We start from the raw sequence: 62,923 nt of genomic DNA on the forward strand, positions 1-62,923 counted from the left end.
GAGAAACCAGCTCTGGTGTACTAGCGTGTTTTACCGCAGTGACACTTGAGCGCCGTTCAACTTTTTACTTTGGTTTTCAGTGTGATTTTGTGATTTTTTCCGGCCTTATACAATTTATATCAGTTAATATTTTCAACTTGAATCTTTCGTTCATTGATTTTGGTTGTGCGATTTAAGTGTTCCCTTATTTTTTTTGAGCAGTGTATTTTGGTTGTGATGGGTTACATTAAATGGCCCAGAACGGTGAAGCTGTACAGCGGACACATTTACTGCTGCACCACTTTCACAGCTAATATCAGTCCTACCGAGTACAAAGTTTAATTGATAGACCTGGATGTATGCCATAGTAAAATTCAAAGTGGAAAGTTAATGAAAGGAGTTTAAACACTGCAATAGTCTGAAAGAAAGGATTAACTACGAAGGATCTTCAAAAAGTTTCCACACTTTTATATTGTAGTTGGAAACAGTGAGGGTGGGAGGAGTAGTAATTGGTCATGTCTGAGAGACTGAGAGAGAGCTTATGGTCTTGATTTAGCGCCATCTGATTTCCACCTTTTTGGACCGCTCAAAGAAGCTTTAAGGGGAAGAAGATTTTCATGTGATGATGATCTGAAAGCAGCGGTGCATCAGTGGCTACACGCTCAACTAAAAACATATTCTGCTGATGGCATTAAAAAGTTGGTACGATCCTGGGAAAAATACATCAGAAGGTGACTGTAGAAAAGTGATGTCGTTTGTTTTTGAAATTCTTAATAAATAGAGTTAAAAGAAAGTGAGGAAACCTCTTATAAATAAGTGGAAAAAAATCTTTAGATTTTAGATTTTTAAAATCTTTAGTTGAGTAATACACTAAGTACATCCAAATGCTCACAGCAGTCACTTTTACAGCCTTATAATTTTTGTTTAATGGTCATTTATGAACTCATTAATTAATGGTTGACTGTCTGTAAATCCCAGGATGGTGCCTCCTTAAATAAAGAACCGACAAATAATAGTGAGCAGATGGACCTGAGACAGGCCGTATGGTGTGTTTCAGTGTGTGTAAGTGTATTTGCTTTTTACAGCACATTTCACGCTTGAGAGAATCATGCACGTGATTTTAATTTTATGGAGGACTAATTTGCATAATGGAGTGGCGTGGTTAAAAAGCAAACATAACACATACCCCCTCTTGTGCCCTCGTATAGTCACAGAGAGAAAAAAGGGTGGGAGAGAGGTATGACTGTGTTAGCCTTTGACCAAACATGATGGTAAATCAGTCCAATTAGAGATTGTGTACAAAAGATTAACAGTATGATATAGTCTTATACCTATAAAGAATGATATATACATACAGTATATCAAATACTCTTGATAGAATTTAACAATGGACCATGGGTATCTTATGTTATGCATATGACCACATCCAAATGGCATACAAATCGAAAAGTAATAATAAAAAATGGAAAAGTTATTGACCTAACCTTGCCAAAGGACATGGATTTGCAGCTGAGCCATATTTCCTCCTTTCTGCTCAGAGAAGGGTGTTAACCAAATCCATTATTCAGTTCAGCCTGAATGCTGAAATTCAGATACATTTATAAAGCCTCCATGGAACTGTTTGACCCGAGTGACTAGGCGACCGGCCACTGAATCAGTCAGTCTCAATTGAGTTATTCATGGCCAGTGGACAGCAGCAATACGGTGGATGTCACTCTATAATTTGATTCAATTTCCACAAGCATATCGGCTAAATCAGTGGTTTGTTGGCTTGTATTGACCCATACACTGCTGTAGCCTAATTGACCTTGCCATTGAATAAGCAGGTGATACGGTGAGCTTTGCCTGCAAAACCTAGTGTTTATAACAGATTGCAGGAAAGGAGAAAATCTTAGATTAACAGATACAGAAAACAGATACATTTAACAAACCATAAAACAATTCACCAAACTGACAGGAATGTTTTAATGTATTGGTTAATCTGCATTTTTATAGAATTGTCTAATATTCTAGTATTTCTAAATTTACTGTCTATCCACCCGACCAGTAATATATCAGTGATAACCACATCACTAACAATTTTAATATGCTTCTATAAAAAAAGGAAGAAAAAGAGTCTGTCTGGACTCGCACTTGTATAGTAAATTAAAGGTCAGTTTTGAAATCCATCAACAATTTATACTGTACTTTGGAGATACAAAATGATAATGAGTAACTACCGTTTCTGTCATGAATGTAACCAAGGTGTGTAAAACATGATATTAAAATCCTAATAAATAAATAAATATACTGTACAACTACTATGAATTTTTAAAACTTTGATGTAACACTCAAGGTAACAATATGGTATTGGGGTAAAAGAGACTAAAGACAATGTCTGAACAAATATAGTGTTTTTCAGAGTTGTTCAATTTTCAAATTGGTAAAACCTAATTATGTCACATAATGTCACATTGTTTTTAATTTTATGGATCTTTCATGAACTGTCCACATTGTGCATTGTCATTATGGCAAGTACAGGAACATCAATTTGATATACCATGAAACTTCAGAGAGAGTAACATGTACTTTTGTAATTTTTGGTAAGCTATCAGTGTGTAATAAGATCAAAACTAACTATGTTAGTACTGCATAACCACAAATAAATTCATTAATGAAACAACATTAAATTATAAAATGAATGTCTCCAAACTATTTTACACCTAGTAATGTAAAATGTGAAGTGTTATACAAACAGACATGTTAATCAATTTCAGCCATAATGTTATGAATTGAAATATCTTACTACAAAATATTCATTCATTTAATCTTTGTCTGTTTTACCTCTGCTTTATCCAGTTAAGGGTTGCGTGGATCAGTAGGTCACACAAACAGAAGATCCGTACAAGGTGTTTTTAAAGTGGAATGACAAGTATGAAAATTTAAACAAGTAGATAGCAAATAAAGGAACAACAATCATTCTATAACATAAAACCTGCAACATTTAAGGCGGAAAAACAACTATGAGCAAGAAGCCAAATTACACTGTCTGAACGTAACTTTTTGAAGTGGAACAAAAAGCTTCAATTGTCTTGGCATAAATTTTAAATATTTAGAGTTTAAATAAGTACCCTTAAATAAGTAGCACAACTGTGCTTCAAGGTTTGGTATGTGCTACTTAACTAAACAAGAATTTTGTGCAGTGTAGAAAACACCCTGGACAGGTCTCCATTCCTTCACAGGGCAAACACACTCACACACACTTATGCTTAGGCCAATTTTGTATCTCTAATTAATATGACTGCATGTCTTTGGACTGTGGGATGAAAATTTGAGCACCTGGAGGAAACCCTCACAGACTCAGGGAGAACATGCAGACTCCACACAAAAAGGCCCCTGACTGCTCCATCTCGCAATCAAACCCAGGAACTGGTCCAGAAGTGGTGTCGGGTCTGAAAGGACCATCACACAATGTAAATGTGTATTGTCCTCCAATGAAGATGTGTTTACAGGAAAAATGGGACAAAATAACACCTGAAACACTTAATCGCTTGGTATACTTATACTTGGTGTCAAAACGTCTTTTAATTATTGTGAGAAGGAATGGCAACATTACAAAGTGGTAAATGCTTTACTGTCCCAACTTTTTTGGAATGTGTTAGGGAATGTGTTATCACGTGTAGGGCAGTTGTAGCCTAGTGGTTAAGTTACTGGACTAGCAATCAGAAGATCGCTGGTTAAAATCCCACCACTACCAGGTTGTCACTGTTGGGTTCTTGAACAAGGTCCTTAACCCTCAGTTGTTTGGACTGTGTACTATAAGTCGCTTTGGATTAAAGCATCTGATAAATGCTAAAATGTTATAGAATGTGAATGTAGGAATTGATGTATATTAACAAATGAAATTCATTTGACCAGCAAAACATGATATTTCAAGGGTTCATACTGTCTGCAATGAACCATGACCACAAAGTGTCGAGTAGCAGCGCACACAAATTTTAATGGCGCGTTTTCAAAAATGTTTCCATAAGTTTTGGTGCTCTGCCATTGCTTTGCGGAATGAAATATGAAAGTAAAAGAAATGCACAATATTTTGGATTCATCTGAAAAAAGTTACGCCTGTATTGCCGCGGCAGGAGACTTGAATTATAAAGTGCAGTATTTCTGTTGCGCACTTTCTCGGTCTGTGATGCACGTCAGTTCATAAGCATAGCTGCGGCGTCATTCATTCTTAATATTCTGCTGCAGAAATCCCAGATCACTACTGATTCTACTGCAGTGTTATAACAGAACACTAATGCTGAGTGTGTCGGTGTGGTTATAGCGTTTAATTATAACGCAATGTGGGCTTAAAAGCATTGTAGTGTGGTATAATACAGTGGAAACAATCCTGTCCGTTTAACAGGCGAAAACCCAGGAGCATTATTACGGCTGAACACATGATGAGGCAGTGGTATTGCGCAGTCGCACTCGCACACACGCGGCTCTGGTTGCGTAACACCACGGCAGACCGCTTGTTTACAATTTCGTGCCTGAATGATTTCTTATGAACCGGATGCGTCATGATCATTACGACAGGCTACTGAAAGACGCGGATCTGAGCCGATTCAGTTCCCAATGAAACACTAATGCAGAACCGCCCCGGAGCTGGAACATGGAATGATGTGCTTTTATAGCAGTCTGAACACATGAAATACTTCCGTGGCTGTTTATAGGGCAGGGGCGGAAAAATAAAAACGCACCAACACACAAAATCTATAATGAACCATGTACACCGATCAGGCATAACATTAAAACCACCTCCCTGTTTCTACACTCACTGTTCATTTTATCAGCTCCACTTACCACATAGAAGCACTTTGTAGTTCTACAATTACTGACTGTAGTCCATCTTTTTCTTTACATACTTTTTAGCCTGCTTTCACCCTGTTCTTCAATGGTCAGGACCCCCACATGACCACCAGAGAGGTGGTTCACTTTGTAGATGTGAAGTCAGAGACGATCGCTCATCTATTGCTGCTGTTTGAGTTGGTCATCTTCTAGACCTTCATCAGTGGTCACAGGACGGGCTGGATATTTTTGGTTGGTGGACTATTCTCAGTCCAGCAGTGACAGTGAGGTGTTTAAAAACTCCATCAGCATTGCTTTGTCTTATCCACTCATACCACCACAACACACACTAACACACCACCACCATGTCTGTCACTGCAGTGCTGAGAATGATCCACCACCCAAACCTACTCTGTAGTGGTCCTGTGGGGGTCCTGACCATTGAAGAATAGGGTGAAAGCAGGCTAAAAAGGTATGTAGAGAAACAGATGGACTACAGTCAGTAATTGTAGAACTACAAAGTGCTTCTATATGGTAAGTGGAGCTGTAAAATGGACAGTGTGTGAAGAAACCATGTTACGGCTGATCGGTGTATGTAGCGACTCATAATGTAATAACTACGTGTAATGTAATAACTGCACATAATGTGTACCACATTTGGATGGTATAAAGGTACAGATATCTTCTGAAGAAAATAAACAATTTCATTTTCCTTATTATTTAAGTTGCATTTATTTGTATTTATATGCCCATTCATTGAGTAACATCAGGGAAATGTATCTGTCACAAAATTTGAATAGTTTCTGTAATTAATTTGGAAATTGACATGCATTTGGTATGTTGCTAACATACTATTTTACATTGACTAATCCTGTCAGTACGGTTAGAGAAATATGGTAAAATGTCTGGAGTGTTCTGAAAAAGAAACGTTTATCTACACAGTTTTATAATGTAAATGTTATTGAAAGAATTCATCTAAGCCTGTCATTAGTTTACAACAAGTTAAAACAATACACTACTAAATATACCTCTTGTTTATACTGACTTTAAATGGTGAGTTTGGTGTTTTATTACATTATATGTTGAAGTTATTACATTATTTTGAATTTTATTGTAACTCAATTTATAATGTAATAAGCCTAACTGGGTACTTCATTATGTTTTCTCTCCTGTAAGAGAACCCTATACATCACTGCAACCCATTTTCACTGCTGGTAAGAGCACCTTTTGGGACACTGTCAAATAGGGGTGGCGTAGAATACACTTTATAATGTCACCCTTTAATAATTCAGACAAATTATTGACTTTTCTTGCTCTAGATGGCACATCATCATCATTTGAAAGAAATGCATTTGTAGGAAACGTCAGGTTTACCCTGTTGTGAGGGTACCACATCACATGTTCTCCCCTGGAGGGGCGCATTTTTAAGGCAACTTTAGCCATGCTTTTTTAATCATGGGGCACCACGAGGGGCAGCCAAACCCCCGAGTTCGTCAAAGTCCATATGTATAAATAGAAAAAAAAACAGTGTATAAAGCATACAGGGATTAGCGCTCCTCTCGTTTCACTGTTTTGCCTTACTACGTAGTGGTGGAGTAGTTTTTCTTTGGCAAACGAATCATCAGCTCTTTGAGTCGACTCCTAGAAATGAACGTTGGGAACCGACTCTCTGGTGCGCATAGAAATCCAATGCCAATGAATTTGATTCTAAAGTCTTAAAATGTTATAAAGTATCACCTGATTTAAAACATAATTACAGATACATTAAATTATGTGAAAATAGCTTTTAAACAGAAACAACAGTGCTTGCTTAAATATGCAAATCAAATATATTTAAATGATATCGAGTAATTGATAATGATATGGAATATCTAATTATTATTATTATTATTGCTATTAAATGTATGTTGTCCTATTTAATACAGATAGCAAACAATTTTAAGTAAAAAAAGTGACTGTCAGCTGTCACAGCAAAGATTACATGTAGCCATGTATGTATGTGTATATACAGTACATATATATGTGTACTTAAGTATATTCATACACATGCATATGTATGTTGATGTATATATAGATATGGCTATATTGGCCCAATTCTATGTGCAATACTCGTGACTTATCACTTTATATTTAATATTAAATCTATATTTAATCTGTACCATACACTGTATACTTGGAACTGCACCTTGCTGCACTTTTAATTCCATTCCATTTGTTTATTTACACTCAATCCATCCTCATCATTAACAACGGCTCTGTAGTTATTCAATATATGTTAATCAATATATGTAAACTCAGGTTACCTTGAATTTTGGTTATGTTTGTGCTGTTTTTTTCGAATTTATATTGTTGAATTTTTATAGTATGTATTTGATGTATATCTGATGTATATCTATATCTATATCTATGATGTACTGTATATCTATTATTATTGATGTGATCTATCTATCTATCTATCTATCTATCTATCTATCTATCTATCTATCTATCTATCTATCTATCTATCTATCTATCTATCTATCTATCTATCTATCTATCTATCTATCTATCTATCTATCTACATATCTCTTGAATTTTACTACATGGATGGAACACATTCTTTCAAAAATACTGTATATTACCAACCACCTACAACAGGTATTACAATTATGGTGGTTGTCCATGCAACATATTTCAGATATTTCAGGAAATAGCTGTCTTCACTATCTAATTATGTAAATACATTTTTTTTTATTTTCCTTTTCTCTAAAAAGTAACAAATCATGCCTGTAAAATACATCATAGTATAACAGAGTAAATGTTAGACACTTTAAGTGAACCGTGGGCATAGGGGTATTATACTATCACAAGATATGAATCATTTTAATATCTTGTTTTAATTTGTTACCAGTAAAGATTATGATAGATTGAAGGCCGCCTGTGGAATGTCTATACCATGGCCAGTGGAAGGAATGTAAACAAGCCAGCTTGGCTCTGTGTTTTGCACATGGTGTTTTCTCTTTATATGACAACTTCCATTGCTTTGATTTTACAGTTCTGTGGGCAGTAAGGTTATGCAATTTGCTTCTGAATCATTTCTGTAAGCAATTTTGCATGTTCTTCCTAACTCCACATGAATTTCTTCAGCATTTCCTTACAAAACTGGCTAGTCTACAATTGCCTCCAGTTGTAAGTAAGTGTATGTGTGTTACCATGGGATACATTAGTGTCCTGTCCAGAATGTTTTCCTGCCTTCTGCATATGTGGCTCGTGCATAAGTGTAAATAAATAAATTAATGAATTATTTATTGTGTTATTAGGTTATGGCTGCCTCATTTGCAATTGTAGGGACTTTATTTTAGCCAGTGCACATTTAAATGAGCATGTTAATAAAGAACAGCTACTATATTCACACTGGGTTGGGCATCATTCATGAATATTTTGACGACCCTGTGATACATTAGTGTCCAGTCCAGAATGTTCCTGCCTTGTGCTTATGTAGCACCAGACTTGATTTGACCCTAACCAGAATAAAGCAATAAGTGTAAATAAATAAATTAATGAATTATTTATTGTTATTCAGTGATGGCTGTCTTATTTGCAACAGTAAGGACAACTTTATTTTAGCCAGGGCACATTTACATGAGCATGTTATTAAAGAATAGCTACTATATTCACACTGGGTTGGGCATCATTTATGAATATTTTGACGACCCTGTGATACATTAGTGTTCAGTCCAGAATGTTTTCCTGCCTTGTGTAAATGTGGCACCAGACCTGATTTGACCCTAACCAGAATGAAGCAGTTAGTGTAAATAAACAAATTCATTAATGATGTATTGTGTTATTGAGTTATGTCTATCTCATTTGCAATAGTAAGGACAACTTTATGTTAGCTAGTGCACATTTAATTGAGCTCCTATGTTCACACTGGATTGGGACAGTGGTAGCCTATATAGTGGATAGAGCTTTGGGATATCAATTGAAAGGTTGAGGGTTCGAATCCCAGCTCTGCCATACAGCCACCCTTGGTCCCAGCCACTGGTGGGCCCTTAACCCTCTCTGCCATAAATTGTCACCTGAAAAGAAATCATTTTCATTAGATGATGTGAAAATAGATTTTTAACAGTATCAATGGTGCTTGTTTTAACTATACAAATCAAATATATTTAAATTATATTGAGTAACATTATATTGTGGACAGTGGTAGTCTAGTGGGTAGAGCTTTGGGCTATCAATCTAAAGGTTGAGAGTGGCTTTGCCATGCTGCCACTGTTGGGACCTTGAGCAAAGTCCTTAACCCTCTCTGCTCCAGGGGTGCTGTACAATAGCTGACCCTGCACTCTGACCCCAGCTTCCAAACAAGCTGGGATATGTAAAGAAAGGATTTTGTTGTACTGTACATGTGTATATGTATACAGTATATTACAAATACAGGCATTCTATTCTAGACTCATGGAGCATGATTTGTGGCTCTCTGTTTATGGAGCCTACATTACACTCCTGTTAATATCTACTGCAAAGAACACTTTACAACAGTTTAGGATATTATACACACACACACACACACACAGAGCAGGTATTATTTGGGTGGTGGATCATTCTCAGCACTGCAGTGACACTGACATGGTGGTGGTGTGTTAGTGTGTGTTGTGCTGGTATGAGTGCATCAGACACAGCAGCGCTGCTGGAGTTTTTAAATACCGTGTCACTCCCTGTCCACTTTATTAGACACTCCTACCTAGTTGGTCCACCTTGTAGATGTAAAGTCAGAGACGATCGCTCATCTGTTGCTGCTGTTTGAGTTGGTCATATTCTAGACCAGCAGATCAGTGGTCACTGGACGCTGCCCACAGGGCGCTGTTGGCTGGATATATTTTTGGTTTATGGTTATAGACAGTGAGGTGTTTAAAAACTCCATCAGCATTGCTGTGTCTTATCCACTCATACCAGCACAACACACACTAACACACCACCACCATGTCAGTGTCACTGCAGTGCTGAGAATGACCCACCACCTAAATAATACCTGCTCTGTAGTGGTCCTGTGGGGGTCCTGACCATTGAAGAACAGCATGAAAGGGGGCTAACAAAGCATGCAGAGAAACAGATGGACTACAGTCAGTAAGTTCTATATAGTAAGTGGAGCTGATAAAATGGACAGTGAGTGTAGAACCAAGGAGGTGGTTTTAATGTTATGGATGATCAGTGTATATATATATAGTTACACTTTTTTAACTTTTTTAATTTAATTGCATCAATCAATCTGTCTGTCTGTCTGTCTGTCTATCTGTATGTCTATCTATCTATCTGTCTGTCTGTCTGTCTGTCATCTATCTATCTATCTATCTATCTATCTATCTATCTATCTATCTATCTATCTAAATTAAAAAAATTAAAAGAAGCAAACAACAACAACAATAATAACTATTATTATTATTATTATTATTATTATTATTTATTTTATTTTCTACGGAGCCCCTTAGGGGTCACTAAGGAAAAAAATATATGTGAAGACGAAATCCGTACCCTCGGTTTAGTAAACCGTACCCTCAGTTTAGTAAACCGTACGCACGGATTAGTAAACCGTACCCTCAGTTTAGTAAACCGTACCCTCAGTTTAGTAAACCGTACGCACGGATTAGTAAACCGTCCCCTTAGTTTAGTAAACCGTACGCACGGATTAGTAAACCGTACCCAGATTTACTTCCATACGGTACCCTCAGTTTAGTAAACCGTACGCACGGATTGTCTGCGCTACAAGTTTTACTGTGCGCCCACACCCCGTTTTACGGTAATACAGTTGCGAAGCATTGAAGAGAATAAAGCATCTTTTTACAGCTGGGGTGATGGGATAGCAAACTTATTAAAAAGTCAAATCAAAATCTTATCAAATGCCACCCCACAATCATAAATAACACGAGTACTCATCTTGTGATTTGAGACTATTTTACCTTAGGAATTTAGAATAATAGGATTGCAAACCAACGTAAAGTGAAATGTACAGTATAAATGTCTGAGACTCATAAAGTCAGTAAGTAGAAGTAGAAGTATTCTTTAAGAGTCTGATGGGGTGATTTGATAATAATTTGATTTGCATTTCACTTTACGTTGGTTTGCAATCCTATTATTCTAAATTCCTAGGGTAAAATAGTCTCAAAATCACAAGATGAGTACTAGTGTTATTTATTGATTTATTTATTGTTTATTTTTTGTAATTGATTTGACTTTTTAATAAGTTTGCTATCCCATCACCCCAGATTACTACAGTAAAGATGTATGAAATGTATTCCATTAATAAAAGAGTTAATGCTCTTAAAGAAAAAAGTGGAGTACTTTGATAATAATTTGATTTGCTTATTTTAGACCTTTCAAATTGGTCTGTAACAATTCCACTTGTTTTAATGGAATTTTAAAATGATACATTTGCATAATTTTACCATGTTATGTGCTTTTGTTGCCTATATATATATATATATATATATATATATATATATATATATATATATATATATATATATATATATATAGTTGCGAAGCATTGAAGAGGATAAAGCATCTTTTTGCAGCTTAATATACTATATATTAGATATAACAAACACACACACACACACACATATATATATATATATATATATATATATATATATATTTATATATATATGTGTGTGTGTTTATTATATCTAATATATAGTATATTAAGCTGCAAAAAGATGCTTTATCCTCTTCAATGCTTCGCAACTGTATTACCGTAAAACGGGTTTTAGGCGCACAGTAAAACTTGTAGCGCAGTTAGCGTGACCGCTGACGGACTTTAAACTAAGAGTACAGTTTACAAATCCGTGCGTACGGTTTACTAAACTGAGGGTACGGTTTACTAAACTGAGGGTACGGTTTACTAAACCGAGGGTACGGTTTACTAATCCGTGCGTACGGTTTACTAATCCGTGCGTACGGTTTACTAAACCGAGGGTACGGATTTTGTCTTCATATATATTTTTTTCCTTAGTGACCCCTAAGGGGCTCCGTAATTTTCTTATTTGCAATGCAACAAAACGAAGAGCCGTTCGGTGTGTCTAAGATTCGGCTCTTATTTGTGAGTTGAGTCAACTGAAACGACTCGTTGAAAAGATCCGGAATGCCCATCACTACAGCGCAGTAGTACGCAATAGTAAAAACCCTTGGCTTGAACGGGAGTGGGCGGAGCTTCACATTCATGAAGGCGGGGTTTGTTTGTTCCGTTTGTACGTTTTACTATCTTTCAGTCCTTCCGACCAATGAGCCGAATAACCCGATCTGATAGGCGGACCCGAGGGTTGCGCCTTCTCGTAGGCTATCAGTGCGTGAGTATTTTTTTTCCTCCTGTGTGTTTTTTTTTTTAGTTTGTAACCGTAGCTGGATGTGTAGGACGTCACATGTTTTTTTTTCTCCCCTTTTCACTCCAGCCACTTTAGTGATATGGGTTATTTACTGTTTAACGGCTCAGGATTCGGGACGCGGAGCTCGAAGCCGGGACAGGATTAAAAGCTCCATAAGCTCCAAGTTCGAGCGCAGTGAGAGTTGTTTTTTTTTTTTTTCAGTACAGGAAGGATGGAGAGTCCGCCGGCAGGAGCCGGTCACTCGCTTTCTAATCTGAACGTGAATAACAACAGCGTTAAAAAGTGCGGATATCTGAAGAAGCAGAAACACGGACATAAGCGCTTTTTCGTGCTCAAGGCGCACACGGAGGGCTGCCCGGCGCGCCTCGAGTACTACGAAAGCGAGAAGAAATGGAGGAACAAGGCGGCCGCTAAGAGAATCATCGCCCTGGACTCTTGCCTGAATATTAACAAACGAGCGGACGCTAAGCATAAATATCTAATCGCGCTGTACACCAAGGATGAATACTTCGCAGTAGCGGCGGACAACGAGCAGGAACAGGAGAACTGGTTTTGCGTACTGACGGATTTAATGAACGAGACGCGATCGTGCGATGGATCGGCCACGCACTCCGCTTCGTCCCTGCTCGGGTTCGACGAGGCGAATTACGGCGTTGTGACTCCGCTCGCAGCGGTCTACACGGAGGTCTGGCAGGTGAACTTAAAATCGAGGGGACTAGGGCAAAGCAGGAATCTAACCGGCGTGTACCGGCTGTGTTTATCAAGCCGGACGATCAGTTTTGTCAAGCTTAACTCGGACGTCGCGAGCGTGAGCCTGCAGCTGATGAACATCAGGCGCTGTGGTCACTCCGATAGCTTCTTCTTTATTGAAGTGGGCAGGTCAGCGGCTACAGGGCCGGGCGAGCTGTGGATGCAAGCGGATGACTCCGTCGTCGCGCAGAATATTCACGAAACCATCCTGGAAGCTATGAAGGCTATGAAGGAGCTCATGTGTGAATTCCGACCGCGCAGTAAAAGCCAATCATCGGGCACGAACCCGATTTCGGTGCCCGCCAGGAGGCATCTCGGTCACCTACCGCGTCAGGCTGGACTGCACCGGAGGTCGCGCACGGACAGCCTGGCTGCTTCGTCACCTGGTACCAAATTTACATCGTGTCGGATGCGAGCTGCCAGTGAAGGAGATGGCATGACCAGACCTGTTTCTTTATCTGTAGCTGGAAGCCCTATTAGTCCTAAAATCAACCGGACAAACCTATGTCGTTCAAATACAGTTGCTGCCCGCCCTTGCAGGACATTTGAATCAATCCCCCTCCAGCACAGTAAGTCCATGTGCATGTCTGTATCTCATTCTCTTTCTTCTACCGATGCCAGTCCTGTCAGTCTACCCTCCACAGGTACCCGCCCCGCGAGCTGCACCGCCTCGGTTGCCGGCTCGCCCAGTGATGCTGGCTTCATCTCCTGTGATGAATGTGCGTCCAGTCCAGGTGATGCCCGGCATCCTTTAACCACTCACCGCAGCATCACCCCGGAGTCTTTCACACACACCCCTCCTTCGCAAGACGGCGGTGACCTGTACGGCTACATGATCATGGACAAGCAGAGTGTTTTTTTACTCAACCAGAACAGACACGGTCCACGCACTGTAGAAGAGACTTTGGGGGATCTTGAGAAAACCTACAGAAAAAGAACATACTCTCTCACCATGCCACACCAGAAGAGGGTGCCAGCTCAGGTGTCTTCTGTTTCGCTGGATGAAAACACGCTCATTAGGGCCACTTTTAAAAATTCAGGGCATACCGCCTCCCCAAAAGTGGTGTATCCTGAAGATTACGGTGATATTGAAATCGGATCTTTACAAAAAAGCCCCAGAAGTAACTTGGGTGATGATGGGTACATGCCAATGATAGCGGGTGTGGCGCAGACGAGTTGCAAGACTGATAACTACATGCCCATGAGTCCTATGTGTGTCTCCTCCCCAAAACAGATCATCAACCCAAAGACACACCCCCTCACGGTGGCCAACGGCTACAGAACGAGCTCGCCTAGCAGCTGCTCTCTGGATGACAGTGGTTACATGAGGATGCTGTGTGGCTCCAAACTGTCTGTGGACAGCTCGGATGGAAAACTGACCAACAGCGAGTACCTTAACATGTCGCCAGCGGACCTGTGTGGGTCCGTCACGCCTCCAGATGACTTCCTCACCACTGTGGGTGGCACGGAGCAGCTGCCTCCTCTCAGACAGCCCCACATTTATAGCTCTCTGCCCCGCTGCTACAAGCCACAACAGAAGACTGACAGTGGAGACAGAGAGGATCAGTACGTCTTCATGAGTCTTCAAAATTGTAAAATAGTGGAGGAGCCAGAGAAGGCATCGCCCAAAATTATGCCCTCTATTATGAAGCACAACAGGCCTGACAGCCTTGTTCACAGACCCAGGATGAACCGACCCACCCGTCTGCCCCTGGATTTGCTCTGTACGCTGCCTAGCATGAACGAGCACCCCTTGCCTTTTGAGCCAAAAAGCCCTGGTGAGTACATAGACATTGACTTTGGCCATGCCATACCACGATACTCGCCACCCTCCACAGAGAGCCCTGCGTCCTCCCTAAGTTCCTCTAGTGAGCAAAGGAGGTCTCCCCTTTCTGATTACATGAACTTGAATGTAAGCTCAGAGTCTCCCAAGTCTGGAGGTGGTGCCCCTTTCAGCCCCCTCAATGCCAACCGGGACCCGGTAGCCTCTCCTGTTTTACCTGAGGAGAAAGTGGACTGTTACCACCTCAGATCACAGGTGGCACCTTCAGGTCAGGATGGAAAAACTAAGGACGATTACACTGAAATGACATTCTGTGTATCTGGCTCTTCTCCTCAGTCTTCATCTCAGCCCACCAGCCCTCCACTCTGTGCGCGAAGGTTAAATCTGGGTGGCGCTGTGGGGGTGGGAGCCGTCGAGTCGTTTCTGCTATTGGGAGGCAACACGCACTTAGTAGACCCCGATCGGGGCGCCAAGGTGATCCGCGCCGACCCCCAGGGACGCAGGAGGCACAGTTCCGAAACCTTCTCCTCCACCACTACCGTCACACCCGTCTTCCCTTCGTTTGCACACGACGCCAAGCGGCACGGCTCAGCCTCTGTGGAGAACGTCTCCGCGCTGTTGAGGAACGACGAGAGCTTAGACGAGAAGACCAGCAGCCCGATGTGCAGAGAGACGTCTGCGGGCTTTCAGAACGGACTGAACTACATTGCCTTAAACCTGATGGATGAGGGACTGGCCGGTTGCGATTCTCTCGTCCGATTCGAAGCTGCCAGCTGCTGCAAGCGGGGCATCGGTGCAATACATGCCAGTCTGTATGGGTTCAAGGATACAGCAACAGTGGTAAAAGGTGAGCTTTGCTTTAGATATGCTTTTGGAAGGATAAAATAATCATTGTTTTTGATATTTTCTTGAGTTCTTTAATACAGATTGTAATGCTATAAGATTAAGGGTCATTTCGTTAGAGATATTTTAGTTTATGAAACATAAAGGAAAGATGATCAGTGGAACATTGTTTATATCCTGAATGAAAGGCTGCTTTGAGTACTTTAGTCTTAACTGCTTTTCTGCTGCTGTCAGTGCTCCTGTTAGACTACTTCCTTTATTATTTCCTATCTTGGACATTTGCCAGGCTGGCCCATGGATATGCATCAGTGACCTGACATGAAAACAAATGCATTACTTACAATGATTATCTTGTATTTTAGTTGAAATCCTGCTTTGAGGAGATTTGTGGTAATGATTTGAGATATTTGAGATATTCCTTTATTATTTAGGTCATTTTTATAATACAGAAAGCTGAATGCATTTTAAACAGTTCGTAACATCCTGTGGAATTGAAGTGGCATTTAGCACAGTATTGCTACTGAACTGTAGTGTGTGTTGTGCAGTTTATCCCTAAGTGATTGTAACCTATTGCGCTACAACTGGCAGAATTTAAGCGCTGCAGAAACTCACTGTCTATTTTGTCAGCTCCACTTACCATATAGGAGCACTTTGTAGTTCTACAATTACTGACTGTAGTCCATCTGTTTCTCTGCATGCTTTGTTAGCCCCCGTTCATGCTATTCTTTAATGGTCAGGACCCCCGCAGGACCACCACAGAGCAGGTATTATTCAGGAGGTGGATCATTCTCAGCACTGCACTGACACTGACATGGTGGTGGTGTGTTAGTGTGTGTTGTGCTGGTATGAGTGGATCAGACACAGCAGCGCTGCTGGAGTTTTTAAATACCGTGTCCACTCACTGTCCACTCTATTAGACACTCCTACCTAGTTGGTCCACCTTGTAGATGTAAAGTCAGAGACGATCGCTCATCTATTGCTGCTGTTTGAGTTGGTCATCTTCTAGACCTTCATCAGTGGTCACAGGACGCTGCTCACGGGGTGCTGTTGGCTGGATATATTTTTGGTTGGTGGACTATTCTCAGTCCAGCAGGGACAGTAAGGTGTTTAAGAACTCCATCAGCATTGCTGTGTCTTATCCACTCATACCAGCACAACACACACTAACACACCACCACCATGTCAGTGTCACTGCAGTGCTGAGAATGATCCACCACCCAAATAATATCTGCTCTGTGGTGGTCCAGGGAGAGTCCTGACCATTGAAAAACAGCATGAAAGGGGGGCTAAAAAGTATGTAGAGAAACAGATGGACTACAGACAGTAATTGTAGAACTACAAAGTGCTCCTATATGGTAAGTGGAGCTGATGAAATGGACAGTGAGTGTTGAAACAAGGAGGTGGTTTTAATGTTATGCTTGATCGGTGTAAGTGTGTTGGAGATTCTATAGATTATATTGATTCTTTAGATTCAATCAAAAAAGTAAGTCAATCTTAGATGGTTGGCTTGCTCGGCGGCAAGAAAAAGTAAAAAATAAGCCTCTCTTGTGTGTGTGTAGCATCATACCCTCCCTTTCAGATAGTCCACGGAGGCTGTTTATCAGTTGTCAGGTGCTATGTTTCAGGGTAGGAATGCAGTCTGTTCACAGTGTTCACTCCGATGAGAATGTCTGCTTGTTTTATTGCTTTTTTAGAAGCTAACTCTTAGTTAGCTCAGTAAATGGCAAATAAAATGTTAAGGTTTTGGGTGGGAAAAGTACAATGTTTGCATAGTACAGCAACGTATGCCGTAAAAAGAGGAATTTTGTCCTTAAAATCTCTCTCATTCCCTCTCTCTCTCTCTCTCTCTCTCTCTCTCTCTCTCTCTCTCTCGCTCGTTCACGCTTTCTTTGTGTGTGACTATGTGGGGTGCATCACGTCTACAGAGAAGGGTACCTCAGGTCACAGGAACTCACTGACACCTAACACAGCCATGACAAACATTCTAGTAGTGAGATTCAATTAAGAAGGCATGTCCGCACTCATAGGATGGCGTCTGTGATTAATGGCCATTTGAAGAGACAGGCCTCTCAGCTAAACAACATAAACAAACACACAATAGCGCTTAAATAGGATCGATCAAAGGTCCAGACAGTGCAGGGGGTGTGCATATGTGGGTGTGGAGGTCTTTGTTGTTTTTAATTTTGTGTGGGTTTTTTGTTGGAGCAAGCGTATCTGTAGTTCTGTGTTTATATTCAGAGAAGTCGTAGCTCATGGTCAGGGAACCCCTGGAAAACCAGGTGAAGAAAATAGCAAAACAACTACAAACTTAAACACCAATGCTCATCTGGCTGCTTCTGATTGGCCAGGATCAGCATTTCCCAAAAACAAAAGAGTAAAAGAGCACAACTCTGTCCTTTTTCTGGAATAATGGTGACCCAGGCTAGTCAGCACTGCCCAGTAAAGAGAGGAGTCTGTTTACTACCACAGTAAGGTGCAGCTCCACCCCCGTCAGCACACGAAACGGCAAATTCTATTATGCCGACTTAATGAAAGGATCTGAACAAGCATATATACACACATATCTGTGTACACACACACACACACACGTATGCGTAATTGTAGGCAAGGCATGAAATATCATTTTAAAGGAGCGGAGGTGTAATTATATTTTTGTGTTAGGAGGTATTTGTTATTGTGCTTACAGGGTCACATGCACATGCAGATTTAAAATTGGTTGTTCCAAATGTAAATGGTCTGTGATATTACTGTGTGTAATCAAATATTTACAGGATGGCGATTCCCTCTTGGTTTTAAGCTTTTAATGTCTTGTTTTTCCTTATTTATATCCTGACAGTTAAAGGATAGATAATAAAAGGATGTAAATGAGACATCCTTACTGATATAAAACAGGTTTTAACCTGTTTAAGGGACTTAGGTTTTGTAAATGTCACTAAAAAAGAGGAGTAATTAAAAATTCAGAGTCAGTTCTAGCAGAAAGGCCTCCTTCGTGTGTGTGTGTGTGTGTGTGTGTGTGTGTGTGGCCATCAATCCCAACACAGGCACTGACAACACACTTATGACTACAGACCATCTGTTTCTTATACAACAGCATAGAGGAACAAAGAACATTTGAGAATGGAGCATTTACCTTTAGGGTAAACACTGCAAAATATGCTCACACATACATGTTGTCCTTCTGATTTTTGTATTTCCCTCCTGTAATCCTAATGTCCTCTCTCACTCTGGCTGTACTGTCTTAACCATATATTTTTGGTGCAATCGTATAACCAAAAAAACCTTTTGGGAACCTGCAAATCTTTACTAAGCCCTCTTCAAACAGGATTCGTTTTACATGGGGACCAGGGGCAGTTTTAACATAAACATGGGCTACTTAGTATTTATCTCTTCAGAACTGGCCGTGGTTGTGTTGCCTTCCTTTGCCCCCTAGGAAAATGACAGATCAAATTCTTACTGGTTGATATCGCTTGCCTATAAAATGCCTCTAGCCATAGTTAATCTGGTAAGCTTTGCATACATATTAATTTTTAAAGACTTGTGTCAGAGTGTAACATGCATTCCAGTGTCTCAGAGTGTACAGGTGAACCCTCATGCTGATATAAGATGCTAGTACAGTATAAGAATAGCTACATGTATTAAGTTTAACTGTACAGCGTAATAACAAACACTACAATATCATGCTATTTTTACCTCCCTGACTTTAAATAAGCAGATGATTTGCAATATATTAGCTTTTAATATACTGATATTAAGTATAAACAACACATTTTAAAGTAGAATAGAAAATAAAACAATACAAACTAAAGCATCCAAAGCAAAAATAATAATAATAATAATAAATATTCCTAATAGGGCTAGAATGTTGCTATTACTTATATAACAGTTACCACAAACCACAGTTGGGAATGCCAACTCAGTTTGACCAAATTCCCAATCTTTTTTCAAGCAATTGTCTTTTTTAAAAGCTCTGAATTAGTAGCCGCATAATGTACGCTAACTTTAATAGTATTTAATAGTAATTATAAAGTACAATAACAAAACCCCCTTGTATTATAATAAAACCTCTATAAAATATATCAACATTTCATAAGGGTATACTACACTGTTTATACTTCTGTCCCTTTTTTCAGGTAGCGTGTTAATGATATGCTAATTAGCGGTAGCCACGCTGGTGGTGTTTTTGTGTGAGAGAAAACAGGTATGTTCAAACTAGGCCAGGATGTTCTGTCTCCTAATGTACACACACTTACCCTATTTATGACACATATTTATGAGCCATTCTTGGTTAGAATATTTACCCAATTTACTTTTCATTTTTTATTTTAGTGTATATTATTTATGTTTTTTCTGTCCATGGTAAAGTTATGTAAAAGTATAACGTTCACAATTACCATAAAATGCCAAAGTAAAGCTGACATCATTGGTAGCTATTCGATAAACACATTAAAACCACAGTAAAATAATGATGTAGGATTTGATATACATAGTATTTATAAAGTACAATAACATAATAAAACCTCTATAAAATACATCAATGTTTCTTATGGGCATACTACACTGTTTATACTTCTGTTCCTTTACTCAGGTAGCGTGTTATTGTTATGCTAATTAGCGGTAGCCACACTGGTGGTGTTTTTGTGTGAGAGAAAACAGGTATGTTCAAACTAGGCCAGGATGTTCTGTCTCCAAAAGTACACAAACCTACCCTATTTATGTCACATTAATGTGGTTAGAATATTTACCAAATGTACTATTGATTTTTTTTTTCTTTTTATGTATATTATTTATTTTTTTCTGTCCTTGGTTAGGTTACGTGAAAGTATAACGTCTACAATTACCGTAAAATGCCAAAGTAAAGCTAACATCAGTGGTAGCTATTTAATAAACACAGTTTAGGAAACACAGTAAATTCATACTATGTGTAATAAACATAATTATCATTAAAACCACAGTAAAATTATGATGTAGGATTTGATATACATAGTTTTTATAAAGGACATAATAAGACCTCTATAAAATACATCAACGTTTCATAAGGGCATACTACACTGTTTATACTTCTGTTCCTTTACTCAGGTAGCGTGTTGTTGTAATGCTAATTAGCGGTAGCCACACTGGTGGTGTTTTCGTGTGAGAGAAAACAGGTATGTTCAAACTAGGCCAGGATGTTCTGTCTCCTAATGTACACACACTTACCCTATTTATGACACATGTATGTGGTTAGAATATTTACCCAATTTACAATTTTTTTTTTGTATGTATATTATTTACATTTAAATTTTCAGCATTTAGCAGACGCCTTTATCCAAAGCGACTTACAGTATACAAGCAATTGAGGGTTAAGGGTCTTGCTCAAGGGTCCAACAGTGGCAACCAGGCAGTGGTGGGGTTTGAACCGGCAACCTTCAGATTACTAGTCCAGTACCTTAACCACTAGGCTACTATTTATGTTTTTTTCTGTCCTTCTGGTAAGGTTATGTGAAAGTATAACGTTCACAGTTACCGTAAAATGCCAGAGTAGGGCTGAAATCATTGTTAACTACTTAATAAACACAGTTAATGAAACACAGTAAAATCAAGCTATGTGCAGTAAACCTGTTTAACATTAAATACCACAGTAAAATAATGATTTAGTATTTAATATCTAAAGTAATTAAAAAGTACAATAACAAAACCACATTGTATTATAATAAGACCTCAACGTTTCATTAGGGTTGATATATTGTTTATAATGCTGTCCCTTCTCTCAGGTAGCTCATTATTGTTATGCTAATTAGCGGTAGCCACACTACTGGCTGTTTTTTTGTGAGAGAAAATAGGTATGTTCAAACTAGGCCAGGATGTTCTTCATTGGTAGCTATTTGATAAACACAGTTTAGAAATCACAGTAAAATCATATTATGTGTATAGCCATACAAGCCATAGCCTAGTGGTTAAGGTACTGGACTAGTAACCAGAAGGTCGCTGGTTCAAGCCCCACCACTGCCAGGTTGCTGCTGTTGGGCCCTTGAGCTAAACCCTCAATTGCTCAGACTGTAACTGTAATGTAAGTCGCTTTGGATAAAGGCGTCTGCTAAATGCCAAAATGTAAATATAAACTATAAAGTAAGACATCTATAAAATACTTCAACATTTCATAAGGGATGCTACAGTTTATACTTGTCCCTTTTCTCAGATAGCTTGTTATTGTTATTCTAATTAGCGGTAGCCACACTGATGGTGTTTTTGTGTAAGAGGAAACAGGTATGTTCAAACTAGGCCAGGATGTTCTGTTACTCGATTTTAGCAACACCGTTAAGACGGATTACACACGGCTACAGATTACACATTGTAGAGCAGATTTGTGTGGCGTCCATGAGTTTAGTACACACGCAACACTGTGTGAGATTCTCTTTTAGCAAGCACAAGTACAAGCTCTGGTCATTTCTAGTAAACACTGCACTGGAGTCTCTCAAACAAACTCAATACATATTTCCTTTTTTCCATCTGTCCTATCACGTCCCTGTTTTGTGTTAGCTGTTTTAAAAAGATCTAAGGCATGTTTCGTTATCTACTGAAGTCTTAGCACGTGTGCATTTCTGTTTGGAATCGGTTCCGCGGGGCTTGCAGTGAATAGTGAGAGACCGCGCTGCTGATGTCATAGATATCATGGGAAGACATTTAATCCAGTGTGGTTTAAGCACGTGCCACAAGGAAATGACATTTCCACTAGCAAACGAGCAACACATGCTGTCTCAAAGCATCCGAATGAGTTCGCTTTTATGACAGGGTGGCATGCATTGAAGTAATTTGGTGGCACATGACATGACTTTGAACAAATATGCCTCTTTTCCGGTTCTAAACAGAGTCATTGTGTTGGTGTGAGTGTGTGCGTATGTTATTTGTGTAATGACCATTACTTATCATCGATAAGCAAACAGACTCTTGCGCATGCTGATGGTGTGATAGGAAAGCTTGTGAGAGCCGAGCTTAGCTGTCATTCATGAATTAGCTTTCATTTCTCTTCTGACTGTGCCCCTGAGCTATCGTAGCACATTACTGCACATCATGACCAACATGGAGATTAAGTTCTGACATTTACTTATTAATATCATCTCAAAATAGATAAAGAAATACCACAAACGCTTTATTTTTCTACCTCATAGTGTTGCACATACTGATATTGAAAATAACTGTGACTGTTTATTACAATTGTTTAGCACATATAGAAGGAAAATAGTGAAATTATTTAAATGTGCTAATTTGAATTGGAATCAGGTTAAAAATCCAGTGTGTACATTTAGTGGGTACAGTATGCCAGTATAAATCCTGGTGCTGCCTACAAGTTCAAAGGGCTTCCTGTTTATTTAGGGCCCCTGGAAGCATCTCTACTATTAGCACAGTATATTTTAATATGACATTTTTTTTATTTTAATTGACCTATTATTTAACTATATTAGATTATATATATACTAATCAGCAACAAGTAGCTCGATCTTTATAATAAAACCTTCTCGCTGAATCTGGTAACGGTAGGAAACTATACCTAAATAAATACCTTCTGGGTGGCACACTAAAAAAAATTCAGTTGCCTGAGACTAGACATTACCATCAACCATCTCTCGAGCTTTCATACTAGCCACACACACATAAATTATTTAAATCATGCCACTTTTATCAGATATTTGATTTACCCCACAGTTTACAGTTGTGCAAAACATTAAAGCTGTGTTTGCAGTGACTGCAGTGTTCTTTTAAGATGGTTTGGGATTACAAAACATGCCAAATTTGATGCATCAATGATCAAGTGATTTAGACCAGCACTCAAAATCAAGATACAAACAGAAATGACCGGATCATTGTTTTTCACATTGCGATTTATTTGTTTAGATGTGTTCTTTTTATTTTGGACCCGATTTATTTGTTTACATCTGTACTTGGTTTGTGTTGGACCCTTCCACGTTGCTTCCAGCTGTCTGGTGTTGGAATAACACTCGCAAATGCATGTAATGGTTATACTTCATGTCTGTGTGTTTTTCTTCCCTCACAGTTGCGATTTTACCTAATTCATTTGATTGCTAATTAGAAACAGTTATGGTAGAAAGTGATGTAAATATTAGTACCATTTCTTCAAGTCATGGAGTCATGGTTCATGCCTGGAATTTTTGTGTAAATGACAGAATGGAATGTGTGGTTTCTAAAAAATATATATATGTATATAGGCTATGCAGCCCCATACATAACAAATTGCGATGCACTGTGTATTCTGACACCTTTCTATCAGCACCAGCATTAACTTCTTCAGCAATTTGAGCTACAGTAGCTCGTCTGTTGGATCAGACCACACGGGCCAGCCTTCGCTCCCCACCTGCATCAATGAGCCTTGGCCGCACATGACCCTGTCACCGGTTTACCACTGTTCCTTCCTTGGACCACTTTTGATAGATACTGACAACTGCAGACCGGGAACACCCCACAAGAGCTGCTGTTTTGGAGATGCTCTGACCCAGTCGTCTAGCCATCACAATTTGGCCCTTGTCACACTCACTCAATTCCTTGTTCTTGCTTTTTTTTCCTGCTTCTAACACATCAACTTTGAGGATAAAATGTTCACTTGCTGCCTAATATATCCCACCCACTAACAGGTGCTGTGATGAAGAGATAATCAGTGTCGTAATGTTATGCCTGGTTGGTGTATATATATTTGTACTTCCCGAATTGGCTGGCTGACAGAGTTGACCGGGAGTTAAAATTGTAATAAAAATGGCTCCATTGGTTCTGATCCCCATATTCGGTCTATACCATCCGCATCCAAAGCGCTGTGTAGTTACGACCATTTGCATGTCCCCAAGGAAATTTGCGCAAGGTAGTGTCTCTCGAGGAGACATCATTTTTGCCACACAGACACACGCATCTTTTATGGCTCTGCAAATATGACCATAAACCTCATGTCATAAACATACATAAATCCAACCTACATAAATCCAACCGAATTCCCTGTATTTATGTCGTGGTGTGTGTATTATTAAAGATAATAATAATAAAAAAAACTGTAGCATTGGAGTTTTTATGGTAGTGCTTTCAAATACATTAGTTACATACAGCTAGGGCAAAGTAACACTAACAGGTCTGTTGGTGATATGGCAACCCTGTTTGTCCTTAAATTGTAAAGTGACACAATAAAAAGAATATACAGGTCTTAAATAACTGTGTGATTTGCAGACCGTGTTCTTTTTTTGTATGATCACATGATTCTCGTAGTGTGTTGAATTTAATTTGGATCAGGTATGCACGGGGGGTAGTTTATGTCAAAGAAAAACCAAATAAAAACAAGAAACACGCTAGCTGTGGCTACCAGGGAGGGCAAGTGTGAATGTGAATGAGGGCTGGTTTGGGGGAGGGGTAAAGTCATTGAGTTCACTGACTGGAGACTTCTGGTGGTGTGTGTGGAGGGGAGGTGGGGCTTTCGGAAGTTTAGATCTATGCTTTCATTCACTGTGCACATGGCCTCTGTTACCCCTTTTCCACCAAAAAAAACCATAGTTCTTGAACCGGTTCTGTTCAGGTTTCTCTGAACCTTGGTGTTCTGTAGAGAACCGACGCGCGTTTCCACCAGTTTTTGAGAACCAAGCCTGCGTCATCAGCGGTGGGCGTTACTTACTAAGAGTTAAGAGAAGTAATAACATGGCGGAGTGTGTAGATTATGTGCGAGCATTTGTGCTTCTGTTACAGATGTTTGTTTTTATGTAAAAAGCATCAATCTAACTATCGGTGATAAGAAGACGAGACGTGTTTGTCTCGGTTGTTGTTTTCTTTAGTTTATTGACGTGAGAGCAGTTTTGCGCTTCGATTTCACCGCGACTCTCGGCGCAAATAGCCGATATGCTCAGCGCTCGACTCGAGCGGTGAAACATCATTAAAGTTCCACAACACAAACATCCATCTGTGTGAAATAACCATCAAATCCACTCTAAAATACCACATGTATCTGTGTTTAGCTGGATGTACACGTGTGGTGTTTATGCAGCTCGGGGAGTTGAAAAAGCGTTTTTCGTTCTGTCCGGGTCACTTTTATCTCGTAATATCACACAATTCACTTTTTTAAAGGCGCTTTGAAAATATCAGCGGCAAACTGGCTCAAAATGTAATCAGGTGAAGTTAAAAGATAAAAATGCAGCATTAAGCTCCATACGAGACACCAGCGGACGGCATTGTTGCTAACGCGCTATGCTGTACAACATGACACGCCCACTGACGGACGTCACGGTTCGGGCTGAAAAACCAAGTATTCTGTGGTGCCAGATTGGCCCGCTTGTTCATTTTCTGGAACCTCTTTTTTCCGGTGGAAACACGCGGAACCGGTTCAAAATCAAGTTCGGGAACCGGAACGGGCTATGTGCCGCGTCGGTGGAAAAGGGGTATGTGGGATGTGTGTTTCGGTGCTGCCGTACATTTAATGTGTTACACTTCTTGTGCGTTTTGTAGCACCTTGTGCATGTCGTAGCACTTTATAACGTTTCAGCAATGACAATAGACTCCTTATGTCAAAGTCCAGAGGGAGTAATGGACCCCTTGTACTCCCCCTCCCCCCAAAACACACGTTTGCATGCATACACATACCTCATTTTCTTATCCACCCCCTTATTCTGAAGTGCTTTGTCCATTCAGCATATTCTTAATGAGACATATACACTCACACAATTTGGTTCCCCTAGCAGCTCCACAGATTGGAGTAGGGGACAGGAGAATACGTGCAAACGAAAGAAACAAAAAGCTATAGGGATAGAGGTAAATATTAGGTTGTATTTAATGTGTAAGCAGGTTTATGACTAAAAGCATAAATAATTAAACAGTACCACTGTAGAAGCTTTTATTCAAAAGGGATTTATAGCTAATGCAAGATACAATTCAAACAACAAAGGACTTATTGCCTTTGAGAAGGCCCAACAGTGGCAGTGAACCCTTAACCTTCCTTTTATAGATGCAGATTTTGTGACCCATAAAACTATCAGACACGTCACAGAATTACAAGTCTACGCAGATATGTATGGCCACCTCCTTGTTTCTACACTCACTGTCCATTTTATCAGCTCCACTGACCATACAGAAGCACTTTGTAGTTCTACAATTACTGACTGTAGTCCATCTGTTTCTCTACATACTTTTTTAACCAGCTTTCACCCTGTTCTTCAGTGGTTATGATTCCCACAGGACCACCACAGAGTAGGTATTATTTAGGTGGTGGATCATTCTCAGCACTGCAGTGACTTTGACATGGTGGTGGTGTGTTAGTGTGTGTTGTGCTGGTATGAGTGGATCAGATAAATACCGTGTCCACTCACTGTCCACTCTATTAGACACTCCTACCTAGTTGGTCCACCTTGTAGATGTAAAGTCAGAGACGACCGCACATCTGTTGCTGCTGTTCGAGTTGGTGATCTTCTAGACCTTCATCAGTGGTCACAGGACGCTGCCCATGGAGCGCTGTTGGCTGGATATTTTTGGTTGGTGGACTATTCTCAGTTCAGCAGTGACAGTGAGGTGTTTAAAAACTCCAGCAGCGCTGCTGTGTCTAATACACTCATACCAGCACAACACACACTAACACATCACCACCACGTCATTGTCACTGCAGTGCTGAGAATGATCTACCACCAAAATAATACCTGCTCTGTAGTGGTTTTTGAAGGGTCCTGACCATTGAAGAACAGCATGAAAGGGGGCTAACAAAGCATGCAGAGAAACACATGGACTACACTCAGTAATTGTAGAACTACAAAGTGCTTCTATATGGTAAGTGGAGCCGATAAAATGGACAGTAAGTGTATATATATGCAACATATGCAGTGTTTATTAATATTTAATTACTATTCCAGCATGGTCTCCTGACAAGGAACGCACCTGACAGCAAGGCATGCACATTTCAGCATGACACCACTGATGGGTAGCACGTACTATAAATGCGTGCTAAAGAAGTGTCAAATTTTTTCTGGGTCAAGTTTCATAATAGCCTCACATTTTTCCATTAGTGGTGCTGAAGTGGATGAAAGATCTCTAGCTCTGTGGCACCTGACAGCTGTTTATTGTTTAAATGAACATATTACCTTCTGATCAATTATCTAAAACCCTTAACCACTATACTACCAATACTTTGTTCTTTATGCTTTTGCTTTTTTCAGCTCCTAATGCACAGGTCCCGGTTTGACACATCATGATGTTAAACAGTTGTTACCTTTTGTCAACACGCTTGAGCAATCTTTATTGCCATTATAAAGTTCCAGTAATAAAAAACAGTGCTAATTTGCCCCAGGGTGGCCCTAAAGTACTACTCAGCTGCCTATGTTGCTGTCTTAGGGCAAAATGACAATAGGGTGATATTGCATTCTATTATTTACTCTATTATTTACATAATATATTTTGGTATTGTGCTCAGTTGGAGCAGCGGCAAATTGTGCTAGCCCACTATTGCTGGGATCCAGGGTTTGAACGCCCAGCGGTGCTGTCAGCCAGTCATGTGTCTACATACAGACATGATTAGCATCCTGCTGGGGTGTGGTAATGTATGGCATTCAGTGATTCTGGGGAAACCGGCCCCACTGCGGTTCCAGACCAGGATAATTTTATAAAATATTAAGTATTCATAAAATGCCACTTGATTATAATATATTTAATTAAATTTTATATATTTAATGCTATCCCCTTGATAAATATATTATTTATTTTAGTAAATGTTGGTTAAGAAAATTTCAGAAGTATATATTTTTCATATTATGGCTTTAATATTTTGTTGGCATTTTGTCAGGCTTAAAATATATTTACATTTACATTTTTGGCATTTTACAGACGCTTTTATCCAAAGCGACTTACAGTACTGTGACAGTATACTATCTGAGTAATTGAGGGTTAAGGGCTTTGCTCAAGGGCCCAACAGTGGCAACCTGGCAGTGGGTGGGGCTTGAACCAGCAACCTTTCGATTACTAGTCCAGTGGCTTACCCGCTAGGCTACAACCGCCTTGTTTTATTAAAATTTTTTTGCTATATTGTCTGTCTGTACTCTTCTCCTCTCCATGTCCCTCCTGTATAAGTTTAGACCGCCCCATTGCTCTTCAAACCCATGACCTCAGTACTCTCAACACTTGCTGCTTTTCCCCCTCTTTGGAGCGGAAGCGTGGAAAAGCATCAGTTGAATTTCTCAGCTTCCTTTTGCTCAATTAGCTCTGTGAAATTTAAACTGCCCTCCCTATCTGACCCCCCTGATCACATGCATACAAGCACACATACAACAGCTGAATAACAGACAGGCCACCCTCACTCATATGACTCTTGTTCCGTGACGTCAGTCGTGTGTGCAAGGCGGTGTGTAAAAGGCCTAATGGCTATTTATGAGCAAGAGGAAAGCAGACCACCTGCCATGGTGTGGTCAGTATGAATGATCCAATATCAGCTATCTATACTGGGGCAGATATTGGGCTGAAATACTAGATTGGGGGGGCTCGGTGGGTAGCACTGTCGCCTCACAGCAAGAAGATCCTGGGTTCGATTCCCAGGTGGAGCGGTCTGGTTTCTCCCTACAGTCCAAAGACATGCAAGTGAGGTGAATTGGAGATACAAGATTGTCCATGACTGTGTTTGACATTAAAGACTTAAACTTAACTGACCAATGATTACCTGTCCTGTCATGAATGTAACCAAAGTGTGTAAAACATGACGTTAAAATCCTAATAAATAGGGCGCCCAGGTGGCGCAGCGGGATATTCCGCTTGCACACCAGCACTGAGATTCTGATCTCCTCGGTTCGAAACTCGGTGTTGCCTCCGGTCGGCTGGGCGCCACACCATCTAGCGGGCATAATTGGCAGTGCCTGCAGCAGATACTAAATGGCCACCATATCTGTAGGGTGGGGGCCGGAATATGTGTGTGTGGGTGTGTGGGTGGGTGGGTGGGTGGGTGTGTGTGTGGGTGGGTGGGTGTGTGTGTGGGTGGGTGGTGTGTGGTGGGTGGGTGGGTGGGTGGGTGGGTGGGTGGGGTCTTCATACGCTGTGTAAGGACCCTGATTGGCGGAAGAGATGCCTGTGCAGAAAGCAGGGGCGAGAAGAGGAGGGCTGTGCACGTGTCGGAAGAGGAGTGTACAGCGACGTGCTCTCCTCGAATGCAATCTGGTATCTCTGGTAGCAGTGGGAGATAAAACTGTGGAAAAAATGCATTAAAATCCTAATAAATAAATAAATACTAGATTGGTATTAAATCGATGTATTTTTAATCCATTATTAGCTCCTTGAGTGCATGTGATACTGTCAGGATGCAGACTGTGCACTTTACTGTTGAAAATAACGTGTCTTGGGTCTTGGGTCTTGGGTGGCCCCACACCCCTGTCCATAACCCTTTATAAGACTGTTATTAGTCTTTGCATTGACTAGAATCACAATCATGTTGAATCTTTACTGTGGTTGATATTGGTATTGGTCAGCAGACCTTTGGTGCTCAAATATTGGTACTGCATCATTATGTGTAACCCCCCTAAAAGAAGCCCCCTTCATATTTGGGTTGATGCAGTCATTATACGAGGGATCTTCAAAAAGTTTCCACACTTTTATCTTTTGGTTGGAAACAGTGAGGGTGGGAGGAGTAGTAATAGGTCGCGTCTGAGAGACTGAGAGAGAGCTTTTAGTCCGGATTTAGCGCCATATGATTTCCACCTTTTTGGACGCTCAAAGAAGCTTTAAGGGGAGGAATATTTTCATGTGATGATTTTGTACATGCTCGACCAAAAACATTTTTTGCTGATGGCATTAATAAGTTGGGACGACGCTGGGAAAAATGCATTGAAGGTGACTATGTACAAAAGTGATGTAGTTTGTTTTTAAAATTCTTAATAAATAGAGATAAAAAATGTGGAAACTTTTTGAAGAACCCTCCTACATGGTGCTTTCCTTACATTGTTTTATTTTACTAAGGAAGGCAGCCTTTATTAATGGCACCATTTCCCAGATACTGACTGAACCGCATGTAGAAGTTGATCAGATTTGTTTCAGATATTTTATTACGCCGGCTCAGAAAGGAATAAGCTCACACTACAAGTGTTAAAACATAAAAGGATGTTGGGTGAAGTGCCTCACTCTAACACTTTCTTAAAAGCCAGCTGTGAGAAAGCCTACCGGTCATTACCGTTACTGGAAGCACACTGACAGAAAGCGAGGGATGACGAGAAAACAAGGTCCTATTTTCCTGTTAAGCCTGTTCAGAAGGGCTGTAGTAAACCACCAAACCGAACAATATTGTGTGTCGCCACTGAATCGGGTTTTAGTCGTCTGCGTAGTAAACAAACGTAGTAATGGGTTCAACAAAACACGTTTGTTGTCGCTTTAAACAAAGCAAGCAGACAAGGGTGTGAGTGAGTGAATGAATGAGTGGGTGTGTGATGCCCAGCTATGGATTTACGCTCTGTCTAGGGCAGGTGTTGTTAATCTTTTTGAACATGCGCCCCCTTCCATGTGCTGACCTTTAACTTGCCCCCCATCCCCAAATGAACCCTCGCCCAGAAACCATTGCAAAAGCTCTTGTGCACATCGTACATACATCGATCAGCCATAACATTAAAACCACCTTCTTGTTTTTACACTCACTGTCCATTTTATCAGCTCCACTTACCATATAGAAGCACTTTGTAGTTCTACAATTACTGACTGTAGTCCATCTATTTCTCTGCATACTTTATTAGCGCCTTTTCATGCTGTTCTTCAATGGTCAGGACCCCCACAGAGTAGGTATTATTTGGGTGGTGGATCATTCTCAGCACTGCAGTGACACTGACATGGTGGTGGTGTGTTAGTGTGTGTTAGTGTGTGTTGTGCGGGTGTGAGTGGATCAGACACAGCAGCGCTGCTGAAGTTTTTAAATACTGTGTCCATTCACTGTCCACTCTATTAGACACTCCTACCTAGTTGGTCCACCTTGTAGATGTAAAGTCAGAGACGATCGCTTATCTATTGCTGCTGTTTGAGTTGGTCATCTTCTAGACCTTCATCAGTGGTCACCTGATGCTGCCCCTGGGGCGCTGTTGGCTGGATGTTTTTAGTTGGTGGAATATTCTCAGTCCAGCAGTGACAGTGAGGTGTTCCGCCTCCCCTTCAACCATCTGAAACAATTACTTGACCATCAAAAGTCTTCAGAAGCCCATTTATTTAGCACAGGTCTGATTCTTGGTCATCTTTGTCTGCATGGTAAATGAAACTCAAAATAAGCACAAACTGCCCCCCCCCTCCCCCCTTTATCAGTGTTTTCCCCAAAACATATATGTTCTGTCTGTATAAAGACTGAATACAGTGGTTGTTTGTCAAGCATCATGCTTGCTAGGCAAAGAGCGATACTTCATTATCCTGACTGGATGTTGGTAGTCTGCATGGTTTGTTTTTAGCTCTGTTTACAGGTCCCAGGGCACCTCTGGATGGAAGCATGTTACCCTTCTTCTTATAATGTCCCACTTGGGTTTGTGCTAGCACCTAAATACTGGTTACATGTTTGTGTAATCATGTAATCCATCATGGACATGGCTTTAGGTATCAAGATATGCCATGTTAGTCGTCCACACTGTCTACATGTGTGTTTATGTTGAGTTAAGGTCAGCCCCGGTGAGCTTAGGGAGTAATTTTAATGACCACAGGCACAAGCCGTTCTCTTGAGGCCAGGCTTGAAGTATGTTGCGATATTAAAACGTTAGACTGTTATATCAGGCTCCCATAGCAAACTGTGTAGTCTCGCATGTACAGATCCTCACTGGCTGTATAGCCCACGGTGCCGAATCCAGGGGTGTAAGGTGTGTAAATTTAGCTCTGTATAAACAGCTCTTGTTCTAAGAAAAAAAAAGCTCTCACGATGGATTGAGAAACGAGCGTGCGACAGGAAGGAGAGGCCTGTGTCGGGTCTGGCTTAGCGAACGCTTCTACCCCTTGAGAGGCCCTCATGCAAATGAAACCTCACAAAGAAGTACACAGGGTTAGAGGTCACGTCACACAAGCCATTCTTTTCATGCCAGACACTTAAATGACGGAATGCGTTCATTCATATTCATGCAACCCTTTTCGTTTAGAGCGTCCAAACTATTTTTCATCGTCACGGCTTGTTGATGGATGACTCTAAATATATAGATCAGTTTTGTAATCAAATTAGCGCAGAACTGAGAACAGGAAATAATAGAATGTGTCAAACAGCCATATCAAAACAACAAAACAAATCAGGGAGGTGAAACTGGTCACTTAATATTAACACTGATTTTCTCCAAAGGTAAAAATCAATCACATTCAGACATCAAATGTTTATTTGTAGATTAGATAGACAGATAGATAGACAGATAGATAGACAGACAGACAGACAGCTTAATAGATAGATAGACAGACAGACAGACTGATTAGTAGACAGACAGACAGACAGACAGACAGACAGACAGATAGATAGATACAGTACATTGATATATAGGTAGATAGACAGACAGATATATAGACAGACAAAAAGACAGACAGACATATAGATAGACAGACATACAAACAGATGCATAAATATATAGATAGACAGGCAGATAGATAGGCAGACAGACAGATAGATGGGCGGACGGAGGATGGGCAGACGTACGGACAGATAGATTGATAGACGGATAGATAAATAGACCGATAGATAGACAAAAAGACAGACAGGCAGGCAGATAGACAGACAGATAGATAGACAAACAGACAGACAGGCAGATAGGTAGATAGACAGACAGATAGACAGGCAGATACAGTGTATCACAAAAGTGAGTACACCCCTCACATTTCTGCAAATATTTTATTATATCTTTTCATGGGACAACACTATAGAAATGAAACTTGGATATAACTTAGAGTAGTCAGTGTACAACTTGTATAGCAGTGTAGATTTACTGTCTTCTGAAAATAACTCAACACACAGCCATTAATGTCTAAATGGCTGGCAACATAAGTGAGTACACCCCACAGTGAACATGTCCAAATTGTGCCCAAAGTGTCAATATTTTGTGTGACCACCATTATTATCCAGCACTGCCTTAACCCTCCTGGGCATGGAATTCACCAGAGCTGCACAGGTTGCTACTGGAATCCTCTTCCACTCCTCCATGATGACATCACGGAGCTGGTGGATGTTAGACACCTTGAACTCCTCCACCTTCCACTTGAGGATGCGCCACAGGTGCTCAATTGGGTTTAGTCCATCACCTTTACCTTCAGCTTCCTCAGCAAGGCAGTTGTCATCTTGGAGGTTGTGTTTGGGGTCGTTATCCTGTTGGAAAACTGCCATGAGGCCCAGTTTTCGAAGGGAGGGGATCATGCTCTGTTTCAGAATGTCACAGTACATGTTGGAATTCATGTTTCCCTCAATGAACTGCAGCTCCCCAGTGCCAGCAACACTCATGCAGCCCAAGACCATGATGCTACCACCACCATGCTTGACTGTAGGCAAGATACAGTTGTCTTGGTACTTCTCACCAGGGCGCCGCCACACATGCTGGACACCATCTGAGCCAAACAAGTTTATCTTGGTCTCGTCAGACCACAGGGCATTCCAGTAATCCATGTTCTTGGACTGCCTGTCTTCAGCAAACTGTTTGCGGGCTTTCTTGTGCGTCAGCTTCCTTCTGGGATGACGACCATGCAGACCGAGTTGATGCAGTGTGCGGCGTATGGTCTGAGCACTGACAGGCTGACCTCCCACGTCTTCAACCTCTGCAGCAATGCTGGCAGCACTCATGTGTCTATTTTTTAAAGCCAACCTCTGGATATGACGCCGAACACGTGGACTCAACTTCTTTGGTCGACCCTGGCGAAGCCTGTTCCGAGTGGAACCTGTCCTGGAAAACCGCTGTATGACCTTGGCCACCATGCTGTAGCTCAGTTTCAGGGTGTTAGCAATCTTCTTATAGCCCAGGCCATCTTTGTGGAGAGCAACAATTCTATTTCTTACATCCTCAGAGAGTTCTTTGCCATGAGGTGCCATGTTGAATATCCAGTGGCCAGTATGAGAGAATTGTACCCAAAACACCAAATTTAACAGCCCTGCTCCCCATTTACACCTGGGACCTTGACACATGACACCAGGGAGGGACAACGACACATTTGGGCACAATTTGGACATGTTCACTGTGGGGTGTACTCACTTATGTTGCCAGCTATTTAGACATAAATGGCTGTGTGTTGAGTTTTTTTCAGAAGACAGTAAATCTACACTGCTATACAAGCTGTACACTGACTACTCGAAGTTATATCCAAGTTTCATGTCTATAGTGTTGTCCCATGAAAAGATATAATGAAATATTTGAAGAAATGTGAGGGGTGTACTCACTTTTGTGATACACTGTAGATAGATAGATATACAGACAGGCAGGCGGACGGACGGACGGACAGACAGACAGACAGACAGACAGACAGACAGACGGATATATAGATAGACAAAAAGACAGATAGATAGATAGACAGATGAACGGACAGACAGATACTTCATTTATCCAGAAGAAAATTATTGATTATTATTATGAGAGCCCAGTAAACTCTGGAACTTTCTATATCTAAATACAAGCTAAGGCTAATTTCTGGCTTGTTAAGTATGTGCCACTGTATATAAAGTACAATGTAGATTATGAATTATGTGCTAGTGTTACTAGCATAAAACTGGTATTTTGGCTTATGAAGCTACTAATACATTTACCAGAGTAAGTCAGAGTACTTTCTGTTAGTAGTTTACTAATTCTATATTGTGTTTAATACTACTGTGAGGTTTGTGACACAGCCAAAATAGTTTATATCTTTTAAGAATTTAGGTTGGTCTGCTATTATGAGATATCAGAAGGACTATAATTTACATTTTAAAAATAATTAACTATTTATTATTGTACACTCCTGTTTTTTTTTTTTTTAAACTACCACTTTATGTGCTCACAATTTTAAAATTACTAACTGTTACTAACTCAAAAAAATGTCTTTGATGATGTGGGATTATCTGAGAACGAATATGCGTGGCGTATCCCATCATTCAGAGACATGGGAAACGCTGACTGTCAGCTGCATTGCGATAAATACCAGCGTCTGTGTTCTTTCAGAGCACCTGCCACTTCAGTTGCGCCTAGCTAGAAGGGCGCATTCCTTACTTGGTAAAGGAGACGGCAAGGGAGGGCAAGGGCGGATCGAAATGGAGGCACAGAGTGCAAGCTGTTTTTTAGGAAAAACTCATATGCATAGGGTGTTGCTTATTTATTCAGTACAGCAAGTGAAGGAACACATGGTTCTAGTTCTGGTTTACTTTGCACCAATTAGAGAGACAATTGATACGGTCAGAGTGTTGACATTAAAAGCTACTGCACCGTCAGTTTGCCTTGCAAATACATGACCACCCGTATGTGTTATTGCACTTGCAGCTTTGATGCCAGCAGAACTGGTGTGTTTTCCTTTTGTGTGTCTGGAAGATCACCTGCAGGAAAATTCGTTGGGCTGTGTCCTAATTCAACACGATGGCATATACTTTAGTACTGTTTGATGCGTAGCGTCAATTATTTTATTCGTAAATGCACTTACACACTCAGAGAAGTCTTAACCAGGACAAAATTGATTAAAATGATCTGGTATGGTATAAAACACTAAAACGTTTCTGTAACCAGTACTAGGGGCTTTTTCATGGATCACAGCCTCTAAACCTGTTCCTCTGTGAAGCTCACTTGACAGTGTTCAGTGTCATGGGTTCCATTTGTTTTTAGTATTTTTTGAAGGGATTACAGCTGACCGTCCAGGCAAATTTCTTCTCAGAATAAGTTGACTGTTTAGGTTTAGTATCCTAAGGCAACCGTTCCTTGTTTTTTCTAAATACATTCAAATTAGCCACATTTGCGTAGGCAGGTAAGAAATACCAGCTGTATTCAATCATAATGATTATCATGGGATTAGGAAGCCATGCAACAAAATGAAATAACTTTATAGGATCTTCTATATCACGTATCAAACTCAAGGCCCGCCACGTCATTTTAGATGGCTTTAGAGCTTGAAATGTGTATGATTGTATCCTACATAAACTGCATCTCCCACAAAGCATGCCGAATTTGTGACCCGCAAAGTGACCTCATCCCGGCACTAGATGGCAGTGTTTTTACATCAGCGTTTAACTGAGGCGGTTTTCCAACAAGTGATGTTGAGAAATATTTACAAACAATCCCAAAATGTACCAGTAGAGAAAATTTAAGCAGAAGGAAGGGATTTAAATGAAAGATGGGAAAGTGAAAACAAGTTTGTGCTTCAAGAAGGAAAATCGGTACATCTCTTGTGTTATGAGGCCGTGTCTGTGGTTAAGGAGTACAATATAAATGTACATATACATTATAAATATACAGTATAAATTTGGCATTTTGCACCAAATACAGAATTTAGCCTCCAAGAAAAACAACAAATTGTCCAAGACTGCAATCACAGCAGGATACGTTACAATCGGCCCTTTGAGGGCCACCATAATGCAGATGTGGCCCTCAGTGAAAATTAGTTTGACACCTCTGCTCTATATATACAGATTAAAAACTAAATTCATTCTTTAGTTCAATTCATTTTCCTGTTTACCACTGTTTTATCCTTGGAATCACTGAATGTCAATCCATCTCAGGGCCTCGGACGTCTCTCCCTCCAGAGATAGTCAATCATGCCTATTGGTAGACGCTTGACCGCTCCATAGCACTGCTTTGAATTAGAACCCTGAATTCTAGCATATGTGTTTTTTATGCCTTTTATCCCTTTTCTACTGATTCTTTAGCACATCCAGTTTTTACCCAATTGCATTATGCTTTCTCTTTACTGGAGCTAACCCCCGCCCCATATTTAGGACAGCAAGACTGTCACACGCCCCCTCCGACACGTGTGCAGTAGCCGATTGCATCTTTTCACCTGAACGAGGCGAGTTCATATGCGGATCAGCTTTGTGTACGGAGAGCCACACCCTGATCAATGTATTATCCCTAGACTCTGTGCAGACCCCATCAACCAGCCAGCAGAGATATTCGGCTTATCCTACCCTATGAACAACAGCCAATCGTGGTTCACGTACAATTTTACTGTTGTTTCTTCATGCTGTGGCTGTTAGTAGTGGGGGGGTGCTGGAGCCTATCCCAGCTTTTCAATGGGCGCAAGGCACACAGTAACACCCTGGACGGGGCGCCAGTCCTTCGCGGGGCAGAGACACATACACACACACACCCATTCACCTACAGGGCAATTCAGTGTCTCCAATTAACCTGACTGCATGTTTTTGGACTGTGGGAGGAAACCGGAGCTCCCAGAGGAAACCCACGCAGACACCGGAAGAACATGCAAACTTCGCACAGAAAGGACCTGGACCGCCTCGCCTGGGGATCAAACCCAGGACCTTCTTGCTGTGAGGCGACAGTGCTACCGTATTATTTTTGTAATTATTGTGGTGTTTTTTCTGTATGGTCTGGAACATTGTGACATGGTATGTATAGACAAGTATTAAACAGTGCTGTTGACCCAGGAGAAAAAAAAGCCCCAGCAATCAATACTTCTAATTAAAACAAGTCCATATAAGGCTAAAACGTTTTTAGATTTTTGTCAGTCAGTCCATATCTCATGTTCTGGGTTGTGTCAGTATTATACAACATTGTTTTATTGCTTGTTTCATACTGCTATGGTTTTTGTCCTGAGTGAAGCGAAGGAATGTCTGTCTGTGTGTCTAGACATGTTCATGGTCATCAGACTAATCTGTTGTTTTTCTTTTTGTAGACTAAACAGATCCAGACCCCGTATTGGACCCTCGATACTTTTCCAGACAACAGAGAGAGAGATGGGTGGAAAGAAAAAAAAAAAAAGACAAGGACGGCCGTGCAGACAGATGTACCACACTGCTGCTCCTGCTGCCTCTCCTGCACTTGCCTGATCTTTGACCCTTGAACTTATTTAAATGCCGATCGCCATGGCAACCAGGACACTTGACCTGCTCTTTGTCCCACTGACGAGGTCTTCTATCTCCGTGCTGCTCTAAAAATGACTAACGGACTTAACAGACACAAAGGCTGGACCCCACATCTGTCTGTGCGTCATTGTGGGCTCACTCCCTTATAGACTCATGTATTACTGGTTTCTGTTTAAGTGCTTTGAACTTTTGAGGTGCCAGTGTCCCTGACCTGTGAATCCAACCTGAAGTGTAACGTCAGCACACACTCACATATATACACACACACACACACACACACACACACACATGTTGCACATGGCACGTACTTATTTATTTATGTATATGTGTGCATTGCTGGGTGTGTTTCAGATACGTACACACGTACGCGGCGATAAATGGTTATTTTCACCAACTAAATGAACTAGTCGCTTAAAAACACTACCTCAGATTAAGCCAGGTTTTGACTTGCATATTAAAAATGATATATTGATCTATAAAAACTATTTATTTTCAGTGCTGAATGTTGTAAATGCCAATCCAAAGCCTTACTTACTGTCAAACAGTGTTTTCCTTACGGACATTTGTTATGGACCTAGAAACATTCACAGAGTATCAAAGATCGCTTACCATGGAAACTGAATGTCTAATGCAGTAGGATCAGGATTTTACCATGAATAGTGACTTCCTCTGCAAACAAAGATTTCCTATATTGCTATTCTTATTCTATTCTAAGTATTACACATATATTTAACTGATTTTAATATTAATATAATTCTATTTATAACTGCTGGTGAATGGCAGGGGATGCGGTGCAACGCTGCCTCACTCACATCCATGTGTGCTAAGCAGCTGCCAGTTAGCCAGCCAGTCAGGTACATAGATACAAATACACTCACCACAAGTGTCCACCAAATAGACATGTAAAACACAAGGACCTAATTTTACTCTACCGCTTTTAGATTTATTAACCCGGGAGCTTGTCCTCACCACTAGGGCCTGGTGCACACAATGTGATCCTAATGCTCATTTCTAGTCGCTGGCTAATTTTGGGAAGGTGTCTTCCCAGGCAGATCATTGATGAAACGTTAGTACTTGACCGCTTCTGTAGTAGAAGTGGTTCAGCAATGTGATTTCTGCAGTTGCTGATCAGTCGTTAGGGCTTCAACTGTGCTAACAACTCCCCAACAAGTAGTTGTGAGTCTAACATAGAGCAGCAACCAATAAGAGCAATTGAGTATATAAAAACCAAGAATTATGAGGAGTGTATTACAAGGCGCATATTATATTCAAAACTCACTTGCAAATAGAGCAAAGAAGTCTTGCTGGGTCTCAAATAACTCTCTGTATACTGAAGAGTATTATGAGTTACAAATAGATCTTCAGTAATAGTGAGAGCACTGTTTTAGTCATATTGTGAAGTTTGAGAAACAGTCTTTCAGCTCATACGCAGCGCCGATTTTCTAATTCAGGGCTAAATAAGCAAATTTTAACAGGCACGTGAACACAAAATAAAATTGTACATGAATACCACTTGTGGGCGCCCAGGTGGCGCAGCGGGATATTCCGCGAGCACACCAGCGCAGAGATTGTGAACTACTCGGTTCGAAACTCGGTCAGCCGGGCGCCATCTAGCGGGCATAATTGGCAGTGCCTGCAGCAGATACGGTTCTGCTAGGGCGGGATGACCGGACTATGTGGGTAAGGTCTTCAAACACTGTGTAAGGATCCGGATGGGCAGATAGATAGGCACCTGTGCAGAATTAATGGGTGAAAAAGGGTTACACAAAAGGGCTGCATGTGGATTGGAGGAGGCGTGAGCAGCAATATACCCACCTCGACTGCAATCAGGGATCCCCCAGCAGCGGAAGACAAATCGACTACACTAAATTGGGAGAAAATGCATAGACAAATAATAAAAATACCCATTGTTGAGGCTTTACCATTTTTATTAATTAAGTACATTTTGTTTTGTGTTTCATTTTGATGCATTGTTTGTACATCAAACCGATATGTGAGTTGCTTGAAAAAAGTTCCATTCTAATCTAGAAGTGCACCAGCAGGATACATTGAACTTTAAAGAAAAAAATACCATGCAACCTGTATTACACTCCTTACGCCCTTAATCTATGATCTGTTCCACTCTTTGTTTCTGCAGTGTCATGTAAACAGTCAAAAAACCTTGAAAATTGATAAATCATGAATTGTTACACCTAATCATGTAATGCGCACTATGCTGTGATCACAAGAAGTACCAGTGTTTTGTCTTGCACTTATAAAGTACTCGGATTGTAACACAGAAATGAATTTGAATGTAGAGTATTCTGCAGCTCCGTATGAGCAAAGCACGGACAAAGCGAAACGAAACAAAACCAGTAAATCGTACGACAAACACAAGCAAAATGAAAGTCACATGACTTGCCTACAAGCTGTAAATATGTATATAGAAAAGCTGATGATGCAACCGATGTGCAGTTGTGACTTTGGAATGTTTTTAAGTTAATGATGAGATAAAACCTTTGTTTTTTGTGTATATAAGCAGTATATGTTTAAATAAATTTCCCCAACAGGTAAAGCACTAATGAAGGTACTTGCCAAACACCAAAGTTTGGCCTGGAGGTTTTTTTATTATTATTTCTAATCTTTTGCTAGGTTTGTAAGAATGTGCAAACTGTATGATAAATGCCACTGAGGAAATATTTTATAATGCTGTAACATAAAAACGAAAACATTCAATTTAATTGAATACTACTTGATATTAAAGAATAGGTACAAATTTACATATGGCATATGCAATATTTACATTTTATAAAAAATTAAATAGTTTACAGAAAGAAACCAAATGTATAAATACTGTTCATAAAGTTTGATAAACCATGAAAAGGTTTTTTTGCTGTACATATTATTTTCTTGCCAACTTTGAATGAAAACCTTTCAGTTTTTTGCTATTGGAATCTACCAGTGATCTGAGCAGTGTTCTTACTCTAATTATATTTTTTCTCAGTATGGAAAAGATGACTATTTTAAGCCTTGCTTGGTTTTTTTTTTTTGCTGTGTCTTCCATTGTACATATTTCATCTAGTGCGCATTGTGATGCTATTGAGAGATAATTTAATATCAGTGTAGTTAGTATTGCTTTAGAACATGTAATGATTGGGAATAGGCACATGCAATAAAACGATAACATTAAGAAGTGTGCAGCGTCTGTGTGTTCACTCGTGACTGGCGACGGTCTTGCCTGTAACCAGAGTTTATATACTGTAGTCACAGACATCATTAAAGTAGCCCAGACTTTCAGGCAAGCAGATGTCTTTCATTCATCATTCTTTTCAGGGACACGGTAGAGCTTACACACACACACACACAAACAGACATATAGACTTTTATTCTGTAATTAATCTAACTAATGGTGTAAAGAGTGTTGGCAAGTCACATCAAATGATTGTCAGTGAAAGCGCACACTCATTATAGCTTTGCACGCTAGACTAAGAAAGAATATGTAATTGTCTACTGGGATTATCATTTTCTGCCCTAAACCATATGTTGAAGGATTATTAATCCTCATGCCCATTTTAATTAAAATGGTAATTAAGTTTAGAAGGAGATTGAATCTAACAGTTTGATCTTCTCCAGAAAGCCAGTGTGTATGAGCACATGTTAGTGTGTGGATGGAAGTGTGTGCATGTTAAGGTGGATGAAGACAAATTGAAAAAAAGGGCTTAAGAACAAGACAGAGCTTTGTGTCATCCTGCTTTAACAAACCCTTAAGAACCTGAATAATATGCTCTTTGACACACTTACTTTTTTAAACCCTTGTGAACTGTTTTTAGATTGCTTACACACACAAATATATTTTCTGCACACTTTTTGTGGGTGGATTTTGGGAAGAAAAAAAAACTACCATGTGTTTTTATTAACATTACTTGCAATTGATGAAGTTCATTAAATCCTAAATCATTTAAATCCTAATTCATAATATTCCCCACTACACACTGTCCATTTTTAGTGGCATTGTTTATTAATAATAATATTATTAATAATAACAATAATAATGACAACAACAATAATAATAATATTAATTAATGACAACAACAATATTAATAATAATAATAACACTAATAATGACAATAATAACAATAATAATAACACTAATAATGACAACAACAATAATATTAATTATAATAATAACACTAATAATGACAACAACAATAATATTATGAATTATAATAATAATAACACTAATAATGACAGCAATAATATTAATAATAATAACAACACTAATAATGACAACACTAATAATGACAATAATAATATGAATAATAATATGAATAATAACACTAATAATGACAACAATAATAATAATAATAATAAAAAAAATAATAACACTAATAATGACAACTATAATATTATTAATAATAATAATGACAATAATAATAATAATGTATTCGTCATTTTTTATTTTATTTTATTAATTTTAATATTTTAATAAGATAAGACTTATTTATTAATATTATTTTATACATTAATTTACCACCCTTTAGTCAGATTCATTGGGTGAAAGGCAGGAAGCACCCTAAACAGATCACCAGACATTCACACAGAGCAGTTTCTAGTAGCTCCAGTTGTCCTGACTGCATGTCTTTGGACTTGTGGATGGGCACCCAGAGGAAACCCACACGGACACAGGGAGAACATGCAGACTCCATGCTGTGAGGTGTCAGTGCTACTCTCTGTGTAAATATATTTATAAATCCAGAACAGGAGCAAGGTGGCAGAGTTTTGTACATCTTAATATAAATGTAACACTGTTTCAATCTGTTATTTTAAATCATTGAGTTTTGTATCAATTAAACAAACTGCATGTCTGTAATGTTTGAAACACAGTGACCTTACATTAATCAGTGTGCTTCTTGTTTGATAGATATTTTAATGATTGTTCTTTTATTAATATATTTAATATAAATACTTCTTCGCAATGCAGGATTCTTCTATTTCACCTACAGAATGGGGCTGGTGTTCTCTGTCCTGTTGCTTTAAGAAGCCTAATGTGTGTAAAGTGTAGGCTGAGGTCAGATGGCTGATTGTATGAGTGTCATTTCTCTGTGTGTTCGAGGGCAAATCTTCACCACCAGTGACAAAATTGTGTGTGTGTGTGTGTGTGTGTGTCTATGTAATGTGTCTCGCTTTACTACTATTTCAACTACTCATCCAAAGCTTCATCATCACCACAGAGATGCACCTATGTCCCATAGGTATATTACTACACACACACACACACACACACACACACACACACACACCATGCACTATTCAACATCGTCTGAGAAAAACCTTTATGCTTCCTTATAGTTTATAAAAATGTAAATAATACTAGAAACATTTGAATTTTGTATTGGGTACAACACATTAATAATAATAATAATAATAATACATTTTATTTATATAGCGCTTTTCAAGATACTCAAAGACGCTTTACATAAGACAAATAATCAAAACAAATACGTACATACACCATACAAATCATAGTACAAAATCAAAATAGTACATCAACATCAAGAATAATTAAGATAAAAACAAAGAGAGCAGCATAAGACAGTTCATTAAAAATTAGCTAAATTATGAGAGAGAACAACAAATATAGAACAATTTCTTAAAATTAGACAGAAACAGGACAGATTCACATGCAATCAGGAAACTGAAAACTTTACAAGTTTTAGGATCTAGGACTTCACATTTCTGTCGTGATCTAAGTATAAAAACTATTAAAAAGAATAGCAAAGATAAAAGCATTTATTTCGTGTTGTTACAAGTTAAATGCCATTTTGAATAGATGAGTTTTGAGAAGTGACTTGAATTTGGACAGGTCAGGACAATCTCGTAGGTGTTTGGGGAGAGCATTCCATAAAGATGGAGCAGCTATGGAAAAGGCCCTGTCACCCCAGGTCCGGTGCTTGGTCCCAGAGGGTATGGACAGTAGGTTAGCCTCAGAAGAGCGAAGGCTACGGGAGGGAATGTGATGATGGAGCAGGTCGGTGAGGTAGGATGGGGCCTGATTATGGAGAGCTTTGTGAGTGAATAGAAGAATTTTGAATTGAATGCGTTGAGCAACGGGAAGCCAATGAAGTTTTTGGAGAACAGGTGTAATATGATCACGGGAGCGAGTATGAGTAAGGAGGCGAGCAGCTGAATTCTGGATATACTGAAGTTTTTTTAGGATTTTGTTAGATGTACCATAAAGGATGCTATTGCAATAATCAATTCTGGATGTAATAAAAGCATGAATCAAGGTTTCGGCGGCAGAAAAGGAGAGTGATGGACGTAGACGTGCTATGTTTTTTAGATGAAAGAAAGCAGTTTTGGTGATGTGATTTACATGGCGGTCAAAAGAGAGGTTGCTATCAAAAATTACACCAAGATTTCGGATGTTAGAAGACGGAGACAAAGTGTCATTATCAATGGTAATTTGAAATTTTTTTTAATAAGGTGAGATTTTACAAAATGTACTGTAATTCAATAATAACAATAAAGTCACTGTTTTTCTAACTAGTTACAGGTTAAAACGAATAAGAAATTATTTGTTCGAAGCAGTCTTGAGTACATTAACACTAAATTTCATGCATGCATGGTTAGATGTGATTAACTGTGATTTGATCAGGGAAAAATACTTTGACATATTTATACATCTTTTGGCTGGGTAGCACGGTGGCTCGGTGGGTAGCACTGTCGCCTCACAGCAAGAAGGTCCTGGGTTTGATTCCAAGGTGGAGCGGTCCGGGTCCTTTCTGTGTGGAGTTTGCATGTTCTCCCCGTGTCTGGGTGGGTTTCATCCGGGAGCTCCAGTTTGCTCCTACAGTCCAAAGACATGCAGTCAGGTTAATTGGAGATACGAAAATGTCCATGACTGTGTTTGATATTAAACTTAATAGGCACAAGTCACACAGACACCCTGAACAGGGCACCAGTCCATTGCAGGACACACACGCGCACATCTAAGGGCATTTTTTTGTTTATTTGTTTATGCTTTTTCTTCCCCTCTTCCCCCGACTTTTTAGCGCATCCAACTGCCCGATTGCGTCATGCTTCCTCTCACTAACGCCGACCCCGGCTCTGATTGAGGAGAACGAACCTAACCCACGCCCCCTCTGACACGTGGACAGCAGCCGTGTGCATTTTGTCACCTACACTAGATGAGATCAGCTGCGGATCAGCTCTGCGTACGGAGAGACACACCCTGATCAACGCACTCCTTCCCCGCCTCTGTGCAGGCGCCATCAGAGGTCGTAGTTGCATCAGTTATGAGAGAGTCCCTATCCAGCTTAATGCCCCAACAGGCCAATCGTTGTTCATATGGGCACTCAGCCCAGACGGCAGGCAGAGCTGTGACTCGATACGATGTATTAGAGATCCCAGCTCTGGTTCCAGCGTGTGTTTTTACCGCTGCGCCACCTGATCGTCCATCTAAGGGTAATTGTAGTGTCTCCAATTAACCTAGTCTTTGGATTGGGGGGGGGGTTACCGGAGCTCCTGGAGGAAACCCACACGGACACAGGGAGAACATGCGAACTTCACAGAAAGGGCCCGAACCGATTCACCTGGAAATCGAACCCAGGACCTTCTTGCTGTGAGGCAAAAGTGCTACCCATTAAGAAACTGTGCCACACAAAATTTATTTTATTAGATTTTATAAAATGCATAACAATTATAATAACAAATAATACTAATAATAATTTCCTAAACATATAAAAGGGTTAAAATGAAACCTACGCTACAGATTGTTTACAAAGTAAGATACGGCAATAAGGAAAAGAACTACAATCCGGTTAGGACAATGATAAACAGAGGACTCCTGACACACACACACACACACACCTGAACAGGTCCTGTGTCTGATGACTCACTCCCAGTCTGGCATGGATTCAGGAATTGAGCTCATACTCGCTTCTTCTTTCCCCATCCCTTACGCGCCGCTCTTTGTTGTCTTTCCCAGAATGAGCATCATCAGCAGGAAGGGGTGTGTCTGTGCCAGGATCCTCTCACACCTCACCTGTATACCATACACACAAACAAGGTAGCGTGCATGTGTACTCTGCAACGTGTAGGCGTATGCTCGCAGGTGTGCAAGTTCGTCTCCACCCACTGTCCCAGTTTATGGGACCTATGTAAATTGTAAGAATATGCGGGACGTGTACCCGGGACAGATGAAAAGCTTGTCTTGGTACGCTTACGCAGACAAGTAAAAGAACACCACAAACCACAAAAACAAACAAGCATGACTGACAGAAGTGTGTTCTTATTTGTTATATTAACAGTCACAGACAAAGCTTAATTATTGCACTATACTTTTGACCATGAATTATAACAGCAGTAAAGTGGTTAAGGGTTGATGATTATAAAAACAAACTGTCAATAGCTTCACTGGAATTGGTTTTCCTCCTGAGAATAGTGTGAGAATTACTTGCCCTCTTTTTCTTAGTTTCTCTTTGGCTTCTTGCTCAGACAAGCCTGTGGAATGTATCCACTTTCTTTGTCGGAACTGGGTCTTTCCTAACTTGTTTGCCTGGTTGCAAAACAGACCTACTTTTTTGCTGGGGTTAGGGGGCTCCATCTTGGAACATAAACAACAGCCTCTTTTTTACACATTCAGGTGTAGGAGCAATGCCAATGGCCAACCAGAACAACTCCAGCTCAGCACAAACTATAAACAAAACAAAAATAAAATGCTCTTTCCTAATATATTGCATAAGTACAGTGAGAATTATTTATATTGTTTCCAGGAAATCATTTACAACAAATTGGAGCAAGCCACACCTCAACCAGGATCCATCTCTTAATCTTTTGTTTTACTGAAGTGGTGTTGTAAACTAAGTATGTAAAAAATCTGTTAATTAATGAAGCAAGCAATCAAAATAGTAAACTCATTGTCCATTTTATCAGCTCCACTTATCATATAGAAGCACTTTGTAGTTCTACAATTACTGACTGCAGCCCATATGTTTCTCTGCACGCTTTGTTACCCCTTTCATGCTGTTCTTCAATGGTCAGGACTCTCCCAGGACCACTACAGAGCAGGTATTATTTGGGTGGTGGATCATTCTCAGCACTGCAGTAAGACTGACATGGTGGTAGTGTGTTAGTGTGTGTTGTGCTGGTATGAGTGGATCAGACACAGCAGCGCTGCTGGAGTTTTTAAATACCATGTCCACTCACTGCCCACTCTATTAGACACTCCTACCTAGTTGGTCCACCTTGTAGATGTAAAGTCAGAGACGATCACTCATCTATTGCTGCTGTTTGAGTTGGTCATCTTCTAGACCTTCATCAGTGGTCACAGAATGCTGCCCACAGGGCGCTGTTGGCTGGATATTTTTGGTTGGTGGAATATTCTCAGTCCAACAGTGACAGTGAGGTGTTTAAAAACTCCATCAGCGCTGCTGTGTCTTAACCACTCATACCAGCACAACACACACTGACACACCACCACCATGTCAGTGTCACTGCAGCGCTGAGAATGATCCAACACCCAAATAATACCTACTCTGTAGTGGTCCTGGGAGAGTCCTGACCATTGAAGAATGTGTGGAGGATTTTGAAACGAAAAATGCCATAACGGCGACCTCGTACTGTTGCACATCTTAAGATGTGTTAACAGGAAGAATGGGACAAAATAAAACCTGAAACATTTTTTGGGACATTGAAACATTGGGACAGCATGGAAAATGCAGCATGGAAAATGCAAATAATAAAATAATAATAAAAATAATAAAAAACACAACGATTTAATGTTTCAGGTTTTATTTTGTCCCATTCTTCCTGTTAACACGTCTTAAGATGTGCAACAGTACGGGGTCGCCGTTATGGCATTTTTCGTTTCAAAATCCTCCACACATTCTCAATTGAGGACAGGTCAGCTTAAGCTTGTGCCCTTGGCCTTTACGTACTGAAATTCCTCCCAATTCCTTTAATTGTTTAATGATATTATGCACTGTACAGGGAGAAAAATGCAAATCCCTTTCAATCTTTCTTTGAGGTACATTGTTTTTAAACATTTCAATCATTTTCTCACACATTTGTTGACAAACTGGAGATCCTCTGATCATCTTTGCTCATCAAAGACTCAGCCTTTCCTGGATGCTGCTTTTGTACCAAACCATGATTACAATCACCTGTTGACATCACCTGTTTGGAATCACATCACCAGTCATCCCAGTAATGGACTGTTTTCTTTGTTACAGTCTGGGAGGCGTTTTCGTGCTCTAAAAGCCAAAACGGAGAGGATGAGAAGAAGCTTTTTCCCACAAGCTATTCGTGTCCTCAACGAAAACAGCATTTAGGACCATTTACACAATGTGCACAATCTAATTTATATCTGTATGTATGTGTATATATGTGGACATATGTATGTGTATATAAGTATATGCGTGTATACTGTTTATGTGTATATGTATGTATATGTATAGATTAGTACTGTGTATTTATTATTTATCACATCTGTATAGCATTATGTAGCATCATGTTGCACAGTTTCTGCACTACTTGTCACTTTACACACTTGTTCACTTTAAACTGCCCTTTGTAATTATATTGTAATTCTTCTGATGTTCACTTTACTTTAAATTGCTCTTTTTAATTATATTGTTAATTTTTCTAATGTCTTAACTCTTACTTTTAAAAACTTTTTATATTTTGTTGTATAATATATTTTTTTTTAAACTATTTTGTAATTACTGTGGCGGAGCAGTCACTAAAGCATTTCACTGCCAGTTGTACTGTGTATGACCATGTATGTGACAAATAAACCTTGATTTGATTTGATTTGATTATTTAGTTTTTGTCACCTAATTATTAGCCCTAAATTGCTTACGTCCCAACTTTTTTGGAATGTTTTGCAGGCCTGAAATGTATGAATGGATGTTTATTAATAAAAGAATTGAAGTCAAAATAAATGTAAGGAACATTGCATTTTTATTTTATTTGCATTTTCCATACCGTCCCAACTTTTTCTGATTTGGGGTTGTAATTTAAGTTGTTGTAGTGTATATTCTAACTCAATATACATACAGAAAAAGCCACAATAAATGTATGAACTAAAATTCATCTAATTATTTTGGACAAAATGGTTAATGTTTTAATGATTCAGTCACAAAAAAATACTAGTTGCAGAAATCATGCCATTACATGCAGTATGTATCCCTCACAAGTGTATGTAAAGCTTTAACTGTACGAGGGTTTGCCAGAATTGACCCACCAGGAGATTAAACATTTCATACGCACTTGAACTGGCTTAATTCAATGCATAAAGTGAAGCCAAAATGTAAATTAACTGACAAATGCCATGCAACGTAGTTAAATGACACAAAATTAATAATTTAAGATGCTAAAGTGTATATTTTAACCCAGTATACATTCAAAATAACCCACAATAAACATATGAAAGTACTAAAATTCATCTAATTATTTTGGATGAAAAGGTATTAGTTTTAAACATTCATTCACAGATAAAGACGCATCTGAATTGGCTTAATTTAATACATAAAGTGAAGCCTAAATATAAATTAACTTACAAAACATGGGCACAAATCACTATCAAATCAAAAAGTCTTGACTTCAAAAGACTGATTCCTGTTTCTTGGTCCAGAAATACACATTACCATAGAACCATAGAACCTAATGTCAATATAGGTTTCTTCTGGCTACTTCAGTTTTGTCCTACATTTTTTTGAGGATATGCAGGTTTTAAATGTCCCTAGATGTGAGTAGGACAATATATTGTGCTGGGCTGGCCCTCTGTCTAAGATATACACTGATGAGCCAAAGCATTAGGACCACCACCCAAAAATTGTGCATGTCATAGTCACGGATTTATCAAATGCAGGGCTGATGGTACTTTCTCATAGTACACGTTAGTACATGTTAGGTGCAGCAGATATGAGCAGCATTAAGTTATTAACGTCCAACTCACTATAGAACAAACCATGCTGCTCGCGTTGCCAAATCCACTCAGATTTTTTCTCCTTGATTTTATGCTGCACATCAGCGCACAAACTTTGAGCGCTCGCTACTTGTTGATGTGCATTTTTGGACACGGTATCGTTAAACCTTTCGTCACTTCTCGCGTTTGTTTTTGTCACAAAACGCAGTTTGGGAGACCAGAGAAGCTCGCCTGCAATTCCAGTTAGTGATAGATGGTGTAGTGTGAAACCCCCTATCGCTGATCAGTCGTGTAGTTGAAAGACTCCCGATTACAAGAGATCCAGTTGTGTAGTGTGAACTGTACAGTGACCTGACGACTTGGAAAGTTGTGTAGTGTGAACTTGGCATTGGCTGTCCAGCCTATTTTTGTGCATTTTCCACCTGAAGGGCATACCTAGTTTATAAGACTTATAAGATAAGACAAGCTTTATATTTTAATGTTATACAAAACCCCATAAAGTATCAGAAAAAACAGCTAAATGCTATGCAGATATTTTAGCATGCTCAAATGATGATAAAGCCATTTATTACAATTATTACCAACAATTTATTCCTGTGGCAAATGTTGTTTACAATCACCATACCGATTTTTTAGCTTCTTACTAATTCTGATCTGGAGTTATTGAAGTCAGAGTAAAAATGTTGGAGTCCATGTTGGTCTGTGTGATTGTGACATGTTGTGAGTCCATGTTGTGACAAATGTGATTGTGAGATTCTGCTGGTTTGTTTGATATAACTATATACACTGGTTAGCCATAACATTAAAACCACCTGCTTGTTTCTACACTTACTGTCCATTTTATCAGCTCCATTTCCCATATAGAAGCACTTTGTAGTTCTACAATTACTGCCTGTAGTCCATCTGTTTCTCTGCATGCTTTTTTTAGCCGGTATCACCCTGTTCTTCAATGGTCAGGACCCCCACAGGACCACTACAGAGCAGGTGGTGGATCATTCTCAGCACTGCAGTGATAATAACATGGTGGAGGTGTGTTAGTGTGTGTTGTACTGGTACGAGTGAATCAGACACAGCAGCGCTGCTGGAGTTTTTAAATACCGTGTCCACTTACTGTCCACTCTATTAGACACTCCTACCTAGTTGGTCCACCTTGTAGATGTAAAGTCAGAGACGATCGCTTGCATATCTATTGCTGCTGTTTGAGTTGGTCATCTTCTAGACCTTCATCAGTGGTCACAGGACGCTGCCCACAGGGTGCTGTTGGCTGGATATTTTTGGTTGGTCAACTATTCTCAGTCCAGCAGTGACAGTGGGGTGTTTAAAAACTTCATCAGCGGTGCTGTGTCTTATCCACTCATACCAGCACAACACACACTAACACACCACCACCGGGTCATTGTCACTGCAGTGCTGAGAATGACCCACCACCCAAATAATACCTACTCTGTAGTGTTCCTGGGAGAGTCCTGACCATTGAAGAACAGCATGAAAGGGGGCTAACAAAGCATGCAGAGAAACAGATGGACTACAGTCAGTAATTGTAGAACTACAAAGTGCTTCTATATGGTAAGTGGAGCTGATAAAATGGACAGTGTAGAAACAAGGAGGTGGTTTTAATGTTATGGCTGATCGGTGTATGTTAACGATGAAAAACTTACAGATAGTAATTTTTGTTCATTTTTGGGGAATGCAGGCATCAAGGTTTTTCTCTTTACTAGCACCCAAGTGGTGGAACGAACTTCCCCTGTCTCTCACCATCTTCAAAAATCGATTAAAGTTCCACCTCTAAGCACTAGGTACTAAGGATTTGTATCCTTGGACCGTTGTCTACTTGAACCACAGTAAGGAATCGTTTACTGTGGAAGCACGTTCTGTAAGTCGCTCTGGATAAAAGCGTCTGCTAAATGCTGAAAAATGTAAATGTAGTGCAATAGAAATACAGACATTACTGTCATATTTGAAGGAGTTTTGGATAAACAGGAAATTGCTCTGATTTCTCCTGAATCTGATTCAGCCAGTAGTGAAAGTATGATGATGAAACTGAGGACGTTACTGTTGTTTACAGGCTAAAACGGATTGTGCAAGCTGATTCACAAGAAACTCTTTTTGTTTTTCCTCCCTGCTCTCTCTTTTACTTTCTCTTTCCATCAACATCAGAAAATGTTTGTGTATTTGTGTTAGTGGGAAAAGTTCTTTTTCTATATTTAGAGTCTAATATGGCATGTACTAATAAGGCCCTTTAGGATCATGAGAGTCTACAGCCTTTAGAATTCCCTGACCTCTACCGGAGACCCTATGTCTGTCCTGTGCTGGTGCTTTCCTTTCTACATTTAATATACACTATATTGCCAAAAGTATTCGCTCGTCTGCCTTCTTATGCATATGAACTTGTGTGACATCCCATTCTTAATCCATAGGGTATGGATATATGATGTCTGCCCACCCTTTGCAGCTATAACAGCTTCAACTCTTCTGGGAAGGCTTTCCACAAGGTTTAGGAGTGTGTTTATGGGAATTTTTGATCATTCTTCCAGAAGCGCATTTGTGAGGTTAGACACTGATGTTGGACGACAAGACCTGGATCGCAGTCTCCGCTCTAATTCATCCTAAAGGTGTTCTATCAGGTTGAGGTCAGGACTCCGTGCAGGCCAGTCAAATTCTTCCACACCAAACTTGCTCATCCATGTCTTTATGGACCTTGCTTTGTGCACTGGTGCGCAGTCATGTTGGAACAGGAAGGGGCCATCCCCAAACTAAGTTGGGAGCATGAAATTGTCCAAAATCTCTTGGTATGCTGAAGCATTAAGAGTTCCTTTCACTGGAACTAAGGGGCCGAGCCCAACTCCTGAAAAACAACCCCACACCATAATCCCCCCTCCACCAAACTTTACACTTGGCACAATGCAGTCAGAGAAGTACCGTTCTCCTGGCAACCGCCAAACCCAGACTCGTCCATCGGATTGCCAGATGGAGAAGCGTGATTCATCACTGCAGAGAACACGTCTCCACTGCTCTAGAGTCCAGTGGCGGTGTGCTTTACACCACTGCATCCGATGCTTTGCATTGCGCTTGGTGATGTAAGGCTTGGATGCAGCTGCTCGGACATGGAAACCCATTCCATGAAGCTCTCTATACACTGTTCTTGAGCTAATCTTTGTTATAATACCACTGACAGTCAACTGTGGAATATTTAGTAGTGAGGAAATTTCACGACTGGACTTGTTGCACAGGTGGCATCCTATCACGGTACCATGCTGGAATTCACTAAGCTCCTGAGAGCGACCCATTCTTTCACTAATGTTTGTAGAAGCAGTCTGCATGCCTAGGTGCTTGGTTTAATACACCTGTGGCCATGGAAGTGATTGGAACACCTGAATTCAATTATTTGGATGGGTGAGTGAATACTTAATATAGTGGGCAATATAGTGTATTTTCCTGCTACTTACTCCTGCTCTGTCCACCAATCACCCCAAATCTCCCACACGCACACACTTCTTGTAAAACCACTCCGCCTTAACATTACATAGCAGCCTTTAAAGCATATGGGTCAGATTGTGTAACAGAATTTAATACATTCACAAGGCAGATATAAAGGACAGCGGGAGAGATTAATCTTCAGTAAGGAGTTCCTGCTGTACCCGCTTTACTCTCTAGCACCCGTGATTTGTGGTGTGACAGAGAAGGCATACGAGTGGTCATGTGCTTTTGACTGGATACTATGTCATTATCTCACGACTGCAATGTGCCTATGACGTGTGTTCTTGGGAAATCAGTCAGGCCAGCAATCCTGTTAAGATACGCAGACTATATTACTGGCCTTGTTTCACGTTATGTGTGTGTGGCATAATAACGACCTGCATAAAAGCAGATGTACTCAGTGATGACCCCCCATGATTTACAGTCTAACTGTGGAGCATAACACTCATGGCCACTCATACAGACTGTTCTAATGTGGTATTTTTATGTGTAAATCTTTATTTATATGTAAGGAGTTTAATCTCATGTATAACACTTTGGTTACATTCATGACAGGACAGGTATTTACAGGTTACACATGATTCATCATATCAAGTTCAATGTCAAACACCGTCACGAGCATTTTTTTTATCTCCAGTTCACATAACCTACGTCTTTGGACTGTGGGAGGAAACCAAAGCTCCCGAAGGAAACCCATACAGCCACAGGGAGAACATGCAAACTTCACACAGAAAGACCCGGACTGAACAACCTGGGAATTAAACCCAGGACTTTCTGTAAGGTGACAACACTACCCACCGCACCACTGTACCATGGGTGTAAACATTTTTATTATACATATACTGTAGGGTACCATGAAGGTAAAACAAAACAGAAACAATGTAGGAATAAGGGCCTTGCTCAGGGGTCCAACAGTGGCAACTTGGTGGTGGTGATGGGGCTTGAACTGGTATCCCTCTGATTACTAGTCCAGTACTTCAACCACTTTTCTATAGAACTTTCCTCTTTCTAAATGACAATGCTCTTCATCCTTAAGGCACAAAAGGTCACAAAATAGTTTGATGAGAATTAAAATTATATGCTGTTTTTGCAGTTGCCGAATATCCACACAGCTAAATATCAGCTGGAGATTCTGAAACATGCGGGACTATCTATCAAAAGAATCATGTTCCATTTCTCCAGGACAGTGTCATAGAATTTATATCTATTTTGTTAGATTTGTGTATGCTTTTCAAAAATGAAATTTCAAAACCATGGGTATTTATTTAGAGTTGGGTCTACTTTGCTACTATACACTGATCAGCCATAACATTAAAACCACCTCCTTGTTTCTACACTCACTGTCCATTTTATTATCTCCACTTACCATATACGTAGAAGCACTTTGTAGTTCTACAACTACTGACTGTAGTCCATCTGTTTCTCTGCATGCTTTGTTAGCCCCCCTTCATGCTGTTCTTCAATGGTCAGGACCCCCACAGGACCACCACAGAGTAGGTAAATTATTTAGGTGGTGGATCATTCTCAGCACTGCAGTGACACTGACATGGTGGTGGTGTGTTAGTGTGTGATGTGCTGGTATGAGGACACAGGACACAGCAGTGCTGATGGCGTTTTTAAACACCTCACTGTCACTGCTGGACTGAGAATAGTCCACCAACCAAAAATATTCAGCCAACAGCACCCCGTGATGACCAACTGATGACTAACTCAAACAGCAGCAATAGATGAGCGATCGTCTCTGACTTTACATCTACAAGGTGGACCAACTAGGTAGGAGTGTCTAATAGAGTGGACAGTGAGTGGAAACGGTATTTAAAAACTCCAGCAGTGCTGCTGTGTCTGATCCACTCATACCAGCACAACACACACTAACACACCACCACCATATCACTGTCACTGCAGTGCTGAGAATGATCCACCAACTAAATAATACCTGCTCTTTGGTGGTCCTGTAAGGGTCCTGACCACTGAAGAACATGGTGAAAGTAGGCTAAAAAAGTATGTAGAGAAACCGATGGACTACAGTCAGTAATTGTAGAACTACAAAGTGCTTCTATATGGTAAGTGGAACTGATAAAATGGACAGTGAGTGTAGAAACAAAGAGGTGGTTTTAATATTATGGCTGATCAGTGTATTCTCCTCTGGGAAAGCATTCTTATTCGATTATGATTGATTGCCCAAAGCTCTACCCACTAGGCTTCCACTAGGCTATTTCGAGAGTACTCATAAAACCCTGTTCTCTTTAATGCCATGGTTCTCACCATCTTCAAAAGTTGATTAAAGTCCGACCTTTGTACCACTTTACTTGGACAGTTGTCTACTTGAACCAAAGTAAGGAATTGTTTACTGTGAGAGCACTTTCTGTAAATCACTCTGGATTAGAGTGTCTGCTAAAAGAGAGTTAGCTGTACTTTGCTATTGTATTCTCTAGATTTAGATCTAGATTACTAGATTTTAAAACATTGAAGAAATTTTTTTTCAAATGTTCTGATACTGATAACTTAGTAACATAGCACCTATTTGCAGTACGGTTGCCAAATTATTCCAAAAATGTTGGATTGGTTTGAGGTTGGGACTCTAGCAGGTGCATACCTGCTAAATTCTTACACATCAACTCCTATTTATTTCATATTGTACCTGAGGGCATTGACTAAGTGAAACAGGAATGGACGTTCTTCTACAAGATTAAAAATGTAAAACATTCTAGAATTGCATTTTTATGCTGTTGCACATCCTATTAATGAACAAAAAACAGTCCCAGACCATTATTTCTTCTTTCTGCCAGATTCATCATGTTCATCACGCTTTACATCACTCCAATAACTGCACATGGTGAATTTATGCCTGTGTTTGACTATGAAAACCCAATGTATAGATTCTAACAAACACTTTATAGTGATAAGAAGACATAGGCCATTTTTACACTGCTTTGAGAACCATCAAGACTCATTCTACTGCCTATGCTGGCATAGCTGTATACTAAAAGGGCAAATACATACAGTGGCTGTAGTAATGAGTATGGTTGATGTTTGTTTGTTTATTAGGATTTTAACGTCATGTTTTACACTTTGGTTACAGCCACTCACCACACAAGATTCATCAGTTCACAAGGTCATATCAAACACAGTCATGGACAATTTTGTATCTTCAATTCACCTCACTTGCATGTCTTTGGACTGTGGGAGGAAACCGGAGCACCCGGAGGAAACCCACGTAGACATGGGGTGAACATGCAAACTCCACACAGAAAGGACCTGGACCGCCCCACCTGGGGATCAAACCTAGTACCTTCTTGCTGTGAGGCGACAGTGCTACCCACTTAGCCACCCGAGTATGGTTGAACAACTTGAACAAATGATGCATTGAAACTAGAGGATTACATAAAAAAAAATTCAACCTTTCATTCAACCATACATTTTAATGTTTTATTTTATTTGAAATCCTTTTAAAAAGATCTGCCATGGTTTTCTGTGTGGGATTTAATCATACAACTTTGCAGAACTGCAGGCATCCATGATTAACATATGTAGAATAAGTAGATAGGTGGATCTACAGTGTGTAATTATGGGCTTTGGAGATATATCACACTATGTGCGAATACCATTCAATAATTTTATAGTCTTTTTCTGTCATTAGGTTTTGATCTGTTGCATTGCATTAATAATAAAATAGATGGAAAGCTTCAGCCTTACCACAGTCTTTTGTGGAAATTATGTTGTCTGTCACACAGACCACCATTAGCAGGCGATTGCATGTGTGAGGATGAGCACTCGCACAGATGCACATCCACACACACTGAAGGAGAGGGGGGTTGGGGTGAATAAGGCTTTTGGGAATTAATGTTTTATTGTATGAGGCAGTCATTGATGGGGGAAGGGGGCTAAATAAATAATTAGGTAAACTCAGCCTGTGGCTAAACTCGGGGGCCCGTCCCAATGGGGTACATAAACGCATCTACAGACAACAATATGAAGAAGTATATGAACCAAAAGTCAACACCCATCCATAAGCTTTGTTCTGGATTTGTCACTGTTTAGCTCATCAATCATGCAAGCCCTGTGTTTTTCTTTTGATGGGTGTCAGAGCTGCAATTTTGACAATTGTCATATTTAATAGTCTGTTGTAGGAAATGTACTATGTCAATGAAAAATACTTGTTTTTGATTGGCTTAGATGCATGCATTTATTGCTTGTAACAGGGCATCTCGTTGGTTATAATAAATAAATAAATAAATAAATAAATAAATATGCACATATACATACATACATAAAATAATACTACTACTACTACTACTAATAATAGCCCAGGCACTGGAATAATAATAATTATAATAATAATAATAATAACAACAACAACAACAACAACAACAACAGTAATAATAACAATATGAATAATAATAATAATAATAATAATAATAATAATAATAATAATAATAATTATTATTATTATTATTATTAATAATAATAATAATTAATAATAATAATAATAATAATAATAATTAATAATAATAATAATAATAATAATAATAATAATAATAATAATAATAATAATAATAATAATAATAATAATAATAATAATAATAATAATAATAATAATAATAATAATAATAGCAGCAGCAGCAGCCCAGGCACTGTAATAATAATAATAACAATAATAATAACATTATTAATAATAATAATGATGATAATAATAATAGCCCAGGCACAATAATAATAATAATAATAATTTTAAAAAATTTATAATAATAATTATAGCAGCCCAGGCACTGGAATAATAGTAATAATAGCCCAGGCACTGGAATACTAATAACAACAACAACAGTAATAATAACAATATTAATAATAATAATATCCCAGGCACTGGAATAATAATAATAACAATAATAATAACAATAACAACAACAACAGTAATAATAACATTATTATTAATAATAATGATAATAATAATAATAATAATAGCCAAGGCACCGGAATAATAATAATAATAATAACAACAACAACAACAACAACAAAACAATAATAATAATAATAATAATAATAATCATCATAATCATAATCATAATCATAATCATAATCATAATAATAATAATAATAGCAGCAGCAGCAGCAGCCCAGACACTGGAATAATAGCCCAGGCACTGTAATAATAATAATAACAATAATAATAACATTATTAATAATAATAATGATGATAATAATAATAGCCCAGGCACAATAATAATAATAATAATAATTTTAAAAAATTTATAATAATAATTATAGCAGCCCAGGCACTGGAATAATAGTAATAATAGCCCAGGCACTGGAATAATAATAACAACAACAACAGTAATAATAACAATATTAATAATAATAACATCCCAGGCACTGGAATAATAATAATAACAATAATAATAACAATAACAACAACAACAGTAATAATAACATTATTATTAATAATAAGGATAATAATAATAATAATAGCCAAGGCACCGGAATAATAATAATAATAACAACAACAACAACAACAACAACAACAAAACAATAATAATAATAATAATAATAATAATTAATAATTTATAATTAATAATAATAGCCCAGGCACTGGAATAATAATAACAATATAAATAATAATAATAGTAGTAGTAATAGCCCAGGCACTGGAATAACAATAATAATAATGATAATAATAACAATAATAATAATGATTATAATAATAACTCTCTTAAACAATGTACCTAAAGCAAAAAAAATGTTGCATTTCTGCCTTGCACCATGTTTTCATGTAGGCTCTGGGCACATTGTGACCCTGATCACAATGAAAAAATTATAAAAACAAACAATAAATACACAAGCATAAATAATGGGGATATCCTAGACTTGTATTTATATTACGCTAAATCAAAATAGAAAATGAATTACATAGTTTAACATCATTTCAGAGAACTGAAATACCAAGATTGTACAAGTGTACTTTCCCGTGGCTAGACTATTTGATTTGTCGTGGTGCTACAGTGTTGTTGTTGTGTTTTTTTTACTCCAGGCAAAAATTCAGTAGGACAACAAGCTCCATAAGTTCTCCACAGACTTCTGAATTTAATAACCAAGATCAGGATGGATCAGATCTGGAGTTCTTGTGTTTTACAAAAGCACATGTGCCTCTAACAAAATAATACAAATACTGTACATCTCTGTCTGCTATTGCACCAGTAATATTTAGCATATTGTGAATGGGCTGACTTATCACATCTCATTAGTCTACCCAGCATGTGTGTGTAGCAAGCGTATGGGTGTGGATTGCTCGCCTGACTGCTCTTTGTTGACACAACAGCATATTCCTGTTGACATTATCTCAAACTATGCTCATGATCGGGGTCACCTGCCAGTGCTGGGATTTCAAATGGGTTAAAAGAGGAAGTCACGTATCGCATGAGTTACTTTAGCAGCCATCAGATGCCAATTGTCTAACAAGAATTTTTATTGAATATATATTTGAGAATGTCACATGCCTTACACCTATTTTACACTTTTGGCTTTTCACATTTGTTACCGGTCATTTTTGTTATCCCTTCACTTTATTTAAAAACTGCATCACCTGGGTAGAAATCTGGTAGTCATGCCTCTAGTAGTGTACAGGATAATAGTATTACAAAACATGTTTACTTCTTAATCCAAAGTAGAATATACACTGATCAGCCATGACATTAAAACCACCTCCAATTAAAACAAACTCCATCAGCACTGCTGTGTCTTATTCACTCACACCAGCACAACACACACTAACACACCACCACCATGTCATTGTCACTGCAGAGCTGAGAATGATCCACCACCCAAATAATACCGACTCTGTAGTGGTCCAGGGAGAGTCCTGACCATTGAAGAACAGCATGAAAGGGGTTAACAAAGCATGCAGAGAAACAGATGGACTACAGTCAGTAATTGTAGAACTACGAAGTGATTCTATATGGTAAGTGGAGCTAATAAAATGGACAGTGAGTGTAGAAACAAGGAGGTGGTTTTAATGTTATGTACATGTACATGAAGAACTGCTTCATCTATTGTTGCCACCAGAGATTTTTTTAGCAGATATTATATATTAACTAGTACATACAATTAACTTTCTATTGACTAAAATAGAATACCTTTATTTGGCATATATACAGTACCAGTCAAAAGTTTGGACACACTTTGTACATGTACAGTTCACCGAAATTCTTTCTTCACACATCCCAGCTTGTTTGGTAGGAGCGCAGGGTCAGCCATTGTACGGCTAACCTGGAGCCAAGATAGTTAAGGAGCTTCCTCAAAGCTCCAACAGTGGCAGCATGGCAGAGCCAGAATTCAAACTCTCAACCTATTGATTGATAGACCAAAGCTCTACCCACTAGGCTACCACTGTCCCAAGGAGGATGGTTTCGATCCATCGACCTCTAGGTTATGGGCCCAACACACTTCCACTGCGCCACTCTGCTTGAATCACAGTGGCTTTAGTTTTAAGCAATAAGCTAAGCTACTAACACATGTGAAAGTTCAATATTCTCAAATACCAAAGATTTTATTTATTTATTTAGTCTTCGTTGTTATGGTTGAATGTTATTAGCCTGCTATGTTGTATTGGAGGCTTATTAGAGGCTAATTTTGATCTAGTATTGATCAAGTTAGCAATAAATATACAAAACATTGCCTTTAAAAGCTACAATCACTTCCTCTAACAAGACAAACAACTATTTATAAATGAGTAGCAATGTTTTTATAAAAGCTGTAATCTTGGTCAGGGTTGTGGTGGGTCTGGTCTCCCCTGAATCACTGTGTGCAATGTAGTAATACATTCCAAACAGAACACCAATCCATCGCAGGGCCTTGCCCATCCCCTACCTCGGACATTGCCAGTCATGTATGTATTTACATACCTGACCATCGATAGCACAGCTGGGGATTCGAATCCTGGATTCCAGCGGTTGTGTCCTAGTGCAATTTACCGCTTCACCACCCTGGGTTGTATTTTTGCTGTTTGTTTCTGGTTTTGACCTCTGCAAGCTCGTCTGAATTAGAACATACATTCTAACCTTGATAACCCATTCAGTTCGTGTTTGATGTTGCCCTAAATAAAGAGACTCTGTGACGTACATTCTCCGCTTTCTTTCAGTGGTTGCATAGAAGAGCTGAGTAAAAGAACTACGGAGTGTATCATGAACATATAATGCCATGAATAACTGTTTCATGCATGAAAAAAGCAGCGGTGATGTATGAAATGAATGTGCCTGTCTCCACTTCTCTGTTGGTCTGTCTTACTCCCATCCCCCTCTTCTCTGTCCATCTGGGGGTATCTCCAAGTGAGGAGGCTGACAACATTGGCTCCACCCCTCATCTGTCCTTACCTGGCAGGGAAAAATCACTTACCCATCTCTCTAGCTCCTCAAAAAATAGTAAAGTAAATGAAAATGAACAACATACAGTACATAATGAATAACATGTAGACATAGAGGTGACATATACTAAATTACTGATATTTTAAGCACGCTTTCTGTGTGTGGTATCTACAGATAAAGGTGTCATATCGATGTATTTTGTACAACCCCGAATCAGAAAAGGTTGGGACAGCATGGAAAATGCAAATAAAAAATAAATTATTTCCTGCATTTCAGGCCTGCAACACATTCCAAAAAAGTTGGGACAGTAAAGCATTTACCACTTTGTAATATTGCCATTCGTTTTCACCACACTGCATTTTTATTTTATCTGCATTTTCCATAATGTCCCAACTTTTTCTGATTTGGGGTTGTAATTTTTCCTTATGTAAAGCACCTTGAATTGCCACTGTGTATGAAAGGTGCTATACAAATAAACTTGCCCTGCCTTGCCTATTGATGACTGTGGTAAAGTTAGATAGTGACTGACATTTGTTTATCAACTGAGCTACAGTATACAGTATGCATGTTATACCTGATAACAGCATTGTGATGCAGCAAGTAGTGCTAGAGTCACACAGCTCCAGGTACAAGGGTTAAGTCAGCTTTACACCGCCATAACTGCTGTTCAAAAAAGAACCACCTGCGATAAAATCAGCACCATAAAGCTCGCCTGAAGTT

General features: G+C 39.4%; 1 protein-coding gene across 1 annotated transcript; it reads left to right on the forward strand.

The window, feature by feature from the left end:
• Positions 1 to 12,145: 12,145 nt before the first annotated feature.
• On the forward strand, positions 12,146 to 41,636 carry LOC134324749 (insulin receptor substrate 2-like). Its single transcript, XM_063006686.1, has 2 exons — positions 12,146 to 15,526; positions 38,275 to 41,636. The coding sequence occupies exons 1-2, from the start codon at positions 12,358 to 12,360 to the stop codon at positions 38,277 to 38,279; spliced, it is 3,174 nt and encodes a 1,057-aa protein (XP_062862756.1). The 5' UTR covers positions 12,146 to 12,357; the 3' UTR covers positions 38,280 to 41,636.
• Positions 41,637 to 62,923: the final 21,287 nt, after the last annotated feature.

The sequence above is a fragment of the Trichomycterus rosablanca genome, chromosome 12 (genome assembly GCF_030014385.1).
Source record: "Trichomycterus rosablanca isolate fTriRos1 chromosome 12, fTriRos1.hap1, whole genome shotgun sequence".
NCBI classification, from domain to species: Eukaryota; Metazoa; Chordata; class Actinopteri; order Siluriformes; family Trichomycteridae; genus Trichomycterus; species Trichomycterus rosablanca.

What these genes read in the sequence shown, in the direction of transcription:
- LOC134324749 (XM_063006686.1), top strand. Translation starts at nt 12,358, where the DNA reads ATGGAGAGTCCGCCGGCAGGAGCCGGTCACTCGCTTTCTAATCTGAAC.